At 35.7% G+C, this 72089-nt stretch overlaps 1 long non-coding RNA gene across 1 annotated transcript; it reads right to left on the bottom strand.

Moving 5' to 3' along the window:
* Window positions 1–5971: 5971 nt before the first annotated feature.
* Window positions 5972–44255, bottom strand: LOC137220735 (uncharacterized). The gene is made up of 3 exons (XR_010941767.1): window positions 44131–44255; window positions 18692–18782; window positions 5972–6216 (listed from the first exon to the last, which is right to left on the bottom strand). It is a non-coding gene; the product is annotated as an uncharacterized lncRNA (long non-coding RNA).
* Window positions 44256–72089: the final 27834 nt, after the last annotated feature.

Raw genomic sequence — 72089 nt, forward strand, 5'->3', positions numbered from 1 at the left:
TGTTCGCACAGCTCCTGGGCTTCAGCTTTGGATTTGGCCCCACCTCTGCATTTAGGTCGCCCTCTGGCATCTGTTCTCTCCCCAGACAGGACAGGGTTAAAGCAGCAGCTGATTAGGGGTCTCTGGCTCACTCAGGCTTGGAGGAGGGAGGGGTACAGAATGCGGGGCAAACCTGTGGCAGCAGAGGCCAGTATGACTTTGCAACAGTCTGAGGCACACTTTTTTTTCTCCTGGGGAATTTGTCCCTGGATCAAAGGACCCTTCCTGTGGCGGGCTGCACAGGCTCCCCAAGGTGTGTGGTTAGTGACCTGTGCTTTCACACAGGCTTCTTGGTGGCTTCAGCAGCAGCCTTAGCGTTTCATGGAATGCTTAGCTTATCTCTGGTTTCTGCGCTGATAGCTTCGGCTCACGCCCATCTCTGAAGCTCCTTTAGGCAGTCTTCTGAATCTCCTATCCTCATGCTCCCCAAAACAATTGTCTCTTGCCTCTTAGGCGGGTCCAGACATTTTCACGGACTCCCTCCCATTTCACTGTGGTGCACTTGCCCCCTTCAGGCTGTGTTCATGCAGCCAACCCCAGTCCTCTCCCTGGAATCTGACCTCAGAAGCCCAAGTCAGCTCCCAGACCACACCTGCCCCGGTGGGTGAGCAGACAAGCCTCTCAGGCTGGTGAGTGCTGGTCGGCACAAATCCTCTGTGCAGGAATCTCTCTGCTTTGCCCTCCCCACCCCTGTTGCTGTGCTCTCTTCTGTGGCTCTGAAGATTCCCACCTCCGCCCACCCCCCATCTCTGACAGAGAAGGTGATTCCTAGTGTGTGGAAACTTTTCCTCCTTCACAGCTCCCTCCCCAAGGTGCAGGTCCCATCTCTATTATTTTGTCTCTGTTTTTTCTTTTTTCTTTTGCTCTACCCAGTACTTGGGGAGTTTTTTGCCTTTTGGGAAATCTGACGTCTTCTGCCAGTGTTCAGTAGGTGTTCTGTAGGAGTTGTTCCACATGTAAATGTATTTTTGATGTATTTGTGAGGATGAAGGTGATCCCATGTCTTACTCCTTTGCCAACTTAAAGGTTGATCTATGTAATTTCTTTATAGAAATGACTATTCAAGTCCTTTGCACATTTTTTAATTGTGTGGTTTCTCTTTATGTTGTTGAGCTGTTAGAGTTCTTTATATGTTCTGGGACCTAGGAGTTATTAGATATATGTTTTGCAGATATTTTCTCTTATTCTGTAGGTGGCCATTTTACTCTTTTGATAATGTCTTTTGGTGCACAAAAGTTTTTAATTTTGATGAAATCTAATTTATCCATTTTTTTCTTTTTTGCTTATGCTTTTGTGTCATATCTAAGAATCCATTGCCAAATCCAAAGTTATGAAAATTTACCCCTGTGTTTTCTTTTAAGAATTTTATGGTTTTCACACTTATATGTATGCTATTGATCCATTTTGGGTTAATTTTTGTATATAGTATGAGGTATGGCTACAACTTCTTTTTTGGAAGTTGAAATCTATTTTTCAAAGTACCATTTGTTGACAAAGATTATTCTTTGCCCTACTGAATGGTCTTGGTTATTGAAAATTAACTGACCATAGAGGTATAGGTTTATTTCTGGACTCTCAATTCTATTTCATTGTTCTATGTTTATCCTTATGCTCAGACTACATTGCTTTGATTACTGAGTTTCATAGTAAATTTTGAAAACTGGAAGTTTAACTTCTTCAACTTCCTTCTTTTTCCATACTTCTTTTTATTAATCAGGGGCCTTTGCAATTACATCTGAGTCTGAGGTTTGGATTTTCCATTTCTGAGAAAAAGACTGTTGGTATCATGATAGGAATTACATTGAATCTGTACATCTCTTTGGGTGGTACTGACATCTTAACAACATTAAGTCTTACAATCTATGAGCATGAGATATATTTTCATTTATTTAGGTCTTCTTTAATTTCTTTTGCCAGTAGTTTATAAATCTCAGTGTATAACTCTTTAGTTTAGGTGAGTAAATTTATTCCTAAGTATTTTATTCTTTTGGATGCTATTGTAAATGGAATTGTTTTCTTAATTTCCTTTTCAGATTATTAATTCCTTTTTGAATTGTTAATTATATATAATACAACTGGAGTTTTTGTTTTGATCTTATAACCTGCACCTTTACTGAATTTATTAGTTCCAGAGTTTGTGTGAGTGTGTGTGTGTATCATGTGTATGTGTGTTTATTCTTTGGGGATTTCTATATATAGAATCATGTCATCTGCAACTAGAGATAATTTTACTTCTTCCATTCTAACATGGATATCTTTTATTTCTTTTTCTTGCCTAATTGCTCTAACTAGACCTTCCAGTGAAATGTTGAAAATCAGCATCCTTGTTTTGTTCCTGATACTAGGGGGAAGTTTTTAGTCTGTCACCATTGAGTATGTTGTTAGTTGTGGATTTTTAATAAATACCCATTTTCATGTTGAGGAAATTCTCTTCTATTCCTAATTTTCTGAGAATTTTTGAAATGAAAGGATGTTAGATTTGTCAAATTATTTTACCAGATGTTATCTTAGTGAAGTCATATTATTTTTTGGAAAACACTGAAAAAGAAAACTCTCTGAAAAATGGTCCAGGTAATATAATTCATGTAACTATAAAAAAACAAAAGAGGAAAGGAATAGCATGGGTAATCATAGAACAATCAACTCAAACCCTGAGAAGATACTAAAATAAATTATCTAATAATTAATTTACAATAATCTAGCAGAATATAAGATATTAGATAGCAATGTATGCGAATTTAGAAAGTGGAAATAAAGGCCCCCAAAATTCATTCTTTTCTATGAGACGATGAAAGACTATATAGAAGGAGAGGATAAGAAGGGATAATATTTGATAATCTTATACTTTAATTATAATTTTTATTATAAATCATGGCATTGTGATCTATAAACCAGAACCATATGGTATTAGATTGAGAGAGATTTCTAGTGTTGAAGACAGATATGAAATGTTGTGTTATTGGTATATAGGGTCTCTCAAGTCTGAAATCAATGTGTCAGCAGGTCCGCATTGCTTATAGACTGAAAGAATCTGCTTCCAAGTACTTCCAGGATGTTGGGAAAATTAGTTTGTTTTCATGTTTTTCATGTGGCCCTCTCCATTTTCAAACCAGCAAAGGTACTTTGGGTCCTTCTCATGCTTTGAATATCTCTAACTTCCTCTTCTGCCCTCAGCCAGGAGAAAGCTCAGCTTTTAAGAGCTTATGTTTAATAACATTAGCTAGCTGGACAATCCAAAGTAATCTCCCTACTTTAAAGTTAAGTGATAAGTAACCTTAATTATATCTGCAAAGTTCCTTATGTCTTGTAAGGTAACATTCAGGAGTGTAACACCATGGGACAAAGGTCATAGAGCCAAAATTCTGGCAACCTTTCACAGGCCATATGGTAAGGGCATGTGTAAATTCATTAAAAACAAAGAAGCCCGTCCCAGGCATGCACAAGCCTGACAGGGGGCTGCAGATGTGCATGAAGCAGAAGCAGAAGCCCACCCACCAGGGTCTTGGTGCTGTGGGCAGAGGAGTTCTCTCCACTGGGCAGTAGGCAGGTTGGAGCCCATGAACACCATGCTTCAGCCAAAGGTGGTGCTGGAGCTGACTTTGGAAAAAAAATTTTTTTTTAAAGAAAACAAACAATAGTAACTACAACAAAAACTGCAAAAAGTTGTCTTCTGTCTTGCATAGCTTTTACCAAGTAATATGCTGTATATTCTTTTTCTTGTATATCTATTGTATCTATTTTTCATCTGTTGGTCTTCATGTTTTTTCTCTTCATCTCTGTATTGTACTAAATGTTTTCAATTAAATCTCACTACTACTTTGTCAGTTTGAATATGCTGTTCTACATGTGGTTTTTTTTTTTTTCCTGTTTGTTTAGGTTTGATTGTGGTTTTCACTGTTTGAAATTCTCTGAGCTTGAATTTTTGTTTAATATCAGTTCAACATTTATGGAAATCCTTAGCCATAATCTTTTCACATCTTTCTTTTGTCCTCTTATGTCTCTATTATTCTGTGATTCCAATTAAGCATATGTTCACATTTTATATTATTCTACATCTCATGATGTTCTGCTCTAGTTTTTTTTTTTTTCTCTTCTCTTTCTGTTTCAAGTTGTGTAATTATTATTGACCTACTTAAAATTTCATTTGTTCTTTTCTTAGCTGTGTTGATTCTAATGATGAGTCCATCAACATTATACTTCATATCTCTTACTGTGTTTTTACTTTAACTCTAGTACTTGATTCATTCCTGTTTTTTTCTCTCTGCTGAAATTCCCTATGTCTTCATGCATTTCATCCACCTTTTCTATAAACATACTAATTTGAGAGGTTTTTTTAATTCCTTAAGTTATAATTTCAACGTCTAAATCATCTCTGAATCTTCTGTTGAATGCTTTGTTTCTTGTTTTTATTTTTTTATGACCTTACTGTTTTGTATATCTCATAAATTTTAATTGCATGTCAGACATAGTGTGTAGAACAACAGAGACTGAGGGAAAGAGTATTTGTGACTGGAAATGGGCATGCCTTTTTTTTTCTACTAGGCCTTTAGTTGGGGAGATGAATCAATGTTGTCTGGAACCGTGCACAATTTGGGTATTACTTTTGCTATAGATACTTTTAGTGCACCACCAGCTTCAAATTTCTCTGGTATTATCTTGTGCTTAGACTTTTCATTGGTTTGTCAGTGGCTTCTCCTCAATGTACCAGCTCTACCCTCAGCTTTAGGCCTTCCCTCTGTTCCTGCATCTCAGAGAAGATCTCTCCATGATCCCTGGTAGGTACTTGTTTATTGCTGCTTTCCTTCACTGATGTAATGGTGGGAGATAGGGAGGGTTATCTCTTTTCCTGGTTCAGCCTTATTTTTAGGTAGGTCCTGCATCCCTGGTTCTCAGGTTTCAGGTTTTCTTGGTTTATTCTTCCTTTCCACCAGTGCGAGGAGAATTCTATTTGTCTGAGCTCATCCCCTAATGGCTTCAGTCTTTAGCTCTTTAGGGAAGAATGGACTGGGTGGATCTTTGTGCGTTCCAGTAGCTATGGCAGCTTCCCTTCTCCAAGCCTGAACTACTAAGGAAGGAGTTCTCTGCTCTTTATCCTGCCCCCAATATTGCTCATGTACAACCCAGGGAGATTGTAAAGTGGAGCTTGCAAGTTTATATGCTGCTCTCAGTGTTCTATGTTGACATGCTAACTGTCACTCAGACTTTAGCAATATGTTAAAATTATAGTGGGATTCTTCTTACCTGCATGTATGCAATCTTTGTCTATCCCCCTTGCCACAGGTGAACTAGTGCCCTTGCCCCATCTTTCCTTGTGTTTCAGGCTAGTTTTCTCTGTGACCTTAGATTCTGTTGAATTTAAGAAAAATATAATTGTGTACTTAATCCAGTTTTTTCTTCTTGGTAGAATGAGAGCAACACTTGTCAGGTTTGTAAATATTTGGCAGAAGCTTGAAGCCAATTATTGTAAAGATACAATGAATAATTGTATGTCTGGATAGGTAGATCCTTGAGGCCAAGGACCATGTCTTACTTATATAAGAGTAGCCTCTAGATTCAGGGAAGGCATGTAGTAAAAGCTCAATAAATTGGTATTGAATTGGATTTATAATCTTATCAATATCAGAACTAATATATGGTTATACCAGTGGTTTTCCACTAGGGTGATTTTGCACCCCCCTCCACCCAAGGGACATTTGACAATATGCAGACATTTTTCACTGTTGTCAGGTCCAGGGGTAAGTGTGTGTGTGTGTGTGTGTGTGTGTGTGGAAACACAGACAATTATTGATATTTATAATTCACATAAATATCAATTTCACTGAGGTTGAGAAATTTTGGTTGTACAAACATAGGAATTATAGAGCATATTTTATACAAACTAGATTAAGCTAATAAAGAGTCATGAATAGACATATGTACCAAATATCTAATGATATGTTAAATGCACTGACTTCTATTTGTACATAGGACAGATCTGGCTGCAAGTAACAGAAACTCCAATTCAAAATAATATTAAACAATAAAGAAACTTATTATATCAACTTAATGGGGAACCTAAAAGTAGCGAGACTTTAGACGGGGTAGCTTCAAGGTTGTTCTTTTCCTCTATGAGTTTCCTGGTTCTTTTTTTCTTTCTTTTTTCACAAGCTGTCTTTGTCCAAGGGCCCCTTCTATCACCTTGAGGATACGGGGAGGGAGAAGGGTAAGCTGTGACAAAGCGCGAGAGAGGCATGGGCATATATACACTACCAAACATAAGGTAGATAGCTAGTGGGAAGCAGCTGCATAGCACAGGGAGATCAGCTCGGTGCTTTGTGACCGCCTGGAGGGGTGGGATAGGGAGGGTGGGAGGGAGGGAGACGCAAGAGGGAAGAGATATGGGAACATATATATATATATAACTGATTCACTTTGTTGTAAAGCAGAAACTAACACACCATTGTAAAGCAATTATACTCCAATAAAGATGTTAAAAAGAAGATTACAAGATGGCCTCTAGAACCACTGGAGAAACAAGCTTCGTTATCATATCTTATATGGATTATGTTTTATAATTTCATCTTTAAAACAAGCAAATTCAAGGTAAATAAGGAGTGGGAAAGTTTATTTTGGTAGAGACTTGAGACAAAGAACCCATCCCAGGATGATCTGAAGATTATTGAAAATACCAAGGATGTGAAAATGTATTTTCTAAAACTATGTTTCTTTGCAAAGGAAAAAGTCTGGAAGAATATAAACCAAAATATTAAACAGTTTATGTAGGTTGGAATTTTAGATAATTATATGTTATATTTTTATAGTATTTCCATCAGAGTATTGCTACTATGTATTATTTCTAAACTCTTAAAAAATGAAGGTCAAATTAGTTCCAATGAACCAAAATACTCTTTATAAAACAAAAGGAAGGGGGCTTCCCTGGTGGTGCAGTGGTTGAGAGTCCGCCTGCCAATGCAGGGGACACGGGTTCGTGCCCCGGTTCGGGAAGATCCCACATGCCGCGGAGCGGCTGGGCCCGTGAGCCATGGCCGCTGAGCCTGCGCGTCCGGAGCCTGTGCTCCACAACGGGAGAGGCCACAACAGTGAGAGGCCCGCGTACTGCAAAAAGAAAAAAAACAACCAAACAAACAAACAAAAAAAAAAACAAAAGGAAAAGAAAAAAGTTTAACACATATTTTAACAGAAATATTCAAACCATTAATTTGAGGGTGGTCCCTTATCTACGGAATTTACCTTAGAAATATCAGCAAATATCTTGGCTTAGGCTATTGGCTTTCTTTAGATTACTAACAAAATGTATATATATATATATATATATATATATATATTCCTCCTCTTCCATCAGGCAATACACCTTTATGCTCTGGCAGAGCTTTATTGTTTGTATGTTCAACCCTAAAAGGCTCATCTTTCTTCCTCAATATTCTGTGCCACATGTATATCCTACATCTTTTGTTTTTCAATTCATCCATACCAACTGGCTGAAAACTTTGGAGTTATTCCTTACTCCTCCTTCTTTGTATCAGTTTTCACAATTAATCAATTATCATGTACTGAAGATTCTAGCTCTAGAAGATCCTCACTGTCTAAGCTACATTTTCTACCCCATGAAAACTGTCCTATTTCATACTTCCACTGTCCCTACCTGAATCTTTCAGTTTCAACCCTATTGACTTTATTAATGGCTCCTCTATCATTTATTTAAATTATCCATCACAGAGGATCTCTTTCCAAATATAAGTGAAATCTTGGCATTCCACATTTTTAACAAATGCAATAGTGTCTTGTAGCTTGCAGAATTAAGTAAGACTCTGATATAACCTAACCCGGATTCTCATTCTCTTCTTTGTCTATATGTATTAGATTGACTCATGTAAGTTACAGATCCTATGTCTTCTTAAAGTCTTCCTAGAGCTGTATCCTACGCTGAAATAATTATGAGTTAAGTATTCTTCCTCAGCATTCCCAGTCTCAGGTGTTACCATGAAAGTCAACTCTGATTTCTTCTTTGCCACCATGTCTTGAGTGTTTAAAATATGCCAGACGATTTACTAAATATTTTATATATTTATTTCATTAATTCTCATATCTAACTAATGAAATAGGTTTTAGCTACTCTTCTCCCCATTTAATAGATGAAATACTTAGTCACAGAGAGAGTAAATGGCCTAAAGTCACACAGCTAGGAGACAGTAGGGCCATTTCACAACCAGGTTGCCTGACTCCAGGATTCATGCTCTTTATCATAAAACTACACTTTGATTTTATTAATCACTAGAGCCAAAGCAAACGTTTAGTACTTCTAAATTTTATTTATTCCCATATGGTTTCATTTTTAATGGTTAACTTGTCTCCCCAACGGTTTGCAAGTTTTGAAGCAAGGATATATATATTTTTTTGTTTGTTTGTTTTGTTTTGTTTTTTGCGGTACGCAGGCCTCTCACTGCTGTGACCTCTCCCGTTGCGGAGCACAGGCTCCGGACGCATAGGCTCAGCGGCCATGGCTCATAGGCCCAGCCGCTCCGCGGTATGTGGGATCTCCCCGGAACGGGGCAGGAACCCATGTTCTCTGCATCGGCAGGCGGACTCTCAACCACTGCACCACCAGGGAAGCCCTATATTTTTTTCTATTATCTTAATTCTGTGGTGCTTGGAAGTACTTTGTAGATAGTTTGTATTAAATGAATGTTGGACAAATGACTAGTTTATTCACCTCACCGAATCTCCTTATCTTAATTCATCTTAAGGTTAGTCCTATTAATTCTGATTATGTCACTATTTTGTTAAAACTGGCCTCGGGTAATTCCATGGTCTGAGCCTAATATTCTTTTTAAATGTCATATTTCACTACCTCTCTCTACAAAGCCTCCACTTGTCCAAAACATACTGTTTCATGTATGGTTCTTTCTATCTTCTTGGCCTTGGCTCTGTAGGTTCCCCTACATGTAAAAGGTTCTTCTGTTTCTCACCTCCAAGTGATCAACTTCAAAACTAGATTTCTCTGGTTCACACATGTTAGCCCTATAAACATCTATATTATTTTATCTGCACCACTTCAATGGTCCAGTGTCTGATTTATCATTGTTTCTCCAAAATAATACACCTCAGTATTTTGAAAATAACAGGATATTCAATAAATGTTAAATAAGAGAGTGGTGGGGGCAAGCTTTTAGTGTAATTTTCATATATCCCAAATTTAAATAAGGTGTATAGATTTTTCAATTATTTACATGAGACAGTAAAACATATCTTTACAATATGGGCAGTGAGTGGTCTTTTGAGGAAAACTGAGTGGGTGTGAAATATTAAACCTAGAGAAGGCAGCAACCCTTACGCCTTTCACCTCATGAATTTTGAAGACAGTTGACCTGTGGGTTTTAACCGGGTGGTTATACATGGAATTGTTTTTGTTTTCAGTAAACAAGTACTACAGTATGATGTAATACATGGTTGGTTGAATCTGAGCATGCAGAACCTCAGATTCTGAGGGCTGACTATAAAGTTATAGACGGATATTTTACTGGGTTGGCACCCCTAAACCCACACTTGCCCTGTGTTGTTCAAGGGTCAACTGTAATCTTTAAAGCATAATGGGTTTAAAAGAAAAGAGCATTAAAAAATTATGTCTTTTAGACCAAAGAAGATTGGCACAGAGATACTTTTTATTTCAGTGAAGAATGGTACAATCGTTTTGAAGGACTGTATATACTCCACTGCCACTCTTATAAACATCTTTGATTAGAGAGAAAAACACTTCCAGACATATGGAAGGATGTGCTATTTTTATATAGTGTGTACCATAAAACAGACATACGATAATAATAAAATCAGAATTGAATTCATTTAACCTACAAATCAGATTTCTATTTTAAAAGTTAATGAGAAACTATACAGAAGAATTATATAGGTGTATTGGGGGAAAACCAATTAGTTCAATGTGCTGAATGTGTTGTTGGATCTGAATTAAGGAAATAAGTTAAATGCCAAAAGCAAATGCTAAAACTCACTTTAAGGTATTCTAAGTTTAATCTTATGATTCTAAACTTAACTAGTATTTGACTTTGTAGACAATTCTCCTATGCAAAGAAGTGAATTTCAGAGGTCATATTTGGCTTATACTTCTAAACTGATGCATCTCTTTTTGTTTTCAAATGATCTGAAGTGGAGAGAGAAAAGATTATATTCACTCATCTTCCTAACGATATCTGCCTTCTATACCGTACTCTGCATTTCTAAGTTGAATTTTTCAAATAGCAAATAACTCAATAGAGAAAAGGGAATTGAAATATTCCCTTTCTAAGAGAATATTTTTATGGCAAGGTAATTTTTGAGATATTCATTTATGATTCCTCCCTACATTTCTGCTATTTCTTTTCTTGTAGGTACTGCTCTGCTTGCCTTATGAAAGATTTGTGATGGGCCTTCTAGACTTTTGTTTCTAAACAAAATTTACTGAAACCAATTGAGGAGTACAGATTTTTGAGATAAGAGAACATCCAGTGAGAATAGGAAAATAATGATTGATGGAAAGTATAAATATTTTAAAATATAAAAACAATATATATAAAATATATAAATATATAATATTTAAAAATCACCCTTATTTATAGTCATACTTCAGGTATTAGAAGGTAGAGAAAAATGGAGAGTTTGGTTCATCCTCCAAAACAGAGCATTCACTGAATGATGAGTATAGATAGACAAACAACGGAGAATATCACTGCGAGGAACATTGCTCCAGCACCACAGAGCCTTATGCAAGATGACATATTATTTGAAAACTGAATAGTCTACTCTTGTTGGCTTACCTGAGGAATTATTGTGTATGCACGTGTGTGTGTGTGTGTGTATGTTTAAATGTGAATTTATCTATCTTTATCAGCAGCTGTTTATCTACTTGCTCCCTCATTGACTGAGGATGCCCCAGTTTGCGTTAATATCTTCTTAATTTTTTGGTTGTACACATAGAGGTGCCTAGCAGACATCCCGAAAAGGATCATTAAATTTTTTTTTCTATACCGGAAAATAAGTGACTTTTAGAAAGCACAAATGTAGAGGCACTACTAGTGCCACAGAGCAGGCAGGAGGAGCCTACATGCAACTGCTCATTACTGTGCCTGAAACCAGAAATAAAGCTGAAAGAACAAGAAGTGTCAATATAGCCAAACTGGCAATTTAAAAGAGCTCTGGTGTCAATGTGGAGGATGGATTAGAAATGTTATCAGACGTTGTAAGAGAAAATTGTCAAGATATGATGAGCTCAAAATTAAAATTATGACAGGAGAGATAAGATAAGCAGATGGATTGGAGCAATATTGCGGGGATTCATAGGGCTAGACACTGGGGAAGCGAATAGATTTGAGTAACAAGTGAAAAGAGTTCAGAATTGAAAGCCAGGTTTCTAAGAATCTGGTAGATAGTTGAGGCATCTTCTGAACTTAGAGGGGTAGAGAATATTTGAAAGAAAAATTTATAAATTTTAATTTGGACATGTTTTACTGAGAAATCTATGAAATATACACATTTTGAGGTTCAGAGTTAAGGAGAAAATTCTGAGTTTCATATAGCAAGATCCGAGATTTTTTTTTACATTTTTGAGAAAGAAATGTCTTAGCAGTAGAAAGTTAAAGAAATATAAATAATCAGCAGGATTCACAATTAATGGAGTACAAAAGATCATAAATGGTACTAAATCTGTTTTGACTCATGTTTAATGAATTTAACCCTGAAGCAAGAATAATTAAATAGCACAATATCTGAACACTAACATGCTTATGCAGAGTGGAAGCATATATAAAGGTGTTTCCTTAAGCTGGCATGTGCTTTTAATTTTCGAATAATTGGCAAATACGGCCTTGTTTAATATTCAAATTGACTTATTTAAAGTATACAGAGAAATATTGTCCTTATTTGGAGAATGGAGAAACAGCAGCCCAGAGAGAAGAAAGGTCTTTCCACAAGTAATGAACAGAGTAAATTCCATAGACTCAGTTTCTTGATTCTTGCATGAGCACTCTGTCCATTATACCCTATTCCTTTTTATTCAGGGAAATTGTAGGCAATGAGATAGCTACTTCGTAATTAATTATTCACTACATATTATAAAATATTATTTCTAAGGGCTAAGAAAATAATTGCTTTTATCTAGATTCAAGAATTGATGTTTGAATCTAGCCATAACAAAGTACCAAAAACAGGATGATTTAACACAACAGAAATGTATTGTCTCTAGAAGTCCAAAATCAAGATACTGGCAGATCTAACCTCTCTCCAAATCTTTCAGAGGAATTCTTCCTTGTCTCTTCCTAGCTTCAGGTGGTTTGCCGGAAATGTTCACTGTTCCCTGTCATTCAGCTGCTTAACTTCAACCTTTGTCTTCCTTGTAGCCAGTATTCTCCCTTTGTCTCTGTCTTCAGATAGCCTTCTTATAAGTTCACCAGTCATATTGGAGTTGGGGCCCACCCTACTGCAGTATGATCTCATCTTAACTAATTACATCTACAACAACTCAATTTCCAAATAAGGTGGCATTCTGGGAAACATGGGGTTAGGACTTCCACATAATTTTGGTGGGTGTGGGGGTACAAAAATTCAACCCATAACACCAACATACCTAATTATATCAGTAAAATATTGTGTACTTACTATTAAGTTTAATTAATGAATATATTTTAAATATTAGAAGAGGCATTTGAAGATTCAGAAATATAACCCATACTTTAAATTATATTCACAAAGAATTCCTAAATAACTTTAGTATGTAATATTTAATTGACAAAGGGAAAGGGGTGATTTAAATAGTCTTAAATTCTAGTTTATATGTCAACTAATAATTTTGTTTTCTTGACATAGAATTATTTTTCGATAATATAAAAATAGTTCCATGATAAAGACATATGAAAGATTGCTATTCACTAGATAGTTTAAAAAAAGAGAGAAAAAGGAATTTACATTTTGTTTTGTAGATTATAAAGGAAGATTTTTGCCATGAGAAAATATTATAAATATACTTCCTCATGTAAATTTATAACTATTATATACAAATATATGGTTTAATTTAATGTTATTATTTAATTTCATAAATTCAAATTACTGTTTACAAGCATCTTTTTTTTTTTTTTTTTTTTTTTTTGTGGTATGCGGGCCTCTCACTGCTGCGGCCTCTCCCGTTGTGGAGCACAGGCTCCGGACACGCAGGCTCAGCGGCCATGGCTCACGGGCCCAGCCGCTCCACGGCATATGGGATCTTCCCGGACCGGGGCACCAACCCGTGTCCCCTGCATCAGCAGGCAGACCCTCAACCATTGCGCCACCAGGGAAGCCCTACAAGCATCTTAATAATTATGTGTCTTGGTCTTCATCTACTTGATAAAGGATAAAATAATATCTCTTCACAGAAAATGTATTCAGATCATACCATAACTAAAGGTATATAGAAATACTATTAATAAATTCCATTCAAAACACCAAAAATTTGCAAATATTTTCTCCCATTCTGAGGGTTGTCTTTTCATCTTTTTTATGGCTTCCTTTGCTTTGCAAAAGCTTTTGTTTCATTAGGTCCCATTTGTTTACTTTTGTTTTTATTTCCATTTCTCTAGGAGGTGGGTCAAAAAGGATCTTGCTGTGATTTATGTCATAGAGTGTTCTGCCTATGTTTTCCTCTAAGAGTTTGATAGTTTCTGGCCTTACATTTAGGTCTTTAATCCATTTTGAGTTTATTTTTGTGTATGGTGTTCGGGAGTGTTCTAATTTCATTCTTTTATATGTAGCTGTCCAGTTTTCCCAGCACCAGTTGTTGAAGAGACTGTCTTTTCTCCATTGTACATTCTTGCAAAAAGACAGCCCTCAGAATGGGAGAAAATATTTGCAAATGAAGCAACTTACAAAGGATTAATCTCCAAGATATACAAGCAGCTCATGCAACTCAATATCAAAGAAATAAAACAACCCAATCCAAAAATGGGCAGAAGACCTAAATAGACATTTCTGCAAAGAAGATATACAGATTGCCAACAAACACATGAAAGGCTGCTCAACATCACTAATCATTAGAGAAATGCAAATCAAAACTACAATGAGATATCACCTCATACCAGTCAGAAAGGCCATCATCAAAAAAATCTACATACAATAAATGCTGGAGAGGGTGTGGAGAAAAGGGAACCCTCTTGCACTGTTGGGGGGAATGTAAATTGATACAGCCACTATGGAGAACAGTATGGAGGTTCCTAAAAAAATTAAAAGTAGAACTACCATACAACCCAGCAATGCCATTACTGGGCATATACCCTGAGAAAACCATAATTCAAAAAGAGTCATGTACCACAATGTTCACTGCAGCTCCATTTACAATAGCCAGGACATGGAAGCAACCCAAGTATCCATCAACAGATGAAAGGATAAAGAAGATGTGGCACATATATACGATGGACTATTACTCAGCCATAAAACAAAACAAAATTGAGTTATTTGTAGTGAGGTGGATGGACATAGAGACTGTCATACAGAGAGACCTAAGTCAGAAAGAGAAAAACAAATACCGTATGCTAACACATATATATGGAATCTAAAAAAAAAAAAAAAAAAATAGTTCTGAAGAACCTAGGGGCAGGACAGGAATAAAGATGCAGACGTAGAGAATGGACTTGAGGACCCGGGTAGGGGGAAGGGTAAGCTGGGATGAAGTGAGAGAGTGACATGGACTTATATATACTACCAAATGTAAATAGATAGCTAGTGGGAAGGAGCCGCATAGCACAGGGAGATGCGCTGGGTGTTTTGTGACCACCTAGAAGGATGGGATAGGGAGGGTGGGAGGGAAATGCAAGAAGGAGGGGATATGGGGATATATGTATAGCTGATTCACTTTATTATAAAGCAGAAACTAACACACCATTGTAAAGCAATTATACTCCAATAAAGATGTTTAAAAAATTTTAATAAAATTAAAAAAAAAAACACCAAAAATTTTTTACTGCATTTGCCCTGTCACGTAGAAAAGGAAAGCACATGTGTACCATGCTGCAGGGAAATATGGTTTAGGGCAACTACATCTGAACACAGAGAAAACTGCAATTTAAAAAATCTTACATGCCATTTCCTTCCAAAATACACTAGGTATATGTTTACTCAACTATAGCAACCCAAATTTGTGAGGTAAATGGAAATTCAGTGACTGAGAATCTTTTTTTCTCCCTTTTCTTCTTAAATATAAAATATATTGGTTCTTTGTCACGGCTCATAAATCAAAGATTAAGTAATGACTATCCATCTTCAGAATGCCTGGGAATTATAGTAGGAAAAAGAAATATCTTCTTTTGCATTTATAATTTGTATTTTATATAAATTTTATATTATACAAATTTTATAATTTTATAATTTACTTTTGTATATTTGTCATTCAGTGGTATACTATGCCAGTTATCGCTACTAAACACAGACAAGCAAAACACACACACACAAACAAGCAAAGAGAAATCCTCACCTCTCTGAACATTAGAGGTACTCTGAAAAAGGATATTTACAAGCGATTTTAACTATGTTGGCAAATCTCACTCCAGTGCCAGGTACGAAGAGGCAACATGACTTTGTTAGCTAATCCTGAACTCTTGGAAAGTGATTCAATGACAGCACTAGTTCTTCCTGTATGCAAATTAAAGAATGAGCTAGGAACTATTCCATCTGCTTCTCCCACATGAGCCAGTGCCTAAAGCCCTTAGAGCTTAAGATACAGTCCTGGCCTTTCAAAATTAGTATTTTGAAAAAATAAAATGAATGAAGTTAAGTTAGCCAAAGTTTCTCTTTGTCTATTGTAGGTTAAACAAGATTTTGTGGGTAAATCTAAGAATCTTACTGAAGATAAATATAGAAGAAACTTGGTGAAATAGGTAAAAACTAGAAATGCATGGGTTCACAGCTAGGCTACATTGTCTTCCATTTGGATTTCCTTCTTTGAGCTTCCTAACCTTACAGAACCTTAGTTTCCTCGTCTTGTAAATGGGGAGATAATTATAATATCCTTCCTCATAGGTCTATTGTTAAGTCTAATTAAAACAGTCTATGTAAATAAATTGGCACATAAAAAGTGCTCTATAAATTTTAGCTATAATAATAACTAATATAATCGTTCTATACAACTGTTTCTATGAGAAAAATATCGAGCAAATGCTCAGAAGACATTTCTTTCAAATGTTGAAACCCTGCGTATTTTGATTTTAACTTAGCCCATTGGTTTAATATCTAAAAGTCATTAAATAAACATAATCCCATACTGCATTGTTTAATTCATCATTTCTTTCATGCCAGCTGTTCATAATCATCATTATATAAATATTGAATATATTATTACTATTGGGACCTGTCCAGCCAAAACTGCCCCCTGTGTATAGTTTTGACTCTACTTTGGTCCCAAGTGACCACACAGTGAAAAAAATTATCAGTATGCTTAATGGAATCTGAAGAAATGTTATGGTACCCTTAGTAACTCCTGAAATCATTTGAGCAGATAATGAAAATAACCAAACTTAGGTTAAAGGAGAATACTTTGACAAATGTAAAAATAAATAATGGTTCATTTGGCCCCTTCCAATATCCTGGATTAAATGAGCAGCCTGTCTAATGTTACCCTTACCTTCTAGAATAATAGCTAAAGTATGTTAAGATTTTATGTTATATCAAGTACCATGCATAATGTTTTACTTGCATCATCTTATTTATTACTCATATCAATCTTTTGAGTAAATTTTATCCTAATCCCCATTTTGTAGATAAGGATACTGAAACTCAATTTATCATATAGTTTTCACGTGGAAGAGTTAAGATTTCAATCCAAAACACTTAAATTTTATTAGCAGTATTGTGTTAGAGTGTAGGGATCAGCTTTCCAGGTAGGGTTACCAGATTAAATATGGGAGGCTCAGTTAAGTATCAGTATGTCCCAAATATTGCAACTATTTGTAATTTATCTGAACTTTAAATTTAACTGAGCATCTTGTGCTTTTATTTGCTAAATCTGACAATCCTACTTATGTGAGTTTTTGTTAGTTTTACTCAGCGGATTCTGAATTGCTTCATGAGAAGAGTAAGTTCACCTCACTGAAGAGATTTTGTTTAGCTCAGTGGTATGTATAGGGATGAATTATTTGAGATAGCTGAGAAGATTTAAGAGACTGGGTAATGGAAGACAAGGGAGATGAGGCATCCAGAAAAAAATGGAATTTAGGAAAATATTAAGATGCTTAGATGGAAGGTGAAGTTATGTGATATGGTGTGCAACATAATTTTTTTCTCTAAGTACACACAAAAGCTGTTGAAAAGTTCAGTGATCTCTTTTCAGAATGTGATGAAATCCTTTGCTTCAAAGTGTGTGCTGAGTGAGACCAGAAGCTGCCTATGAAGATCCAGTTATATCTAGAATATATAAAATACTTGTTATTTGCCGCAAAGAATTGTAATTCACTTTACTGAGGAAGGATGGCCAGGCAGGGAAGAAAAGACTAAAAATCAAGTTAAATTCTGTGTTCATTGTTTATTTTTAACGTTGCATTAAGTACGTGATAGATTTGAATTTAACCAATCATCTCAGTCAGTTTGGATTGCTGTAACAAATTGTCATAGACTGGATGGCTTAAGGAACAAACATTTATTTCTCATGGTTCCAGAGGCTGAAAGTCCAAGATCAGGGTGCCAGCATGGTCGAGTTGTTGGTGAGGGCCCTCTTGCTGGTTATGTCCTCACATGGTTTTTCCTTGGTGCATGCACACAGAGATGCCACATCTCTTACTTTTTTTTATAAGAATGTTAATCACATCATGAGGGCCCTACCCTTATGACCTCATCTAACCCTAATTACCTCCCAAAGGACCCACCTCCAAATATCATATCAGGGGTTAAGTTTTCAGCAGATCAATTTTGCAGGGCTCACAAACATTCAGTCCATAGCATTAGCTAAGTTCAAAACAGTGGGTTCTATTTTATATATAGTAGTGTGTATATCTCAATTCCAATCTCCCAATTTATCCCTCACCCTCTTTCCCCCCTGGTAACCATAAGATTGTTTTCTACATCTTATATAAAATAGATAACTAATAAGGACCTACTGTATAGCACAGGGAACTCTACTCAATACTCTGTAATGACCTATATGGGAACAGAATCTAAAAAAACAGAGTGGATATATGTATATGTATAACTGATTCACTTAGCTGTACAGCAGAAACTAACACAACATTGTAAATCAACTATACTCCAATAAAAATTAAAAAAAAAAAACAGTGGGTTCAACAGAATTCAAGTTAAGCCTTTTATTAGACCAGCTTGCACATAATACATATGAGGGTTTCTACTGTTAATATCTTTATCAGTAGTAAAGGGCTTGTCTATTAAACCATAGAATTTTCTCTTTTATTGTTCAAGATATTAAATGTAAGGCTTTTTAACTTAATTATAAATAGACTACAAAAATGAGTTGAGTTTTATACTTTTGTTGGGATTAACATTTACTGCCTAAGATTTACTGTTATGTGAAGATGGGGTAGAGGGGAATGCATGGGTGTGGTGAAATGGTCAGGAAACAATTGACTTGTGCAGGGGTGAATTCGGTTGAATATGTCATTGTTAGTGTCTGTTTCCACAGGGTCTACCGAAAGCTTACCTCTGCAAAGAGCTCAAGGGCCTTCTGTCCAGGACCAAGTGACCACTATCTAAGACCTCCTTCTGACATCCCATTCTTAGGAAAACTTGTCCTTAAGAAAGAAGACAATAAGAAAAGGAAAAGAATTGAAAAGAAAAAAAATGAAAGAGGGTAGAAGTGTAGCTTTTAGGGACAAGCTATTATTGACTTAGTCCATGGATTAATAAAAAGAAATAGAATAGAAAAAAAAGTAAAATAAATAAAATGATTGAGAGTAAAGAATAAAATAAAGTTCTTTATCCGATTTTAGTCCACTAAGTAGAATATTTCATGATTTATATCTACCTTAATTTTTACTCCCAAACTCCTACTATAGGTCTCATAATTTACCAAGAATTCTAGCTGCTGCACTTTTAAATTCACTTCTGTTTTTGCACTGAGGTCACACTGGAACCAATGGCATTAAGACAGACAACTGCTTGGAAACATGAGTCCTTTGTTGGCTGACTTTAGTTTAATGGCTCTATATTTGTCTTGCCAAACTTTCCATATGCTGCAAGGCCATCTGTGATTCTTCCATCTAACATTCCCTCTCTCCTTCACCCATGTTCAGACTTCATGATGGTATGTCAGCTTTCTCAACCTGGAAAATACAAAACTATGGAGACAGAGAAAGATCAGTGGTTGCAGGGGTTAAGGGAGTGTGGGATGGGTAAACAGGCAGAGTGCAGATAATTTTTAGGGCAGTGAAACTACTATGTATGATACTATAATGGTAGATACATGTCAGTATACATTTGTTCAAACCCATAGAATGTACAACACTAAGAGTGAACCCTAATGTAAACTCAGGACTCAGTCATAATGATGTGTCTATGTAGGTTCATCAGTTGTAACAAATGTAGCAGTCTGGTGAGATATGTTGGTAATGGGGGAAGCTATGCATGTGGGGAGGCAGGTGTATATATGTATATAAGAAACCTCTGTACTTTCTGCTCAATTTTGCTGTGAACCTAAAACTGCTCTAAAAAATAAAGTCAGGCTTTCCTGGTGGTGCAGTGGTCGAGAATCTGCCTGCCAATGCAGGGGACACGGGTTCAAGCCCTGGTCTGGGAAGATCCCACATGCCGTGGAGCAACTGGGCCCAGGAGCCACAACTACTGAGCCTGCGCATCTGGAGCCTGTGCTCTGCAACAAGAGAGGCCGCGATAGTGAGAAGCCCACACATCACGATGAAGAGTGGCCTCCGCTCGCCGCAACTAGAGAAAGCCCTCGCATAGAAACGAAGACGCAACACAGCCAAAAATAAATAAATAAATAAATAAATTTAAAAATAAAAAAACAAAAAAAATGCATGTCTTATAAAAAATTAATTAATTAAAAAATATTTTTTAAAAATTATAGTAACATGCTCCACTCTTATCCATTAGAAATGATCTTTTTCCATTTATTGTGTATTTTCAGTGACAGCAGTAGTAACCAAAGACTACTAGTTTGTAAAATCTGAATTTGACCTAGTTTGTAGAAATAACTATTTCTGCATATCATATAGTACATTAAGGGTTATATTCACCCTCCTATTTATATGTTCCATCCTAAATCATACTCCTCTAATTAGATTTAAATTACATTAGGATATATAAAATAAATGTCTTGACACTTTAAGACCTAGAGACTAGAGGCCAAGAGCTCTTTTAAAATGTTGGAATTGTCAGGGTTCTCCAAAGAAACAGAGCTGGCAGGATGGCAGCCTAGAAGTTCCAACAAGAGTTGATGCTGCAGTCTTGAGTCCAAAGGCAGTCTGGAAGCAAAATTCCATCCTTTTAGAGGGATATCTTCTCTCTTAAGACTTTCAGCTGATTGGAGGAAACCCACCCATATTATGGAGGGTAATATATTTTACTCAAAGTTTACTGATTTAAAAATTAATCACACCTGAAAAATAACTTCCTAGCGGCATCTAGACTGGTGTTTGGAATGATAGCTTGGCCATGTAGACATATAAAATGAACCTCAGAGGGCTGCCAACTCCTTAGTGGAGTCTAGTTCATTTTCTCAGTATCTATCCCATTCTTCAAAATCTATGGGAATAATTCCACCTTTTTGAGACTGTTATCAATTTTTCCCCACTCCCAGACTTTCCTATCTCCCTTTATGCTATCTTTCTTTTTGGATGGTACAAATTTGTTTCCACACTGAAGACACATGTATAATAAAGTGAGACAGTAAGTCAATTACTATCTTCTTCTGAATATTCTCTTGGCTTCCAAAGAGAATAAGGCTTTATGTATAATCAGTTTAGGATATGCTGTGCTAATAAAGGGTCTCAAAATTTTGGATTTGACAATGACAGAGGTTTACATATTTCAACCATGAGTCTCCTGTTAGCCACAGCTCTGCTCCATATTGACTTCATTCCAAGACTCAGGCTCTATCTAGAGCATTGTACTTCCTGAAGTGGAAGGAAAGGGAAGATTATGAACCATATATACTGGCTATGCCTTATAATGACATATGTACCTTCTGCCCACAACTGTTTTATTGGGCAAAACCTGAGTCTACCAGAATGAGGATTTATAAATCTACAGGAAAGAACTGTATGTTTCTGCTAAACTTTATATAACCACAGTCAAAGATCTTTTTTATGTATCATCTTTAAGGCTGAAGACTCCATTTTTTTTTTTTTTTTTTTACTGGCCTCTGTATGCTGTTCATCCCCTGGCCCTTAGTTTAAGGGTGTTAAAGCAGTTTGGCTTTGCCCACTGCTGCCTTCAAAGAATTTGGAATAATAGGCCTTTTGTTGTGGGCTCCTACTCTTGTTTAGTGGATAACACTTAAAGGAAAGGCCCTGGGAAAGGCATATCACTCAATTATTACTTCCTGTTAAGGCTGCAGCTTCAAAGCCACCACAATAACCATTATAATTTGTAGTCTTTTTAACCCTGGAGACTAAAAATTGTGGAACTCTTAGTCAATTTTTATTGCAGGTCACAAATAGAGAGCAACTCTTAGGACAGAATTATTGCCCTCCATTTCTAGCTCTATTCTTTCTTGCAAGACTCAGAAACAGCAAGCAGTATCCAATATTCTGAATCTTTTCTTCCATTTTCTCTATCTTTATAATCTCAGTCATCACATGGTTTTCATCCCAAGCAGAACAACTGGACCAAATAGTTTACTGTTGCATATCAGGAGTCAGTACACTTCTACTCTGCAGTTGGTAGAGCCTGCCTTCCTACCCCATCCCAAATGCATTCCAAAGATTATGTTTTTGACACTTGTAAAAAAAAAACTACAGTCTGTTAAATGAAGTTTTGTATCAATTAGAAATTGTGTTCATCCACATATAACAGAAACATATCTAAAAAGTTTTCTAGAAGTCTAAACTAGCATCTTCCACATCCATATAATTAGCGAGAACTAGGAATCATAAGACTATCCTTAACTGCAAGAGAAGCTGTTTAAGCCTGAGCCATTGGCGTTCCAAACACAAAGTTTTATTTAAATAAGTAAGGAGAAAATGAATACTGAGTAGGCAAATAGTAGTTCTTGTCATGGTGATAACATTTCTTTGCCAACAAAATAAAAATGAATGCAAATCTGTACAATGATGATATGGTTATAACATCATAAAGTAGGCATGATAATAGTAAAACAGTTTCCATAAATGATGCTACTTCTCCTTTCTTATCATTTCCATCATCTCATATAATCCTTACAGAAAACTTGGAAGTATACATTTATACTAATTTAATAGATGGGAAAACTGAGCATCTTTTAGCTGGTCAATGGCAGAGCCAGAGACGTAATCCATTCTAACACCACAGTCAGTCCTTTTCACTGTACATGATTCCTTCTTTCTAAATCTGTGGCTAGAGAAAGAAAAGCTAAAAATAACAGGACCTTTTTAAACAAATAATCTCCATAGAATTCTTTCAATGAGCAAAAATCAAAACTATAGAACATTGTCACCTCAAACACTTGTCAAAGAATTCATCCATAAAATGATTTTGATTCAGCACTAACCAAAATTGCACCTCAGACATTTGATATTTAAGGAAAAAAAACTAAGGGACATGTTAACTATAAATTTATCTGAATTCCTTGTGCTTTATTTCCACATTAAGATAGGCTATCAGAAAGTAATATAACTGGAGTATATTATCTTAGCTCCCTGTAGAAACGCTGTCTCATTTGTAACTCAAAACCTTCACTAAATTGAATTTACTGTTTTAAGAAAAGTTGATGGTAAATATTTGTTTCATCAAAAATAAAAATCTATGAAGACACAGGCTTATTTTGCTACTCATTACCCATTTTATAAGATTCATGTGATAAATACACAAGATAGGGTTCCAGAGACTGAAAATGTTTAACTGTATCTATTTAGTACTAATCACCAGGAAACTGAATTAAAGTTAAATGTCTAATTGTTGTAACTAATTACAGGGATATGTGATGGCACTGTTGCCAACTTCCTATGTATTGATCTTTTTTAGCATGTTAATTTTCTTCTTCAATAATATGAAGTATCTCCAGTTCTTTTTGAAATTACCATATATGATATAATAAGCAAAAGTAATACAAATTGCAGATTTACAGACAAATTTTCTTATAACTGAAAGAGTCTTAAGAACATAAACTGTTGGAGAAATTCTCTTTTATACAGTAACTATGAAGGGACCATTATTTTTTTAAAGAATAGTTTTGTGAATTGCTTCAAAAATCTTGAGGACTTCCGGGAAGATGGCGGAAGAGTAAGACGCGGAGATCACGTTCCTCCCCACAGATACACCAGAAATACATCTACGCGTGGAACAACTCCTACAGAGCATCTACTGAACGCTGGCAGAAGACCTCAGACCTCCCAAAAGGCAAGAAACCCCCCACGTACCTGGGTAGGGCAAAAGAAAAAACTAAACAGAGACAAAAGGATAGGGACGGGTCCTGCACCAGCGGGAGAGAGCTGTGAAGGAGGAAAAGTGTCCACACACTAGGAAGCCCCTTCGCGGGTGGAGGCTGCGGGAGGCGGAGTGGGGGAGCTTGGGAGCCGCGGAGGAGAGCACAGCAACAGGGGTGCGGAGGGCAAAGCGGGCAGATTCCAGCGCAGAGGATCGGGCCGACCGGAACTCGCCAGCCGAGAGGCTTGTCTGCTCGCCCGCCGGGGCGGGCGGGACTGGGAGCTGAGGCTCCGGCTTTTGTCGGAGCGCCGGGAGAGGACTGAGGTTGGCGGCGTGAACACAGCCTGCAGGGCGTTAGTGCACCGCGGCTGGCCGGGAGAGAGTCCGGGGAGAAGTCTGGAACTGCCGAAGAGGCAAGAGACTTTTACGTCCCTCTTTGTTTCCTGGTGCACGAGGAGAGGGGATTAAGAACGCTGCTTGAGAGAGCTCCAGGGACGGGCGCGAGCCGCGGCTAAAAGTGCGGAGCCCAGAGACAGACATGAGACGCTAGGGCCGCTGCTGCCGCCACCGGGAGGCCTGTGTGCGAACACAGGTCACTAGCCACACGCCCTTCCGGGGAGCCTGTGCAGCCCGCCACTGCCAGGGTCCCGGGATCCAGGGACAACTCCCCCGGGAGAACGCACAGGCGCGCCTCAGGCTGCAACGTCTCGCCGGCCTCTGCCGCCGCAGGCCCGCCCCACACTCCGTGCCCCTCCCTACCCCCGGGCCTGAGTGAGCCAGAGCCTCCGAATCAGCGGCTCCTTTAACCCTGTCCTGTCTGAGCAAAGAACAGACGCCCTCCGGCGACCTACACGCACAGGCGGGGCTAAATCCAAAGCTGAGCCCCTGGGAGCTGTGAGAACAAAGAAGAGAAAGGGAAATCTCTCCCAGCAGCCTCAGAAGCAGCGGATTAAAGCTCCACAATCAACTTGATATACCCTGCATCTGTGGAATACCTGAATAGACAACCAATCATCCCAAATTAAGGAGCCCTGTGGATGAAAGGCTCTTGGTGCTGCAGCCAGGAGTCAGTGCTGTGCCTCTGAGGTGGGAGAGCCAACTTCAGGACACTGATCCACAAGAGACCTCCCAGCTGCACATAATATCAAACAGCAAAAATTTCCGAGAGATCTCCATCTCAACGCCAGCACCCAGCTTCACTCAACGACCAGCAAGCTACAGTGCTGGACATCCTATGCCAAACAACTAGCAAGACAGGAACACAACCCCACCCATTAGCAGAGAGGCGGCCCAAAATCATAATAAGTCTACAGACACCCCAAAACACACCACCAGACGTGGACCTGCCCACCAGAAAGACAAGATCTAGCCTCATCCACCAGAACACAGGCACTAGTACCCTCCACCAGGAAGCCTACACAACCCACTGAACCAACCTTAGCCACTGGGGACAGACACAAAAAACAACAGGAACTACGAACCTTCAGCCTGCAAAAAAGGAGACCCCAAACACAGTAAGATAAGCAAAATGAAAAGACAGAAAAACACACCGCAGATGAAGGAGCAAGATAAAAACCCATCAGACCTAACAAATGAAGAGGAAATAGGCAGTCTACCTGAAAAAGAATTCAGAATAATGATAGTAAGGTTGATCCGAAATCTTGGAGATAGAATGGACAATAGAATGGACAAAATGCAAGAATCAGTTAACAAGGACCTAGAAGAACTAAAGATGAAACAAGCAACGATGAACAACACAATAAATGAAATTAAAAGTACTCTAGATGGGATCAATAGCAGAATAACTGAGGCAGAAGAACGGATAAGTGACCTGGAAGATAAAATAGTGGAAATAACTACTGCAGAGCAGAATAAAGAAAAAAGAATGAAAAGAACTGAGGACAGTCTCAGAGACCTCTGGGACAACATTAAACGTACCAACATTCGAATTATAGGGGTTCCAGAAGAAGAAGAGAAAAAGAAAGGGACTGAGAAAATATTTGAAGAGATTATAGTTGAAAACTTCCCTAATATGGGAAAGGAAATAGTTAATCAAGTCCAGGAAGCACAGAGAGTCCCATACAGGATAAATCCAAGGAGAAATACGCCAAGACACATATTAATCAAACTGTCAAAAATTAAATACAAAGAAAACATATTAAAAGCAGCAAGGGAAAAACAACAAATAACACACAAGGGAATCCCCATAAGGTTAACAGCTGATCTTTCAGCAGAAACTCTGCAAGCCAGAAGGGAGTGGCAGGACATATTGAAAGTGTTGAAGGAGAAAAACCTGCAACCAAGATTACTCTACCCAGCAAGGATCTCATTCAGATTTGATGGAGAAATTAAAACCTTTAGAGACAAGCAAAAGCTGAGAGAGTTCAGCACCACCAAACCAGCTCTACAACAACTGCTAAAGGAACTTCTCTAGGCAAGAAACACAAAAGAAGGAAAAGACCTACAATAACAAACCCAAAACAATTAAAAAAATGGGAATGGGAACACACATATCGATAATTACCTTAAATGTAAATGGACTAAATGCTCCCACCAAAAGACACAGATTGGCTGAATGGATACAAAAACAAGACCCATATATTTGCTGTCTACAAGAGACCCACTTCAGACCTAGAGACACATACAGACTGAAAGTAAGGGGATGGAAAAAGGTATTTCATGCAAATGGAAACCAAAAGAAAGCTGGAGTAGCAATTCTCATATCAGACAAAATAGACTTTAAAACAAAGACTATTAGAAGAGACAAAGAAGGACACTACATAATGATCAAGGGATCGATCCAAGAGGAAGATATAACAATTGTAAATATTTATGCACCCAACATAGGTGCACCTCAATACATAAGGCAAATACTGACAACCGTAAAAGGGGAAATCGACAGTAACACATTCATAGTAGGGGACCTTAACACCCCACTTTCACCAATGGACAGATCATCCAAAATGAAAATAAATAAGGAAACACAAGCTTTAAATGATACATTAAATGAGATGGAGTTAATTGATATTTATAGGACATTCCATCCAAAAACAACAGAATACACATTTTTCTCAAGTGCTCATGGAACATTCTCCAGGATAGATCATATCTTGGGTCACAAATCAAGCCTTGGTAAATTTAAGAAAATTGAAATTGTATCAAGTATCTTTTCCGACCACAACGCTATGAGACTCGATATCAACCACAGGAGAAGATCTGTAAAAAATACAAACACATGGAGGCTAAACAATACACTACTTAATAACGAAGTGATCACTGAAGAAATCAAAGGGGAGATCAAAAAATACCTAGAAACAAATGACAATGGAGACACAACGACTCAAAATCTATGGGATGCAGCAAAAGCAGTTCTAAGAGCGAAGTTTATAGCAATACAATCTTACCTTAAGAAACAGGAAACATCTCGAATAAACAACCTAACCTTGCACCTAAAGCAATTAGAGAAAGAAGAACAAAAAAACCCCAAAGTTAGCAGGAGGAAAGAAATCATAAAAATCAGATCAGAAATAAATGAAAAAGAAATGAAGGAAACGATAGCAAAGATCAATAAAACTAAAAGCTGGTTCTTTGAAAGGATAAACAAAATTGATAAACCATTAGCCAGACTCATCAAGAAAAAAAGGGAGAAGACTCAAATCAATAGAATTAGAAATGAAAAAGGAGAAGTAACGACTGACACTGCAGAAATACCAAGGATCATGAGAGATTACTACAAGCAACTCTATGTCAATAAAATGGACAACCTGGAAGAAATGGACAAATTCTTAGAAAGGCACAACCTGCCAAGACTGAATCAGGAAGAAATAGAAAATATGAACAGACCAATCACAAGCACTGAAATTGAAACTGTGATTAAAAATCTTCCAACAAGCAAAAGCCCAGGACCAGATGGCTTCACAGGCGAATTCTATCAAACATTTAGAGAAGAGCTATCACCTATCCTTCTCAGACTCTTCCAGAATATAGCAGAGGGAGGAACACTCCCCAACTCATTCTACAAGGCCACCATCACCCTGATACCAAAACCAGACAAGGATGTCACAAAGAAAGAAAACTACAGGCCAATATCACTGATGAACATAGATGCAAAGATCCTCAACAAAATACTAGCAAACAGAATCCAACAGCACATTAAACGGATCATACACCATGATCAAGTGGGGTTTATTCCAGGAATGCAAGGATTCTTCAATATACGCAAATCAATCAACGTGATACACCATATTAACAAACTGAAGGAGAAAAACCATATGATCATCTCAATAGATGCAGAGAAAGCTTTTGACAAAATTCAACACCCATTTATGATAAAAACCCTGCAGAAAGTAGGCATAGAGGGAACTTTCCTCAACATAATAAAGGCCATATATGACAAACCCACAGCCAACATCGTCCTCAATGGTGAAAAACTGAAAGCATTTCCACTAAGATCAGGAACAAGACAAGGTTGCCCACTCTCACCACTCTTATTCAACATAGTTTTGGAAGTTTTAGCCACAGCAATCAGAGAAGAAAAGGAAATAAAAGGAATCCAAATTGGAAAAGAAGTAAAGCTGTCACTGTTTGCAGATGACATGATACTATACATACAGAACCCTAAAGATGCTACCAGAAAACTACTAGAGCTAATCAATGAATTTGGTAAAGTAGCAGGATACAAAATTAATGCACAGAAATCTCTGGCATTCCTATACACTAAGGATGAAAAATCTGAAAGTGAAATCAAGAAAACACTCCCATTTACCATTGCAACAAAAAGAATAAAATACCTAGGAATAAACCTACCTAAGGAGACAAAAGACCTGTATGCAGAAAATTATAAGACACTGATGAAAGAAATTAAAGATGATACAAATAGATGGAGAGATATACCATGTTCTTGGATTGGAAGAATCAACATTGTGAAAATGACTCTACTACCCAAAGCAATCTACAGATTCAATGCAATCCCTATCAAACTACCACTGGCATTTTTCACAGAACTAGAACAAAAAATCTCACAATTTGTATGGAAACACAAAAGACCCCGAATAGCCAAAGCAATTTTGAGAACGAAAAATGGAGCTGGAGGAATCAGGCTTCCTGACTTCAGACTATACTACAAAGCTACAGTAATCAAGAGAGTATGGTACTGGCACAAAAACAGAAATATAGATCAATGGAACAGGATAGAAAGCCCAGAGATAAACCCACGCACATATGGTCACCTTATCTTTGACAAAGGAGGCAGAAATGTACAGTGGAGAAAGGACAGCCTATTCAATAAGTGGTGCTGGGAAAACTGGACAGCTACATGTAAAAGTATGAGATTAGATCACTCCCTAACACCATACACAAAAATAAGCTCAAAATGGATTAAAGACCTAAATGTAAGGCCAGAAACTATCAAACTCTTAGAGGAAAACATAGGCAGAACACTCTATGACATAAATCACAGCAAGATCCTTTTTGACCCACCTCCTAGAGAAATGGAAATAAAAACAAAAGTAAACAAATGGGACCTAATGAAACTTAAAAGCTTTTGCGCAGCAAAGGAAACCATAAAGAAGACCAAAAGACAACCCTCAGAATGGGAGAAAATATTTGCAAATGAAGCAACTGACAAAGGATTAATCTCCAAAATTTATAAGCAGCTCATGCAGCTTAATAACAAAAGAACAAACAACCCAATCCAAAAATGGGCAGAAGACCTAAATAGACATTTCTCCAAAGAAGATATACAGAGTGCCAACAAACACATGAAAGAATGCTCAACATCACTAATCATTAGAGAAATGCAAATCAAAACTACAATGAGATATCATCTCACACCAGTCAGAATGGCCATCATCAAAAAATCTACAAACAATAAATGCTGGAGAGGGTGTGGAGAAAAGGGAACCCTCTTACACTGTTGGTGGGAATGTAAATTGATACAGCCACTGTGGAGAACAGTATGGAGGTTCCTTAAAAAGCTACAAATAGAACTACCATATGACCCAGCAATCCCACTACTGGGCATATACCCTGAGAAAACCATAATTCAAAAAGAGTCATGTACCAAAATGTTCATTGCAGCTCTATTTACAATAGCCCAGAGGTGGAAACAACCTAAGTGTCCATCATCGGATGAATGGATAAAGAAGATGTGGCACATATATACAATGGAGTATTACTCAGCCATAAAAAGAGACGAAATTGAGCTATTTGTAATGAGGTGGATAGACCTAGAGTCTGTCATACAGAGTGAAGTAAGTCAGAAAGAGAGAGACAAATACCGTATGCTAACACATATATATGGAATTTAAGAAAAAAAAAATGTCATGAAAAACCTAGGGGTGAAACAGGAATAAAGACACAGACTTACTAGAGAATGGACTTGAGGCTATGGGGAGGGGGAAGGGTAAACAGTGACAAAGCAATAAAGAGGCATGGACATGTATACACAAAAAAAAAAAAAAAAAAAAAAAATCTTTCTTTTGAATAAATCCAGGTCCTATGTTCAGTATGAAGTTGCTTTATGGCATTTTGTGATTCTGAAAATACACATTCTTAAAATGAAGATTCAAGACTAAAATGAGTAAAAAGAAAATTTTTCTAGATATTACTACTGTTAACATTCTAATAATTAGTACTTCCAGTTATTATTATATGTAAGTATATTAATTTGCAGAAACAATCATATTATACACGATATTTTGTAACCCATTTTGTATCTGTACATAACAAAAGTACAGGTGAATTCTACCAAACATTTAAAGCAGGGTTAACACTTATGCTTCTCAAGCTATATCAAAAAATTAAAAAGGAAGGAAAGCATTTTAACTCATTCTACAAAGTCAGCATCACCCTGATACCAAAACCAGAAAAAGATACCTTCATAAAAGAAAATTACAGGCCAATATACCTGATAAACAGGTCCAAAAATCCTCAACAAAATATTAGGAAATTGAATTCAACACTACATTAAAAAGATCATACACTTTGATCAAATGGGATTTATCCCAGGGATGCAAGAAAGCTCAATCAATGGGATACATCACATTAACAAACTGAAGAATAAAAATCATATGATCATCTCAATAGATTCAGGAAAAGCTTTTGACAAAATTCAACATGAATTTAAAATAAAAACTCACAACAAAGTGAGTATAAAGGGAACATATCTCAACATACCATATATGACACTCCTACAGTTTTCATACTCAGTGGTGAAAAGCTTTCACTAAGATCAAAAATAAAACAAGGACGCCTGCTCTTGCCACTTTTATTCAACATAGTATTGGAAGTTCTAGCCACAGCAATCAGACAAGAAAAAGAAATAAAAGGAATCCAAGTTGGTAAGGAAGAAGTAAAACTGTCAGTGTTTATAGATGACATGAAACTATATAGAGATAATCCTTAAGATGTCACCAAAAAACTATTAGAACTAATAAGTTAATTCAGTAAAGTTGTAGGGATTAAAATTAATGCACAGGAATCTGTTATGTTTCTACACACTAACAACAAATTATCAGAAAGAGAAATTAAGAAAAACACATTTATGTTTGCATCAAAAAGAATAAAATACTTAGGAATAAATCCAACCAAGGAGGTAAAAAAGCTGTACTAAGAAAATTGTAAGCCCTTGATGAAAGAAATTGAATATAACACAAACAAATGGAAAGATATACTGTGATCATGGATTAGAAGAATTAATATTGTTAAAATTACCATACTACCCCAGAAAATCTACAGATTCAATGCAACCCCTGTCAAAATACCAATGACATATGTCACAGAACTAAAACAAATAATCCTAAAATTTGTATGGAAACACAAAAGACCCTGAATAGCCAAAACAGTTTTGAGAAATAACAAAGCTGGAGATATCATACTCCCTGATTTAAAACTATATTGCAGGGCTTCCCTGGTGGCTCAGTGGTTGAAAGTCTGCCTGCCAATGCAGGGTATACAGGTTCGTGCCCCGGTCCGGGAAGATCCCACATGCCACGGAGTGGCTGGGCCTGTGAGCCATGGCCACTAAGCCTGTGTGTCCAGAGCCTGTGCTCCGCAGCGGGAGAGGTCACAACAGTGAGAGGCCTGTGTACCGCAAAAAAAAAAAAAAAAAAAAAAAAAACTATATTGCAAAGCTACAGTAATCAAAATACTATGGTAGTGGTACAAAACAGACACACAGATCAATGGAACAGAATTGAGAGCTCAGAAATAAACTCATATTTATATGGTCAATTAATCTACACAAAGGTGTTAAGAATGCACAATGGGGAAAAGATATCTTCTTCAATAAATGTAGTTGAAAAAAATTGACAGCTACATCAAAAATACCAAATTGGACTACTTTCTCCACCATATACAAAACTAAACTCAGTGGATTAGAGACTTATATGTAAGACCCAAAACCAAAGTATAAGACTATACTTTGAGAATTATCACCTCTAAGTGAGTGGTTTTGGCTAAATGATGTCTATTTGCCTGTCCTTTATTTTATTTTATTTCCTTTTTTAACATCTTTATTAGAGTATAATTGCTTTACTGCCTGCCTTTTAATTTAATAGGTTTTAAAACAAATTGTATGGTTAAAACTGTTTATGTTCTGATTTTGAAAAGCAATTAAATTATTGTTTTACCTCCTTATGCTTAGGTAACTTTTAAAATACTTGCTAAAATGAACACACTTTAATAAAAAACAAATCTCCCATTTATTTAGAAATTTTGTTAGATCATTAAATACGTGTAAAATGAAATTTCAGCTTTCAGAAAAAGGTAAAAACTATACTTTATTCTTAGATATTAAAAAATGCAAATCAAAATAACAAAGCAAAAATAGAACTAGAATGGAGCCACCAACTTCATCTTATAAGGGAACTCAATCCTCATTGTATTAGTGAAGAACTGGATCCTGATATGAGAAACAGAGTCTTGGAAAACAATAATATACACAGAAAACAGGGATTTAATTTTCTCTCTCAAACATACATATAATGTTCAAATGTAGTCATCCAGGGCTCCATAAGATCATCAGTGTGCCATGTTTCTTCTATTTTTCTGCTTCTGTATTCTGACAGTTGGCTTATATATTAACTTTATTTTTTGTCATAGCAAATTACAACAAATGAAGTGGCTAAACAATACAAATCTTATAGTCCTGTAGGTTAGATATCCAACATGAGTCTTAGATAAAATCAAGGTGTCAGTGAGATTGCATTTCTTACTGAGGTATTAGAAGAGAATCTGTTTCCTTGCCATTCTCAGCTTCTAGGGACCATCCACATTCTTTGACCCCCTTCCTCCATCTTCAGAGCCAGCCAAGCTAATATTGCCAAAGCAAAAATGGAACCAAGTTCCAGCAGTCCATTGGTAAACATTTCTCTTCTGGATATCCACAGGGAGATGTTCTGAGATTTTAGATCAATTTTCTTGAAGACACACAGACAGCCAGTCACTGCCTGAAGTTCAACAGCTATTAGTATTTTGTGGGAAAAAAAAAAGTTTGTGAATAAAACATAGAAGAGTCTAAAGTGAAGTCCCCATAGTGAGATAATATTTTATAAAAATGATGTCAATGCAGGTGTGGCTTACTAATACTTTTGAGAGGATTTACTTTCCAGCCATCTCACTGCATAAGTGCTACATGGTTTTCATTAATTTTAAACTGTGCTTCAAGTATCCTCCAACATGTTATTTGCCACTGACAAGACTGGGGGCTGTGGTAGAACATTCTCTGGATGATGTGTTTTATCATATGGGAACAGATGTGGATTGCAGAGGCTCATCTCAGGGTCCATAACCCAAATCACACTTACAAAGTTTTTTTATCATGTAAGCAACATAGTCACAAGTTCTAAGCATTAGGACGTGGACATCCTTGGGGATTATTATGGACTATTATTCTGCCGACATCTTATACCTTCCTTGGGTCATTTCATTATCACAAAATAAGGTGCCACCATTTCAGTCACCATTTCCTTCTTCCCAGAAGAAGAAAAGATTTACAGGGAAATGGAAGTAGTGCCTGCTGACGGACTCACCACCTTTTTAAGGAAGCTTCATTAGAAACCCACCCAGCCATTTCTTTTTTTCCTTTTTTTTTTTTTTTCTCTTATACAGCTGGTTATTTATTTAGTCCAGGGCCCAACCAAGGTTTACATATTACATTGGTGGGGTTTTTTTTGAAATCTTTATTGCAGTATAATAGTTTTACAATGTTGTGTTAGTTCCTGCTGTGTAAAAAAGTGAATCAGTTATACGTATACATATATCCCTATATCCCCTCCCTCTTGCACCTCCCTCTCACCCTCCCTATCCCACCCATCTAGATGGTCACAAAGCACCAAGCCGATCTCCCTGTGTATGCGGCTGCTAACCACTAGCTATCTATTTTACATTTGGTAGTGTGTATATGTCCATGCCACTCTCTCACTTCATCCCAGCTTACCCTTCCCCCTCCCCGTGTCCTCAAGTCCATTCTCTACATCTGCATCTTTATTCCTGTCCTGTCCTGAGGTTCTTCAGAACCAATTTTTCCTTTTAGATTACATATATATGTGTAACCATATGGTATTTGTTTTTCTCTTTCTGACTTCACTCTGTAAGACAGACTCTAGGTCCAATCACCTCACTACAAATAACTCAATTTTGTTTCATTATGGCTGCGTAATATTCCATTGTACATATGTGCCACCTCTTCTTTATCCAGTCAACTGTTGATGGACACTTAGGTTGCTTCCATGTCCTGGCTATTGTAAATAGAGCTGCAATGGACATTGTGGTACATGACTCTTTTTGAATTATGGTTTTCTAAGGGTATATGCCCAGTAGTGGCATTGCTGTATCATATGGTAGTTCTATTTTTAGTTTTTTGAGGAACCTCCATACTGTTTTCCACAGTGGCTGAATCAATTTACATTCCCACCAACAGTCCAAGAGGGTTCCCTTTTCTCCACACTCTCTGCAGAATTTATTGTTTGTAGATATTTTGATGATGGCCATTCTGACGGTGTGAGGTGATACCTCATTGTAGTTTTGATTTACATTTCTCTAATGATTAGTGATTTTGAGCATCCTTTCTTGTGTTTGTTGGCAATCTGTATATCTTCTTTGGAGAAATATCTATTTATGTCTTCTGCCCATCTTTGGATTGGGTTGTTTGTTATTTTGATATTGAGCTGCATGAGCTGCTTGTATATTTTGGAGATTAATCCCTTGTCAGTTGCTTTGTTTGCAAATATTTTTTTTCCCATTCTGAGGGTAGTCTTTTCATCTTCCTTATGGTTTCCTTTGCTGTGTAAAATGTTTTAAGTTTCATTAGATCCCATTTGTTTAATTTTGTTTCCATTTCTTTAAGAGGTGGGTCAAAACGGATCTTGTTGTGATTTATGTCATAGAGTGTTCTGTGTATGTTTTCCTCTAAGAGTTTCATAGTGTCTGTCCTTACATTTAGGTCTTTAATCTATTTTGAGTTTATTTTTGTATACAGTATTAAGGAGTGTTCTAATTTCATTCTTTTACATGTAGCTGTGCAGTTTTCCCAGCACCACTTATTGAAGGGGTTGACTTTTCTCCACTGTATATTCTTGCCTCCTTTATCAAAGATAAGTTGACCATAGGTGCATGGGTTTATCTCTGGGCTTTCTATCCTGTTGCATTGGTCTATATTTCTGTTTTTGTGCCATTATCATACTGTCTTGATTACTGTAGCTTTGCAGTAGAGTCTGAAGTCAGGGAGCATGATTCCTCCAGCTCCATTTTTCTTTCTCAAGATTGTTTGGGCTATTCGGGGTCTTATGTGTTTCTATACAAATTGTGCAATTTTTTGTTCTAGTTCTGTGAAAAATGACATTGGTAGTTTGATAGGGATTGCACTGAATCTGTAGATTGCTTTGGGTCGTATAGTCAATTTCATAATGTTGATTCTTCCCATCCAGAAACATGGTATATCTCTCCATCTGTTTGTGTCATCTTTAATTTCTTTCATCAGTGTCTTATAGTGTTCTGCATACAGGTCTTTTGTCTCCTTAGGTAGGTTTATTCCTAGGTATTTGATTCTTTTTGCTGCAATGGTAAATGGGAGTGTTTCCTTAATTTCTGTTTCAGATTTTTCATCATTAGTGTATAGGAATGCAAGAGATTTCTGTGCATTAATTTTGTATCCTGCTACTTTACCAAATTCATTGATTAGCTCTAGTAGTTTTCTGGTAGCATCTTTAGGATTCTTATATATGGTATCATGTCATCTGCAAACAGTGACAGTTTTACTTCTTTTCCAATTTGGATTCCTTTATTTCTTTTTTTATCTCTGATTGTTGTGGCTAAGAATCCCAAAACTATGTTGAATAATAGTGGTGAGAAGTGGGCAACCTTGTCTTCTTCCATATCTTAGTGAAAACTGTTTCAGTTTTTCACCATTGAGGATGATGTTGGCTGTGGGCTTGTTCTATATGGTCTTTATTATTTAGAGGTAATTCCCTCTATACCTACTTTTGGAGGGTTTTTATCATAAATGGGTGTTGAATTTTACTGAAAGATTTTTCTCCATCTATTGAGATTATCATATGGTTTTTCTCCTTCAATCTGTTAATATAGTGTATCACACTGATTGATTTTCAGCTATTGAAGAATCCTTGCACTCCTGGCATAAATCCCACTAGATCATGATTTATGATCCTTTTAATTTGCTGTTGGATTCAGTTTGCTAGTATTTAGTTGAGGATTTTTGCATCTATGTTCATCAGTGATATTGGCCTGTAGTTGTTTTTTTTTTTTTTTTTGTGACATCTTTGTCTGGTTTTTGTATCAGGGTGATGGTGGCCTCGTAGAATGAGTTTGGAGGTGTTCTTCTCTGATATTTTGGAAGAGTTTGAGATGGATAGGTGTTTTCTCTAGTGAAGCCATCTGGTTCTGGGCTTTTGTTTGTTGGAAGATTTTTAATCACAGTTTCAATTTCAGTGCTTGTGACTGGTCTGTTCATATTTTCTATTTCTTCCTGGTTCAGTCTCAGAAGGTTGTGCTTTTCTACGAATTTGCCAATTTCTTCCAGGTTGTCCATTTTATTGGCATATAGTTCCTTGTAGTAATCTCTCATGATCCTTTGTATTTCTGCAGAGTCAGTTGTTACTTCCCTTTTTTCATTTCTAATTCTATTGATTTGAGTCTTCTCCCTTTTTTTCTTGATGAGCCTGGCTAATGGTTTATCAGTTTTGTTTATCTTCTCAAAGAGCCAGCTTTTAGTTTAATTGATCTTTGCCATTGTTTCCTTCATTTCTTTTTCATTTATTTCTGATCTGATGTTTGTCATTTCGTTCCTTCTGCTAACTTTGGGGTTTCTGTGTTCTTCTTTCTCTAATTCCTTTAGGTGGAAGGTTAGGTTGTTTATTTCGGATTTTTCTTGTTTCTTGAGGTAGGATATATTGCTATAAACTTCCCGCTTAGAACTGCTTTTGCTGCATCCTATAGGTTTTGGGTCATTGTGTTTTCATTGTCATTTTTTCTAGGTATTTTTTGATTTCCTCTTTATTAAGTGATCTCTTGTTTTTATAGTGCTTCATTGTTTCGCCTCCATGTGTTTGTATTTTTTACAGTTTTTTTTCTGTAACTGATACTAGTCTCATAGTGTTGTGGTCCAAAAAGATACTTGATACAATTAAATTTCCTTAAATTTACCAAGATTCGATTTGTGACCCACGATATGATCTATCCTGGAGAATGTTCCATGAGCACTTGAGAAGAAAGTTTATTCTGTTGTTTTTGGATGGAATATCCTGTAACTATCAATTAAGTTCATCTTGTTTAGCATGTCATTTAGAGCTTGTGTTTCCTTATTTATTTTCACTTTGGATGATCTGTCCATAGGTGAAAGTGGGGTGTTAAAGTCCCCTCCTATTATTGTGTTACTGTTGATTTCCCCTTTTATGGTTGTTAGCATTTGCCGTATGTATAGAGGCGCTCCTATGTTGGGGCCATAAATATTTACAACTGTTATATCTTCTACTTGGATTGATCCCTTGATCATTTTGTAGTGTCCTTCTCTATCTCTTCTCATAGTTTTTATTTTAAAGTCTATTTTGTCTGATATGAGAACTGCTCCTCCAGCTTTCTTTGATTTATGTTTGCATGGAATAACTTTTTCCATACCCTACTTTCAGTCTGTATGTGTCCCTAGGTCCGAAGTCGGTCTCTTGTAGAAAGCATATATACAGTTCTTGCTTTTGTATCCATTCAGCCAGTCTATGTCTTTTGGTTGGAGCATTTAATCCATTTACATTTAAGATAATTGTTGATATGTATGTTCCTATTTCCATTTTTTTAATTGTTTTGGGTTTGTTATTGTAGGTCTTTTCTTTCCTTTGTGTTTTCTGCCTAGAGAGGTTCCTTTAGCATTTGTTGTAAAGCTGGTGTGTTTGTGCTGAATTCTCCTAACTTTTGCTTGTCTGTAAAGATTTAATTTCTTCATCAAAACTGAATGAGATCCTTGCTGTGTAGAGTAATCTTGGTTGTAGTTTTTTCCCTTTCATCACTTTCAATATGTCCTGCCACTCCCTTCTGGCTTGCACAGTTTCTGCTGAAAGATCAGTTGTTAACCTTAAGGGTATTCCCTTATATGTTATTTGTTGTTTTTCCGTTGTTGCTTTTAATATCTTTTCTTTGTATTTAATTTTTGATAGTTTGATTAATATGTGTTTTGGTGTGTTTCTCCTTGGATTTATCCTGTATGGGACTTTCTGTGCTTCCTGGATTTGATTGACTATTTCCTTTCCCATATTAGGGAAGTATTCAACTATAATCTCTTCAAATATTTTCTCAGTCCCTTTCTTTTTCTCTTCTTCTTCTGGAACCCCTATAATTCAAAGTTGATGTGTTTAATGTTGTCCCAGAGGTCTCTGAGACTGTCCTCAGTTCTTTTCATTCTTTTTTCTTTATTCTGCCCTGAAGTAGTTATTTCCACTATTTTATCTTCCAGGTCACTTATCTGTTCTTCTGCCTCAGTTATTCTGCTATTGATCCCTTCGAGAGAATTTTTAATTTCATTTATTGTGTTGTTCATCATTGTTTGTTTGCTCTTTCGTTCTTCTAGGTCCTTGTTAAACATTTCTTGTTTTTTCTCCATTCTATTTCCAAGATTCTGGATCATCTTTACTGTCATTACTCTAAATTTTTTTTCAGGTAGACTTCCTATTTCCTCTTCATTTGTTTGGCGTGGTGGGTTTTTACTTTGCTCCTTCCTATGCTGCATATTTCTCTGTCTTCACATTTTGCTTAACTTATTGTGCTTGGGGTCTCCTTTTTGCAGGCTGCAGGTTCATAGTTCCTGTTGTTTTGGTGTCTGCCCCCAGTGGGTAAGTTTGGTTCAGTGGGTTTTATAGGCTTCCTGGTGGAGGGGACTGGTGCCTGTTTTCTTGTGAATGAGGCTGGATCTTGTCCTTCTGGTGGGCAGGACCATGTCTGGTGGTGTGTTTTGTGGTGTCTGTGAACTTAATATGATTTTAGGCAGCCTCTCTACTAATGTGTGGGGTTGTGTTCCTCTCTTGCTAGGTGTTTGGCATGGGGTGTCCAGCACTGGAGTGTGCTGATCATTTAGTGGAGCTGGGTCTTCGTTGAGATGGAAATCTCTGGGAGAGCTCTGGCCAATTGATATTACATGGGGCCAGAAATCGCTGTTGGTCCAATGTCCTGAACTCAGCTCTCCCACCTCAGAGGCTCAGGCCTGATACCAGGCCAGAGCACCAAGACCCTGTCAGCCACACAGCTTACATGTAAATGAGTTAAATTCTCCAATCCAAAGGCACAGGGTGGCCGGCCTTCTATGCTCCACTTGGTCCTTCAGCTGGGCGTTGTCCTCTTGGCCTGGTCAATATGGAGAGCCTGCTTTGTAACCAGGTCCAGCTGTATTCCCTAGCACCTAGAAGAATCAGCTGATACTCCCATCCTCCCCTATCCCTGCTGCAACTCGTCATGATCCCGGAGCTTCTGAGTTTCCACCCCTCATGCTCCCACCAAGCCATTTCCACCTTCATCTAATTGAAGTAATTGAATGTCCAACTGGGTGTCACATGTGACCTAGCACACTCGTCTATCATAATAAGAAGTCAATAAATTATTACCAAAATCCATAAATTAAGAAATAGTAAATTGGGAGATTGGAATTGACATATACTTTCTATTATATATAAAATAGATAACTGATAATAACCTACTGCATAGCACAGGGAAGTGCACTCAATACTCTCTAATGACCTTTAATGAGAATAGAATGTATAAAAGAGTGGATATATGTATATGTATAACTGATTCCCTTTGCTCTACAGCAGAAACAAATACAACATTGTAAATCAATTATAATCCAATAAAAAATAATTTAAAAACAAAATAAAATTGAATAGAATACAAGTTAAAAAATTCTACAACCATAAAAATTAAAAAAAAAAGAAATAGCAACTTTAGGGTAGAAAATGGAAATATGGAGTTAAATTCAATAAATAAATATCTATAGGAATTGCAGTTTTTTTGTCTGTTGTTCTGCAGAATAGACCATATCGAAGGTCAGTGGGAAGATAAAGGAGGGAATTTCCTTGTCCTCATAAATCTTACAGCACTGTACAACTTGTTAAAATGTATGCATGCATGCATACATTAATAACAAAATAAAATAAAAATCGGATTTGTTGACTAGCATTCATCATTTTAGTTTTTACTCTAGACTTTGTATAAAGATGGACACTAGGGCTTCCCTGGTGGCACAGTGGTTGAGAGTCCGCCTGCCGATGCAGGGGACATGGGTTCGTGCCCCAGTCTGGGAAGATCCCACATGCTGCGGAGCGGCTGGGCCCGTGAGCCATGGCCACTGAACCAGCGCGTCCGGAGCCTGTGCTCTGCAATGGGAAAGGCCACAACAGTGAAAGGCCTGCGTACTGAGAGGCCTGCGTACTGCAAAAAAAAAAAAAAAAAAAAAGATGGACCGTAGTATTTCATCATTATATATAAGTTCATCATTATATGTTAAGTTCAACAAGATCTTGTCCTCCAAACAGCTGCAGAAAAGCTTCCTTTAACTAAATAGTATATATCTTATTAATTTAAATGTTGAGGTTTAAAAAAAAATTATCTCTCCACTCATTCTCCTATCACTTTATCACTTATACTAGATATACATATGTAACTTTTCAGTGTCTTAAATTAGAAGCTCTTAGGAAAACAAAAAGTATTTGTGCAGCTTTTTTTACCCAGAACCTCAGCAGAGCTATATTTAATAGATGTTAGAAAAGACATTCTATAGTAGAATTTCAAACTAGCATTCTTTGGTGATTGGAACATTGTACATTTTGATTAGATAAGTTTTTTAATTTCCAAACATTTCTCTTTAAGAAGAGAACTAGTTTAAAATGTTTTCCATGTATTCTCACATACATTAAATATTAAAGTAGAAAAATGAGACAGACTTTAGAATGACTCTTTCTGTATTTGAATATCCTGCATTTTATAACATGATCGCTGAACTTAGTTTTCTTTAAAGCACCATTGTTCGTTTACCATTTATTCAACATTCTCCCTTTTGCTCAGAAAAAAAGAAACTCAATTTCTGTGATGCTGAATGGAACTTTTGACAATTTAATAAAGAAACCTCAAGAGTGCAGAGGGTAAGCAGAGAGAAGTTTTTTCCTCATATCAGGAAGTAGCACTGAAGTGGTAAATATACGGTTTTATTTCTGTTCTTAGTATTATATCCTGGCCTGCCTGCCCCTAGTTTTAAACTGGAAAGTATCTCAGACAATTCTCTGAACAATAACCATTTTTTCCATTTTTCTCATGATTTGCTACCTCTATTAGATGGGAGTAGCAGGCACTCACAGGTAGTTCAGATTGAAGGAGGATCTATGCTTCCTCCCATCCATTTTCTTACTGTTCTCCATGTCCCCCTCCCCAGCTCTGGCCAGCCAGAGGAATGTATTATAACCTATATACTCACAAAGGAATTTCTGGCTGTATTGTGTTGAGTTGTGAAAACATATACATGAGACATGACCCTAGATAGGCAGGGGTAGCAGCACACCTTGGGCCTGTGCTTTTCTATGATTCTATTTAAAATCATCTAAAGTATCTAATTCTCTGAGGGAAGAAAAAGGTGATGTGTATCACTAAGTGATATATCCAAGCTGGACCCAATTACCTAAGAAAATCCTGGATGTGATCAAAAATAATACTTCTCTCTCCTTAAAATTACATTGTGACTGTCCAAACACAAAATAATAATGATAGTAATAGTAATATTTTGCTAAATGACAAGAATGATTCTAGGACAGTATCTGATTTTTAAAAATGAAAAACAGTGCTTAAAAACATTGGAATTAAAGTAAATCAGTAATTCTCAACTGAGGTGATTTTGCCCCCTGGGGACACTTGGTAATGTCTGGAGACAATTTTGGTTGTCACAGTTAGGGGGTTCTACTGGCATCTAGTAAGTAAAGGCCAGAGATGCTGCTAAACATCCTACAAAACACAAAATAACTTCAACATTACAAAAAAATTACTGGCTTAAATGTTAATAGTGCCAGGATAAAGAAACCCTAGGTAAATGTTACTACAGACTGCACATTTGTGTCTCCCTGGATTGTATATGTTGAAGCCTAATCCCCATTGGATGGTGATTGGAGGTGGGGCCTTCCGGAGGTGATTAGGTCTTAAGAATGAGCCCTCATGAATGAGTGCCCTCATAAAGGAGACCCTAGAGAGCTCCCTGCCCTCGTCTACCACATGAGGTTAGCAAAAAGACAGCTGTCTGTGAATGAGAAAATAAGTCCTCACCAGACAGAAAATCTGCCAGTGCTTTGATCACGGATTCACCAGTCTCCAGATCTATGAGAAATAAATTTTTGGTGTTTATAAGCTACCCAGTTTATGGTATTCTGTTATAGCAGCCTGAACAAACTAAGACAGATGTTAATTTTAAAATCTATTTATTGCAGGAAGCAATGATAAAACTAAAAGAATAAGAAAAATATAGTACATTATTTTGGACCTGAAAATGAGATAACTATGATATGCCATATTATACAATCAAAGCAGGCAAGAAATATATCAAATGAAGTACACCTTCTAGAAGCAGATGCAGGTCATTTCAACACTCTCAGCCCTTTCAGTAACTAATAAGTTTAGCTTCTATTGCAGTTCTGATACTTCTAAGTTTTCTTAGAAATTTTATATGTAGAGGGCAAAGAACTCTTTGGGAAACATTGTCCCTTATATAGCAGTAGTGAATCTTCTGCCTCTAGCTGAAATTGATCTTTTCTAACAACTGTGTTTTAAGTATGTTTCCTGCTCAAATGTTACCTTCTCACTAAGGGCTTCCTAACCTCCCCAGGAGAGAATTAATCACTTTCACCCTGGCGCTGCAAGGATACTTAGTGCACATCTCAGTTACAACTCTTTTCACATAGTAATTATTTTAAAATCTTGCTTATCATTTTCCCAAAGCCCGAAGTCTGGAGTTCATCGAAGATTGAAATCACATCTTATTTTTCTTAAAACTAAGCATAGTGCCTGGAACATAGTGGATGCTTAATAAATATTGATGGAATGAATGAATGAGAATGAGTATGTAATTTGGGTTGTAAGATTCAGAAGATCTTAACTTGAACTTTTAGATACAATGAATGGAATGTGGATAAAAGCCTCAACCACCCAAACTTTGCCTAAACATATAAAACACATCACAAGTTACACTCTCTTCAGACTTTAGTATCAGAGACTTGCAGAGTGCACAATGTTTGAGTGGGCAAGGCATATAGCTCCAGAGACCATCAAATACCATTGTGCATTCAGTGACAAAATGGAAGAAAGGAGGGAAGATGGGAAAAACAACAGTTCCCAAAAAGCTACTGGGCATATAACCATACATCATTCTCCACTTTCCACCCCCAGATTCTATCCTAGTGAAACAGGCTTCAAAGCAGAGAACAACTTGAGACTGAACTCTTTTTTTACCCCAAAAAAGAGACCATTTTATTATGGTGTAAATAAAGTGTACTTGAGGGTATTATTACCTAAAGGAGGATAAAATCTGCCAGAGAATGAAACAAAATGTCAATTTGAAATACTAGTCTTTGTACAGCCTCCTTGGATTAAGGCACCATATCGTATGCTAGAATTTCATACCTTTTCCTAGCTGACACATATTTTGGTTGGGGGTGAAGTGGAGCATTAGAAATGAGGAAGGGATTTCTGAGTTCAGATATACTGTAGAACAGAGTGAAGGCAACTTTTATTTTGTAACATTTACTTCTACTTCCTCTGTGACTTACAAAGACTATATCCCTCTTGAGAGAGAATCCTGTGAGAGCAATGCATAGATAGTTTCCATATGAAATATTAAAAGTGCCACAATCTTATTTCACTGGGAAAAAAAAAAAACTCATTGCAAAACCTGTCCTTATTAACTCTCTCTCTTAGATTCACAATGATTAAGGTGTGTAGGAAGCAAACTGTGAAATGCCTATCTTATTGCAAGTCACACCCTCATAGCATTTTGACAATTCCCAGTAAAGCTTGGTGATGACCCTCACTTACCCTTGTTGACATCTGTGTGTCCATTGCATATTGCATGATTCTAAATTAACTTTCAAAACACCAGTGTCTCATATTCAGGAGAAAGAAATAAATCCAGACTAAGGTGATATTTTGGTTTCTCCTAGTCCTTTCTTAGGCCTACAAGAAGAATATATTTTTATTAACTTTTGTCCCCAAATTCTTGAATACTAGAAATCCATATTCAGTTTTTACTTAGGTTACTTTGCACATTTCTATCACATTTTAACACACTTATATTATGTTACAAGGATATATTCTGGATTCTACTGTAAATAACATACTTAGTAACAATAATTAATATACATTTTAGTTCTATTCTTCTAAATTGTCTAATAATTCTCTCTCTCTCTCCTCCCCCCTCTCTCTAGTCTTAATTTTTACAAAGTCAATTAAAACTTTCTTCTGAAAAGAAAAACATCTATTTATATATGGGCATAGGATAAAATGTTCCCAAAATGCAATCAAATGTGTAATGCCCTGAATGTTAGAACAACAGTTTCATATAATTTGGATTAATTTTTCCCACAGAAGTGTTGAAATGATGTTCTAAATCTTTCAATCCCTTATTCCAATCTCCCAAAACTACCACAACTCTAAAGATTGTTTATTTTTTCTGTCCTACTGTCATCAATGAATCAAAATGGCACTCTATCTGTTCTTTACATTCATATGAAGAAGAAGAAATGTTTTGAGTCATAGAATGGTTAAAAATATCATTTAGACCTGGTAAAAAATATTAAGGACATTCAAGTTCTGTGTGAAGTTTGACTAATTTCTGAATGAAAAATTCTTTCTCCTTGTAACCTAGAAATGTACAAGTGTCTGCTTATTAGTTAAGGACCTAATATAAAGTCACAGGAAAATCATCTTATATATAAATACAGTAGTTAATTAGAGTCACATGGAGAGCAACCTCTTAAAAAGAGAGAGAAAAAAAAGAAAGAAAAGAAAGAAAAATGAACTCTGTACTGAGAAAATAAAATGCCTGAATATACTCAAAAAAAGAATAATAGGAACAACAATAAACCTCTGAAGTACAATGTAGTGCATTTGAAAAGTGACATAGGAGGAATTGCATCCATGAGAAGGTATATCCATGAAGAAAGAGGGTGAATTGAAGTGAGATATATTCCAGGTAAATATTATGTATAAATTTTTTTACAATTGACTCACTGATATGTTTTCCTCTGAGATTTAAAAGTAAACCAAATGACATAAATGAGGGAAAAGCAAAAACTGAGAAAAATGAATTTGTTTATAAATTCTGGAACTTATTCTGTTTGATGGATGAACAATGCATTTATGTAAAATGTGAGCATGCATTGAATACAGTGATTAACAGCTCTGCTTCTGAGACCAGACAAACCTAGTTTCCTTATACCACAGAGTCTTTATTTCCTATTTTTAATGTGAGGCTGGTAGACTTATTGAAAGAAATAATATTCAACACATAAAGAGCTTATCTCAGTGTCTGGTATAGAGGAAGTCTTTCAAAGTTAGATGTGCTATAGGTAGAGACATAAATTCCAGGGTCTTCCTTGAAAGATGATTTTTACTGGGGAGATGATCTGAATATGTTCATGTTTGTAGTGAGAGAAATAGTTAATGTAATTCTTGAAAAGAATTTATTCTAGCTCTACAACTGCATGATCACATTTTCATAGAATCAGAAGTTCTGCATATGGAGAATATGACTAGATATAGATTACAAACTACTTAAAGTCAGTTTTTCATTCTCTTACACATTCCCCAAACCATTTTATACAGGTATATGCTCAAGGAGGATAAGAAAAATGTTGACTCAATAGGTAGATCAATGATTTTACATATCTAAACACAGATTGTTATTTCTATTAATCCATCACTCAATTCACAGATTTCTTTTCTACCTATCAGGATAGCAACCCCTGTCATGTCAAAGACAGCATCTAAGCACTAAAACCAGCACAAACACAACAAGACATATTGTGCACAGAAGTTGTGCACTGCTAAGATGAAGACATTATAATGAGAGCAAAGTAATAATCAGAATAACAATTTGCCTACAGAAGACAAATTTTCTTCCTTAGAAGGAATGCCTACCGAGAATACCAACAATAAAACATAACATTTCAAACTGCTCATCTGGGATATATTTTCTTATTAAGCAATGCATTTCTTATTGTGATGAAAAGGAATATGGATTCATGGCTAATGCTGGTAAGTTAACAAAGATAATGTGTTTCAATAAACATTAATTTATCATTGCATTGCTAAGAAACAAAAGGAAATAAAATAATAAAGAAAGAAGGGATGCGTTGGAGCAGAACAGTATAACCTATCTAGGAAAAACAAATTAAAACAGGGTAGTTGGCAATCAACTAAGTAAAGTATTTAAAATTAAATTCTTTAATTTTGAAACAAAACCCAAAGTTCTATTTCATCATTAAATTAAAGTGACCATAATTTAAGTAAAACTTGGAAACAATGTCCATCCAAAAAAGAATAAATGAGATTATCAGGTACAACTTAGTAGCATATTGAAAACCTAATTTGTGAGTGGAAATTCTTTTTTTTTTTTTTTTTTCTGTGGTACATGGGCCTCTCACTGCTGTGGCCTCTCCCGTTGCAGAGCACAGGCTCTGGACGCACAGGCTCAGCAGCCATGGCTCACGGGCCTAGCCGCTCCACGGCATGTGGGATCTTCCCGGACCAGGGCATGAACTCATGTCCCCTGCATTGGCAGGCGGACTCTCAACCACTGCACCACCAGGGAAGCCTGTGAGTGGAAATTCTTATTATCCAAGAAGTTTTTTCCAAATAAACTAATTAGCTTTCAGTTAGCTGATCATTGTAGATGTCTTCAAATATCCAATGAAGTAATCTGTCATCCTTTTGAAATGGAAAAGAGTTTAAGAATATTATCAATAATGTTGTAAAGTTATAGGCTACTTCATGAAACTCAAAACAAAGGACAAAAAATAGACCTATAGTAATTCTAAACTAGGGTCTTGAATATGTTTCTTGGATAATTGTTTCATAACAAAACAAAATATTAACTTAACTGCCATATTTGCTGGTAATTCAATTCTTGCCTTTCCACACTGTGTGGAAAGTATACTTTAAGAAAAATGAAAATCTTACTAACATCAAAAATCACTTTTCAATTAAAAGTCTTCACCCAAAAAGAATTTGGAAAAATAAAAAATATTTATAGGGTGGAGTGGTGTGTGGAAAACCCTAGAATCAGTCATTTTATACATTCTGTTTTGTGTGAAGCTTCACTTTAAAGTCATGTAATGACATTCTTAAGAAAATCCCTGGGTGATTAAAGACAACATAAACAAAGATGACTTGATTATCTTTAATGTCTCATAGTTTTGACTGTGCTTTTTTATTTCTGAGGTACATTAAAAAAAAAAAAACTACAAGTATAGATGAGATAGAAAAAAGAAAGAGACAGGTTTTAAAAGGGGAAGGGATGGATCCAAGGGTAGGACAGTCTGTCACAGCAACAACAACCAAGAAAGGAAAATTACCATAAAGGAAATAGTCCTACATGAATAAAAGATTAGCTTTATACGAATGGCATGTACACACCAACTTCATTTCAAGGATGTTTTGCTTTGTGGAAACCAAATTGCTGATCACAACATGAATGTGGTGCTGAAACTATGTCACACAATCTTTGAGTCTGGCACATCTATTTCGTATAAATACTACGAAAATTCAATTCTCACACCAATTTTCCCTATCTGAAAAACCGCAACATATTTAGCTTTGACTTGTCCACATATATTCTTTATACATTAAATTCTCCTTTTTTATTTTTCATTTGCTTCTGAATATAAAGTAGTACAACTTGACACTAATGGATCCAAACAATACTAGGTTATTTATCAGTAACCCAGATTATCTGGAACATGTTAATATCAAATTTTATATTATTATCAAAAATTGTTTTGCTTCATCACATTTTAAATATGAAATGTAATTAACATAGCATAAAATTCACCCCTTTAAACAATACTCCAGTTGCTTTTAGTATATTTGTGGGGTTATGCAACCATCACCAGTAATTATTTCAGAACATTTTCATCACCCCAGAAAGAAATCCTATACCTGTTAGCAGTCTCTCCCATATTCCCTCTCCCCTCAGCCAATGGAAACCACTAATCTACTTTCTGTCTCTATGAATTTGCTTTTTCTGAACATTTCATATAGGTGAGATTATACAATAAATTATCATCAAAGTATGATCACAAAATTTAAAAACATAGAGAATCTGCATACCCTTGAGAATATGACAGTAGAGCACAATTAAATATTTATATAAAATAATACTGGTAGGCAGAGAAATGTGATGGAGGAAGATGTGTGCAAAAGATTATTGGACATAATATCTTATAATGATGCCTCTTAAAAATATTTAAGTCTCACCTCTTACTAAATCAAAATCTCCAAGAAGAAAGCCTGAGCATCTGTATTTCTGAAAAGTGTTTCTGGGAATTATGATATTTAGCCAGGTTTTGGAACCATTGCAATAGGCCATATTTTGATTCATTTCTAATGAAGGCTATTTCTAGCCATTGACTGAATGACACATTTGCAGGTATTTAAGCCATTGAATTATTCTGTTTTGAAGAAAAGAGAAAAATATATAAATAAAAGATTCAGTAACAATCACATTCTATGCTAATGTTTTCATAATCTTTTAGCTTCTTTATGCAGTGATTAATTGCTTAATTGTGTTTCTTAGACATCTACAGATGTGTATAATTTAAAAATTTTGAAATGAAAATTAGATTCATATTTATTTAGATTTCTTTGTTCTTACCTTCATTTGTTTTGCATAAACAATGCTACACTTACTCATCCAAATCAATGCAAACAGAGAAATCATGCTCCTGCAAATTATTTCATTTATACTTTTAAATAGAATCATAATCACCAGAAGAAAATATTTACTTGATAGTTCAAGTGTCATGAACATTTTACATATAATTTATTTCTTTACTTAAAAAAGTGATCAATATTGAATTGAAGATATGATAAAAGATCAATACAGTTTCATTTCCAATGAGTGAGTACAATGTACCAATAAGTATACTTTATTCTACATTCCCTTCACAAATATTTTTCCATCAGTATCTGCTTCAAACTTAGTAACTAAATGCTTCCACTTATTTTAAAGTGTAATTTCTTTTTTAATCCATCCCTTCATATTTAACCTCCCTGATACAAGATTTGGTAAATTGAGTTGCCAGAAGTTTATGAATGTTGCATAATATTTATTGTTAAAATAGAAATGCTGGCATGAAACTACTTGAATGATGTGGTAAAATCAGAAACTTGCCCCATAAAAACAGACTAAAATATGTGTTGCACATGTGATATTTATATGTGGAAGGCAAGGGAGGAAGCAAGAAGGGCAGTGGTTGTATTTAGATGAGGCATGAAGATGGGGAGGGAAAATTAAGAGTTTTAAAGCAACTTAACTTTGAGATTGAGTCTTCATCAAAAATATAATTCCAGATGAAGTTCTGTCTCAGAGCTGGCCTTAAATATCCAAATGTATCAAAGAGCATATAACTTCCATAGGTTTCTTAACCACTCCAGCAATTTTCAGGGGGAAAATATACTGCCCAAATCCAATTCTTTGTAAATTTTTTACTCTAATATTAGATGATGTAGTGTACTCCATTCCTAAAACATTTTAAGTGTCTTGATTCTCCTTAATTGATTACTATTTACTCCTATAAAATTCTGATTTTTAACATCCCTACTTCCTGTTATTTCCTGGGCAATCTTTGCAACTGAGGTTAGTAGGCAGAATGCTATGTCAATATATGGAACTAAAAACAGATTGGGTCAATGATATTGCAATTCATTGAGGAAATCCTACGTTTGCATCTGAATTTAAAAATAGACCTTTCTTCACTGGCTTACTTTTAGTTTCAGAGTTAGTTTACTGTTTTGGGTTTTTTGGTTGTTGTTTTTTGGGGTTTTCTTTTTTTTTTTTGCGGTACGCGGGCCTCTCACCGTTGTGGCCTCTCCCGTTGCGGAGCACAGGCTCCGGACGCGCAGGCTCAGCGGCCATGGCTCACAGGCCCAGCCGCTCCGCGGCATGTGGGACCCTCCCGGACCGGGGCATGAACCCGTGTCCCCTGCATCAGTGGACTCTCAACCACTGCACCACCAGGGAAGCCCCTTGGGTTTTTTTCAATTAACTTTCTATTAGCTCTGCTTCTAATTCCTCAGTTATAGATTTCTTTTTCTCAAGGCAAAGTAGATAATATTTTGTAAAACATTTAAGACCTTATTAAGGGGTCCTTCAGGTTAATCCTTTCATAAGGAGAGGAATAGTTTCCATTGAAATTAATCACCAGTCTTCTAGTTAATCAGTTTTACTATTTCAGGTTTTCATATGCAGAATTTATTCCATCAATTACATATACTCATAATTTTTCCTTTTTTTTTTTGGTCTCTCATCTGTCTCTTGCTCTGTTGCTTCACTCTGTCTTCCTTTGATCTTACTGATAGTTTGTATTTTTGAACACTGTTAAATAGCTGATTAGCCACTTTTGTTACTTCTAATATCAATACATCCAAAATAAAATTTCTCCAATTTTTCCGAGGTTATAATCCACACATGTACCTATAGAATGTACCATATACCTCTGGCTTTTTATTGTCAGACCAATATTCATATCTTAAAATAAAACCTGAATTGTGGTGTCAAATTGTGCCAACATGATATTTTCACTAGATAAGCCTCAAGCAAGATTGTGTTCTGGAGCGCAATTGCTTGGGTCTCTTAATAACCTTGTTCTTTTTATACCTATATCCAAATTATTAAATGATTTATAACTTATCAGAGTTTATCTTAAACTCTAGTAAATCATGCAATACAGCAATAATGTTTGATTTGAAAACATAAATGTGTGTATTCAAATGACACACATGACTCAGATCTGAGGACTGGATTCTAATCAAATCAGTACAAAAGCAAATTTAATTCTCCAGCCAGAAACATGGTTCTTGTGCTGGATTTCTTTTTTTCCCCCCCTTATTCTGATACATGCAAAATTCTACTTTTCTCTCTTCTCCCAATAAGGAATTTATTGGCTGTCTGCATAAAGTATGTTGCTCTCATTCTGACAAGGTAAAAGCATTAGTGCTCTACATAGTGATATTGTCACCACCACCCTTCCTCACTGTTGCCTGTTTACTTTTTGCTCCTAAACTACAGAAATAGAAAGTGATTTAAGTTTTACTTTTCTCCTCTAGAGTCATGATGAATAATCACAAGGATGAGCCAATATGTTTTAAAAATCCAAAGGATAATAACTCTGTTGTATTCATTTTCTCAAAACATATGCCCCCTAGAAAGCATATTTCATTTTTGAAACATTAAAAAGTATTACCCAGCATGATATTGGATGGATTCATAATTTACAAGTCACAAACTTACAAATTCAGAATAAACCATTAATATTTATAAGATGCTATAGTGCCTCTTACCTAGATTAATATATACCGAAACTGCATTTCTTTCTGAAACTGAAACATAATTCATTTTACAAATGACTGAGAACCAAAAAGATATAATAATTCCACAGTAACAAGGGGAACGATGAATGCCATTTTGGAACCCTGCCTCTAGCTTATTGGCACCAGGACCTGGCCCTACCCACCAGCCTGTCAGCATCATTACTGGAACACGTCAGGCCAAGCAACTAGGTAGGCAGAGACATAGCCCCAACCACCAGCAGGCTTGCTGCCTTCAGACCCCATGAGCTCACACCCACCCCAGGACTCAGTCCTGTCCAGCAAAGGGACCAGAACCCAGCCCCATTCACCAGCGGTTCAACAAACAAACTCCAGGACATAAAGGGCCCTGCAGTCAGAGATCCTGGGACCCAGCTCTACCTATCAGTTAGTCAGCAGTAGCCCCAGGATGTTCTGGTCCTCAGCCCTGCATACCGGCAGGCCAAAACCAGCTCTGGGACTCCTGGCCCCTGCAGACAGAGGTACCAGGACATGGCTCTACCCATCAGCAGACAGATCCTGGCCCCACATCTCTGGGGCTCCACAGACTTCTCTGTCAGAACCCAGTCCACCCACCAGCAGACCAGCACCAGCCCCAGGAACCCTAAGCCCCAGCCCCACCCACCAGCAGGCCAACACTAGATCCAGGAAACATCCACCCCAGAGCCTGGATCTACCCACCAGTGGGTAAGCACTAGCACTGGGACCTCCTGGGGCTTTGCAGCCAGCTGCCTTATGACACTGTCCTGCCCAATAGTAGCCATCAGCCTCCACACAAGACAGGGCCTGGCAACCAAATGGACCAGGGGCCAGCCAAACCTAGAAGACTGCCCACAGTAGTCATCCCATTACAACAGAAAGGCCCATGCAGCACACACAGGGGTCACTCTCAGAGCAAATAGACCTGGTGACTGAGGGAGTGTGTTGCTGGGACACATAAGACATCTCCTACAAAGAGGAATGGCTTCAAGTTTGGGAAACATAAATAAACTACCAAATTCATAGGAGTAAAAACAGCTAATTAGCAAAATGAGGCAACAGAGTAATATGTTCCAAACAAAGGAAGAAGATAAAACCCCAGTAGAAGAACTAAGTGAAGTGGAGATAAATAATCTACCAAATAAAAAGTTCAAGGTAATGATCATAAAAATGCTCAAAGAACTTGGGAGAAGAGTGGACGCACACAGTGAGAATTTTAACAAACGGTCAGAAAATATATATATAAAAAAATGAAACAGAGCTGAAGAATACAATAACTGAATTTAAAAAAAAAGACAATAGAAGGAATCAACAGTAGATGAGATACAGAGGAATGGATCAGCAAGCTGGAAGACAGAGAAATGGAAATCACTTAAGGTGAACAGAAAAAAGAAAAGAAAAAAGAATAAAAAGAAATTGGCAGAGAGCAGAAGCAAGAAGAATTACAGTTCTGCAGCCTGTGGAAGGAAAACCACATTCACATAAAGACTGACAAAATGAAAAGGGAGAGGACTTTGTACCAGATGAAGGAACAAGATAAAACCCAAGAAACACAACTAAATGAAGTGGAGATAGGCAACCTTCCAGAAAAAGTATTCAAAATAATGATAGTGAATATGATCCAGGACCTCGGAAAAAGAATGGAGGTAAAGATCGAGAAGATGCAAGAAATGTTTAACAAAGACCTAGAAGAATTAAAGAACAAACAGATGAACAATACAATAACTGAAATGAAAAATACACCAGAAGGAATCAATAGCAGAATAACTGAGGCAGAAGAACAGATAAGTGACCTGGAAGAGAGAATGGTGGAATTCACTGCCACAGAACAGAATAAAGAATAAAGAATGAAAAGAAATGAAGACAGCTTAAGAGAGATCTGGGACAACATTAAATGTAACAACATTCACATTATAGGGGTCCCAGAAGGAGAAGAGAGAGAGAAAGAACCTAAGAAAATATTTGAAGAGATTATAGTTGAAAACTTCCCTAACATGGGAAAGGTAATAGCCACCCAAGTCCAGGAAGCACAGAGAGTCCCAAGCAGGATAAATCCAAGGAGAAACATTCCAAGACATATAGTGATCAAAGTGACAAAAATTAAAGACAAAGAAAAATTATTGAAAACAACAAGAGAAAAAAAAAAATACAATGGAACTCCCAAAAGGTTAACAGCTGACTTCTCAGCAGAAACTCTTCAAGCCAGAAGGGAGTAGCATGACATATTTAAAGTGACAAAAGGGAAGAACCTACAACCAAAATTACTCTACCCAGCAAGGATCTCCTTCAGATTCAATGGAGAAATCAAAAGCTTTACAGACAAGCAAAAGGTAAGAGAATTCACACCAACACACCAGCTTACAACAAATGCTATAGGAACTTCTCTAAGTGCAAAACACAAGAGAAGAAAAGGACCTACAAAAACAAACCCATAACAATTAAGAAAATGGTACTAGGAACATAATATAGATAATTACCTTAAACGTGAATAGATTAACTACTCCAACCAAAAGACACAGGCTCACTGAATGGATACAAAAACAAGACACATATATATGCTGTCTACCAGAGATCCACTTCAGACCTAGGGACACATACAGACTGAAAGTGTGGGGATGGAAAAAGATATTCCATACAAATGGAAATCAAAAGAAAGCTGGAGTAGCAATACTCATATAAGAAAAAAATAGACTTTAAAACAAAGAATGTTATGAGAGACAAGGAAGGACATTACATAATGATCAAGGGATCAATCCAAGGAGAAAATATAACAATTATAAATATATATGCACCCAACATAGGAGCACCACAATACATAAGGCAACTGCTAATAGCTATAAAAGAGGAAATTGACAGTAACACAATAATAGTGGGGGACTTTAACACCTCAGTTACACCAATGGACAGAGACCATCCAGAGAGAAAATTAATAAGGAAGCACAAGCTTTAAATGACACAAATGGATAGATTTAATTGATATTTATAGGACATTCCATCCAAAAACAACAGAATACACTTTCTTCTCAAGTACTCAAGGAACATTCTCCAGGATAGATCACATCTTGGGTCACAAATCACGCTGTGGTAAATTTAAGAAAATTGAAATCATATCAAGCATCTTTTCCAACCACAATGCTATGAGATTAGAAATCAATTACAGGGGAAAAAAAGTGAAAACCACAAACACATTGAGGCTGAAAAATAAATTACTAAGTAACCAAGAGAGCACTGAAGAAATCAAAGAGGAAATCAAAAAATACCTAGACAAATTACAATGAAAACATGATGATCCAAAACCTATGGGATGCAACAAAAGCAGTTCTAAGAGGGAAGTTTATAGCAATACAAGCCTACCTCAAGAAACAAGAAACAACTCAAAAAAACAATCTAACCTTACATCTAAAGGAACTAGACAAAGAAGAAGAAACAAAACCCAAAGTTAGTAGAAGGAAGGAAATCATAAAGATCAGATCAGAAATAAATGAAAGAGAAACAAAGAAAACATTAGCAAAGATCAATAAAACTAAAAGCTGGTTCTTTGAGAAGATAAACAAAATTGATAAAACTTTAGCCAGACTCATTAAGAAAAAGAGGGAGAAGACTCAAATCAATAAAATTAGAAATGAAAAAGGAAAAGTTACAATGGACACTGTAGAAATACAAAGCATCCTAAGACTACTACAAGCAACTCTATGCCAATAAAATGGACAACCTGGAAGAAATGGACAAATTCTTACAAAGGTATAATCTTCCACGACTAAACCAGGAAGAAATAGAAAATATGCATAGACCAATCACAAGTAATGAAATTGAAATTGTGATTAAAAATCTTCCAACAGGGCTTCCCTGGTGGCGCAGTGGTTGAGAGTCTGCCTGCCGATGCAGGGGACACAAGTTCGTGTAGACATTTTTCCAAAGAAGACATACAATTGGCCAAGAAACACATGAAACACTGTTCAGCATCACTAATTATTAGAGAAATGCAAATCAAAACTACAATGAGCTATCACCTCACACCAGTCAGAATGGCTATCATCAGAAAATCTACAAACAACAAATGCTGGAGAGGGTGTGGAGAAAAGGGAAGCCTCTTGCACTGTTGGTGGGAATGTAAATTGATACAGCCACTATGAAGAACAGTATGGAGGTTCCTTAAAAAACTAAAAATAAAATTACTATATGACCCAGCAATCCCACTACTGGGCATATACCCTGAGAAAACCATAATTCAAAAAGACACATGCATCCCAATATTCATTGCAGCACTATTTACAATAGCCAGGACATGGAAGCAACCTAAATGCCCATCGACAGACAAATGGATAAAGAATATGTGGTACATATATACAATGGAATATTACTCAGCCATAAAAAGGAACGAGATTGGGTCATTTTTAGAGACGTGGTTGGATCTAGAGACTATCATACAGAGTGAAGTAAGTCAGAAAGAGAAAAACAAATATTGTATATTAATGCATATATGTGGAACCTAGAAAAATGGTAAAGATGAACTGGTTTGCAGGGCAGCAATAGAGACACTGATGTAGAGAACAAATGTATGGACATCAAGGGGGGAACGTCACGGTGGGGGTGGTGGTGGGATGAAGTGGGAGATTGGGATTGACATATATACTCTAATATCTATAAAATAGATAACTAATGAGAACTTGCTGTATAAAATATAAATAAAATTCAAAAAATCAAGAAAAACTATAATAAAAATAAATGATCACCGTGTAAGAGACCTCTGAGGCAATATCAAGCATAATTCATATTATTAGGACCCAGAAGGAGAAGAGAAAGAGAAATATACTGAAGACACAATAGCTGAAAATGTCCATAACCTGGAAAAGGAAACAGACAGTCAAGTTCAGGAAGCACATAGTCACAAATAAGATCAACCCAAACAGGATCACACCAATACACATTATAATTAAAATGGTAAATATTAAAGAGAGAATATTTAAAGCAGCACGGTAAAAGCAACAAGTTGCATACAAGGGAACGCCCATAAGGATATCAGCTGAATTTTCAGCAGAAACGCCGCAGGCCAGAAGGTATTGGCACAGTTTACACAAAGGATGAAGGGAAAAACCTACAACCAAGAATATTCTACCCAGCAAGGCTTTCATTCAAACTTGAGGGAGAGATTAAAAGTTATACAGACAAGCAAAATCTAAAGGAGTATAGCACCACCAAACCAACTTTACAGGAAATGTTAAAGGGACTCTTCTAAGTGAAAATGAAAAGGCCACAGCTAAAAACATGAAAATGACAAAAGGAAAAATCTCAGTGGTAAAGGCAAATATAAACTAAAGGTAGTAAATCAATCATGTATAAAGTTAGTAGGAAGATTAAATTACAAAAGCAAAAAAATCATCTATTTTCATAATAACTAAAGAGATACACAAAACAATAAGATATAAATATGATGTCCAAAACAGTAAATATGAGAGGTGGAGGAGTAAAATTGCAGGGTTGTAAAAATACATTTTAACTTAAGGTATCCACAAATGAAAATAATCACATATATATAGATTGCTATATATAAACCTCAGGATAACCACAAACTGAAAACCTATAACAGATACATACACAAAAAAGGGAAAGAAATCCAAACATAACATTAAGAATAGTCAATAAATCACAAGGGAATAGAAAAAAAGAAGAAGAAAGGAACAAAAAGAACTATATGACCAATCTTAAAACAATAAACAAAATGGCATTGAGTGCATAAATACCAATAATTACTTCAAATGTAAATGAACTAAATGCTCCAATCAAAAGACAGAGTGGTTGAATGGATAAGAACATAAACAAAACTGGTATATATGCTTCTTACAAGAGACTCACATCATATCTAAAGACACACTCAGACTGAAAGTAAGGGGATGGAAAAATTTATTCCATGCAAATGGAAATGAAAAGAAAGTCAGAGTAGCAATACTTATATCAGACAAAATAGACTTTAAAGCAAAGATTTCACTAAGAAACAAAGAATGACATTACATAATGATAAAGAGATCAACCTAAGAAGAAGATATAACAATTATAAATATATATGAGACCAACATCTGAGCACCTGCATACATAAAGAAGTATTAACAAACATAAAGAGAAATTGACATTGACATTACCACAAAAATAGTAGGGGACGTTATCATGCCACTTACATCAATAAACAGATCATCCAGACATAATGTCATAAGGAAACAGTGGCCTTAAATGACACATTAAACTAAACTGACTTTATATATATATATATATATATATATATATATATATATATATATATATATATATATAGAACATTCCATACAAAAGCAGAAGAATACATATTCTTTTCAAGTGCACATGGAACATTCTCCAGGATAAATCACATACTAGGACACAAAACAAGTCTTAGTAAATTTAAGAAACTTGAAATTATGTCAAGTATCTTTTTTAACCACAATATTATGAGACTAGAAATCAACTACAAGAAAAAGGAATGCAAAAAACACAAACATGTGGAGGCTAACTAATATGCTACTAAATAACAAATGGATCACAGAAGAAATAAAAAAAGAAATAAAAAATTATCTGGGGACAAATGAAAATGAGAACAAAACAATCCAAAATCTATGGAATGCAGCAAAAGCAGTTCTAAGAGGGACGTTTACAGTGATACAAGCTTACCTCAGGAAACAAGAAAAATCTCAAATAAACAACCTGACCTTACACCCAAAGCACCTAGAAAGAACAAACAAAACCCAAAGTTGCTAGAAAGAAAGAAATCATAAAAATTAGAGCAGAAATAAATGAAATAAAGACTACAAAAACAATAGAAAAGATCAATGAAACTAAGAGGTGGTTCTTTGAAAAGATAAAATTGATAAACTAGGATCTTCAAGAAAAAAATGAGACAAGGCACAAATCAAGTGAAAAAGATGTTACAATTGATATATATCACAGAAATACAAAGGATCATAAGAGGTTATTTCAAACACTATAAACCAATAAAATGGGCAGCCTAGAAGAAATGAACAAATTCCTAGAAATGTTCAATCTCTCAAGAGTGAACCAGGAAAAAATAGAAAATATGAACAGACCAATTACCAGCAATGAATTTTAATCAGTAATTAAAGAAAAAAGCCTCCCAACAAACAAAAGTGTAGGATTAGATGGCTTTACAGGTGAATTCTACCAAATATTTAGGGAAGAATCAACACCTATCCTTCTCAAATTATTCCAAAAAAATTGCAGAGGAAGGAACACTTCTGAACTCACTCTTTGAGGCTAGCATTACCCTGATGCCAAAATCGAACAAAAATATCCCACAGAAAAAGGAAATTACAAGCCACTATCACTGATGAACATAGATGCAAAAATCCCCCACAAAATATTAGCAAACCAAATCCAGCAATACATTAAAAGGATAATTCACCATGATCAACTGGGGTTTATCCCAGAGATGCAAGGATTTTTCAATATCTGCAAATCAATCGATGTAATATAGCACATTAACAAAATTGAAGAATTAAAAAGAAAATGCTTATCTCAATAGTTGCAGAAAACTGTACTCAGAAAACTATAAGACACTGATGAAAGAAACTGAAGACAACACAAACAGATGGAAAGATATATTGTGTTCTTGTATTGGAAGAGTTAACATTGTGAAAATGACCATACTACCCAAGGTAATCTACCAATTCAATGCAATCCCCATCAAAATACCAATGGCATTTTTCACAGACCTAGAACAAATAATTTAAAATTTGTATAGAAACACAGAAGACTATGAATAGTGAAAACAATCTTGAGAAAGAACAGAGATGGAGACATCACACTCCCTGATTTCAGGCTATACTACAAAGCTACAGTAATCAAAACAGTATGGTACTGGCACAAAAAAAGATGCAAAGATCAATGGAACAGAATAGGAGCCCAGCAATAAGCCCACACTTATATGAGCAAGTAAACTATGAGAAAGGAGGCAAAAATGTACAATGGGGAAAAGACATATTCTTTAATAAATCCTGTTGGTGAAACTGGACAGCTACATGCAAAAGAATCATATTGGACTTCTCTGTCACACCTTGCACAAAAATAAATTAAAAATGGATTGAAGACAAATATAATACCTGAAACCATAAAACTTCTAGAAGAAAACATGGGCAGTATGCTCTTTGACATCAGTCTTCATAGTATTTTTTTTTTGATATGTCCAAAGGGAAACAAAAGCAAGAAGAAACAAATGGACTATATCAAACTAAAAAAACTTCTGCATAGAAAAGGAAACTATTGACAAACTAAAAGGCCACCTAATGAAAGGGAGAAGATATTTGTGAATGATAAATCTGATAAGGGGTTAATATCCAAAATATACAAAGAAAGCATACATCTCAACATCAAAAAAAAATTTAAAAACCCAAACTACCCAATTAAAAATGGGCAGAGGATCGGAATATACATTTTTCCAAAAAGACGTACAGATGACCAAACAATGAAAAGATGCTCAACATCACTAATCATCAGTGAAACGCAAATGAAAACCACAGTTAGATATCATCTCACACCTGCCACAATGGCTATTATCAAAAATACAACAAATAACAAGTGCTAGTGAGGATGTGGAGAAAAAGGAACTCTTGTGCAATATTGGTGGGAATGTAAATTGCTGTAGCCACTATGGAAAACAGTATGGATATACCTCAAAAAAAACTAAAAATAGAACTCCCATATGATCCAGCAATTCGACTCCTGGGTATTTATCAAAGAATACAAAACACTAATTAGGAAAGATACACACACCGCTATGCTCGCTAATAAGAATGGATAGTTGATTGGATGTGACCAGTGAGAGAGACGGCAAAACCAAGGTTTCCCTCAGATTTTTTTCTGTGGATTTAGAATAAACAGTGATGCCATTAGATATGAAACTTATAAGAGAGGGAGATAATAAGCTCAACACTGAGCATACTGAGTTATGTTGAACACAGGTGGAGTTATCCAGAAGGCAGCCGGATATGTGCTTCTGTAGCATGGAAGATAGATCTAAGCTGTGGATACAGACATGAAGATCATATCCAGATCATATCCACTGACTCCATGTGATTAAATAGTTAACCAAGATGAGGTTTTACCAAGCCCAGTGGAACTTTATCTAGTAGTTGAAACCCCCACCACACCAAACATTTTTTCATTTTGAGGCACCAACAATGATGAGTACAGTTAAAAATCTCCAGTTTTAAGAGTCATATTGCAGTAAAATTTTCTATATATTTCTTCATTATAAGTGAAATCTTTTGAATACATCTTATTTGCAGAGGATATATTTTAAGTAACATTTAATACATACACCATAATCTTAAATATTTAAGGCCACTTTCTTTAAAATTTATAAGTATATTTATTTCTTACATTGTCATTAAAATTACTATGTAAATTGTCTCTAAATTAAAAGTTCTCATTCAGCAATTTTTCTCCATTCCTAAAGAGTCCTCTTCAGCTACCTGGTAAATAAAACACAAGATATAAGAATAGTAACTTACTCAAGATTTTTTTAAAGACTTTGTTATTTTTTCTATACCTGTCAGTTGGGTTGGCTTAGCTAATATCACTTACTTGTGATTCTAAGAGGAAACAAATTACTGAATAACTGAGTTTTCAAAAGAAAATTTTCTTTTCAATTTTTGGTGCTTACTTTTTCCATCATTATTACAGACTCATAGGGGAGAAATATAGAGAAATTCAGAACATTAAATAATATAAAAATCTATGTAGATTCATATTGAAAATATTAACAAACACAAAATATGCCCAGCTGTCTGCCACAAAGAGAGGAATTTGTTTCCTCCATCTAGGTACAACCAACCTGTTTGGCCAGGATTATTTTAAAGTGACCAAAATATTGTCTCTTTAAATTATTCCATCTCTTTGAGTGGCCCCAGGGTAGCTCCATGTGAATCAGCAAAGCTGGTAGAAGAGGCTGAGTAGCAGCATAATAACATGTCAGAAATTTCTCACTTCCCTCAAAGTCTTCCATTGTTCCTGAATTTCTCTCCCCTCCTTCAGAATGAAACATTTTTAAGGATAAAAATAACCTCTCCTCCAAATGCAGATCCTCATTCTAAGTGAAATATTTGCTAAATTTCTGAAATTAGCCACATTTCCTGAGACTTACAGCACATTGTTTCTTCTGTAGCCAGCATACCATGGGTACAAAATGACACAAAAAAATGTGGCCCCATAATTACTCTTCATAACTATGAACAAAATTCATAATTTCTTGAGTATTTGAAGAAAAAATACTTTTTTTCTTCCCTTTTCCCTAGTATATGATGCTCCTCAGTTCAACTGTCCCAGGTAGTCTTGTACATGCTTAGCAACAGCAACCAAAATCTCCCTAGTCACACATAAATTCATCAAATTCTTAACAATTTATTTGTCTGGGTTTTGGCCTGATTTGCCATCACTGATTCTGGTACATTCAACACTTATTTGTTTCTCTGTATTTATACCTATACTACCTTTTAAATTGAATTAGTTTCAAAATGAACATGCTTGAAATACAGCAAAAACTCCATCACCTACAATATGAAGTGCAAAATCTTTAGTTCCTTATGATTTGGCCCAAACATTTCTTCCCCAGCTTTTTTGTTTAGGTGCACTCTCTCATAAGAATCCATCAGTATACCACTGTGAAATCTTTGAACATTTGCCACGTAGATTCACAGATGCAACATTTTGCACGTGCTCTTTACTCTGAGAAAAAGTTTGTTCATGAGATTGTTCTTTCCTGGGCCTTTTCCTAGAGAATCTTAATTGTCCTTGAAGGCTTAGCACTAAACCTCAGAACTCTAAATGACTTGCAGATCCACACTAATTCCACTAGCACAGCACAGAGTCAAGCTACCCCTTAGTCTCTCTGTGAACCTTCGGCACATACTTACTGACCTGCACCTGTCTTCCTGGGATGCTGAAGCTAATGTGACAAACAAAACAAAGCCCCTGCTCTCATGCGACTCATGTTCTTGTCAAGAGGCAGAAAATAAATGCAAATAAAATGTGGTGACAAGTAGTAATGGTACCATAAAGGAAAATAAAGTATGGATTGGAGAATAAAGAGGCTAAATAAGGGCTAGTTTAGGTAGGATTATTTGATTAGACCTGACTGAGGGTGTGGTGTTTAAACACTCGAATAAGTTGTCCTTGTAGATACCTTCTTCAAAACTTCTCATTATATTGTAATTAAAGTTGAAATTCTTTTATACATTATTCTTGAATTGGGTAGTTTTTCACTTAAACAAAAAAATGGCTTTGAAAGCAGGTAATTGAAAAGTCATACATTTACATCAGAAGCATTTTATTTTATTCTACAACATATCAGTGTACTTTCATTTGCCAGTATCATGATATTGGGCCAAAGCCCTTTATTTGAGTATGAATCTGCTGATTAAAGTTTTACATCATCTTTCATACAATTCATATATTGGTCTCATTCAAGTGTAATGAGAAATCAAAGATAAAATGTTCTAAAGAAAGATGTATTTCATGATTTTTTTTCTCAACCTTTGCAGGCTTTTCAGTCATACTCTAAATCAATTATAATTTTAGTGACTTATTTTTATCAATTATTTCCAAAACATTTTCACAGTACTCAAATAAATAACTATTAATTTTCTTTTATACACATTTATATAATTTATGTTCTTTTATTTAACATAAATTATGAAATTATAAAAAGCACAATTCACAAAGACAAAGTTGCAAAGTACTAGTATTACTTTTTTCATTAAGTTGGTTGTGGGTACATGGGCATATGTTTCATTATTATTATTATTATTTGTTGTATCACTCTACTGTATATACTATTATATGTGGTGGTTTTTTTTTTGTTTGTTTTTGGTTTTTTGCAGTACGTGGGCCTCTCACTGTTGTGACTTCTCCCCGTTGCGGAGCACAGGCTCTGGACGCGCAGGCTCAGCGGCCATGGCCCACGGGCCCAGCTGCTTCGCGGCATGTGGGATCCTCCCGGACCGGGGCACGAACCCGTGTCCCCTGCATCAGCAGGCGGACTCTCAACCACTGTGCCACCGGGGAAGCCCTATATGTGTATTTTTAAAAAAGTAAATTAATAGTACGTTCAATTGGCATAAACATGACTGGGAAAAATAGCCAGTTCTCATGGTAAGTATGTAACACTATTGGTAGTGAAAGCAGGAAAGCACCCCAAATTACCATAACTTTCAGTGTAACACGGACATCCATCAATTATGTGTTATTGTAGGAATGAGAGCGCCAGTTCACAGCTACAATTCAATTAACTATTAGGTGGAATTTCTGTAAGAAAGTTTCTCTTACATTTGTAGGCAGGTGTCTGTCTCATCTACTCATCTGTGATCTCCTTACATTTAGAGCCTGGCTTTATTCAGACCTGTGCAATTCTCAGGGCTTTGAATGGTGTTGGCCCAGTATGCACATAATAAATATTTGTTCAATGAATAAAAGAAGGTTGAATGCAGAAGCATATGCACATTTCTTTTACTTATGCTTTTCTCTATCACTTAAGAAATTGAGTAGTTCACACTCTAATATTTTGTTATTTGCATCTTGCTGCTGCACTTAGTAACTTGGAATTAATTGGGTAATAGTATTTTCAGTCTCCAAGTTATAGTCGCATGATGAGTCACAGGAAAACGGGTTTCAAAAATGCACATGATTTGTTGTTTTCAGGCGTGAAATGAAGTTGTGTTTATAATGTCTGATTAGAAAAAAAGCTCTGTTGCATTCTCAAATTTCTATAGAACTATAGGAATTATTTAAGGCGTTAAAAAAAGTTACAATCACAGTTTACCTAGAAACTGATAAAGAAGTATTTCAAATCCCTTGTTTCCTGAAATTAGAATAAACCTTTAGAATCCTAAGAACATTAATGTGTTTGGACAGGTATTTTATGATAAAATTAAGCACCATGGCTAACAGCACTGAATGCTGTTGACAGGCTATAAAGCCAAATACCTTGTTGTATCAGCATTTGCATTCAGGATTAATTTGGTCCATGTACAGAAACAAACGCCTTATTGAATTCCATAGGACATAATACCCCCTCTGTAGGCATAGAGCCATCCCACAATATCAGTTTATTAGTCTTAGAAATTACAGAATTCCAGCTCCAGCTGTTCCTTATGAGGTTCAAAGACCAAACAATTAAACAGGAATACATTTATATTTCTAAATGCTCAAAATAACTGGTCTCTTTGGTGTTATCCATTATGGAGAATTCTATAAATTTAATCCTTAAAGACATATCTTCTGAGTCTGTGTCTAAATGACATCAGAGCATTAAGATGAAAAGTAGAAAATTTAACTATCCAAATGTCTGTTAATATCTTGCATCTTGGCATCATATAGATAAAAAAGTTGGGACATTGAAAACTGTCCTTTATTATATATGCTCTGAATCACTTATATGCAGTAACAAAGTAGATTTGAGCAGCCTCCCCACTGAGCAATGTCGCTTTCACATCAAAGCACAATCTTGAATATGAGCATCCCTCTAGGAGCTAGGAAATACCCTTAAACAAATTTAAAGGCTCAGCTGGCCAAACCTAAGTTAGGTGAATTTTATAAGCATATGTATGTATATATTATACATACATACATGCATGCATATGTATATTATACATATATACACACACACATGCATACAACACATACATTAGATATATATAAAGTCTAATGTATACATAGATTAGAAGGGAAAGACTTCACCAAAACAGAGGCTTGAATTGGATCTTAAAAGAAGGCATGGGGAAAAATATTAATGCATGGGAATTTTATGAGTGAATAAAGGGATTTTATTTTTGCTAGAGGAGATTGTGTACAAAAGCATGGAAGTGTGAATGTGGTGCCTTTGGGTAACAGCATAGTTTGGTGTGGCTGAGATATAAGATGCAGAGGGATCTTAACTCACAGAACAAATGAAATGGAACATTTCCCCATAATCAATAGGAAGAAATCCTTGATACAGCTATGCAGGTCCATACAATGATGCAATAAAACCTAGTTATTAAGAGCATATCTTTGATACCACACATTAAACTAGTTTTAATGTTCCCTTCATTAGAAGTTTTAAGTTTGGAGGACAGTGTGCTTATGTATGTTCCTGGCAGTATCTTTATGTTTTCACATCTATGTTGCAAGACCTAACCTTTATCCCAGGTGCTAGGCCCATGATTTTTAACTCTCCCCAAACTGCTTCTTCTACCATTATTGTACAATTGCCCCCAATCTGATGTTTTCTTTTGATCTTCATACTTCCTTCTCCTGCACATTTAAGCTTAATCAAATATAACTTTTCAATGCCTATAGCAACTCTTCAATTTTTTTCCATGCCTACTTGCAGCTCTCAGTTGGGTCCACATCATTTCTCATTTCAATGACTCTAATAGGTTTCTAACCAGTACCCATGATTTAAGTTTTCTCTTACCCATTTTGATGCATAGTGATGATATTTAGAAAAATCTTAAAATCACAGCTTTAATTATGTTAGTTCTCATTTCAATAGTTTCTCCTCATTGCCCATTACCTAAATAAAACTCATCACACTTTTAAGCCTGGCCTTCAAGTCCTTCCTTAATCTGGCCTCAATATATCCATCTAGCCTCATATTCTACTACCTTGTTTATGCAGTCTACGTGATTGGCAAACAGAATTGGTTCAACATTACTCAAAATACTCTGCTCTCCACTCTGTGCCTCTAATCACATTTTTCCTCCACTTAGAATGTCTTTTCATTGTCATTGCTTTCTGAAATTCTACCATCTCTCAAGGATCAACTTAAATATCACCTCTAGATGACAAATTTACTAACTCTCCCAACCAAATCAAAATACTTCCTTGCTTATACTTTCACTATTATCTGAAGTATATTTGTTATGGCATTTAAGATTTTTATTTATTATACATTTTATTTTATAATTGTTATTTGTTATTTTTATGTTTATTTTATGCTTTTAATTGTTTTTTATTTGTTTACTGGTAACAAGACCTAGCATGTACCTGGACACATAAACATTTAAAAATTGAGGTATGATCTACTCTTCCTTCTGCCACTATATTTATCTTTGTAAAACACAGATTTGAGCCCATGGCTTTGTTGGTTTAAAACTCATACACAAGCATTAAGCATGATTATGTAGCCTAAATCCATGTACCATTTCTTTTGTTAATTAATGCATTAATCTATCAAATATTTGATGAATGAGAAAGGTATTAGGAACTTTAAGAAAAATAAATAGATTTTTTAAAGTAAAGTTTTATTTAGTGACTGAACAAGAGATAAATATGTGTCAACATTCAATGTTTTCCATATATTTTATATACCTTATCCTGGAAAACTTATCTATTTGATGAATTTTCCCCAGTCTCCTTTCTACAGTTAATAACCAAAATGATGTTTCTTCATATGGTTCAATAATTCAAAGGAAAACAACACCTCAACTTTACTTAGACTTAAACTTAAAAAGTAACAGTACATTACTCTTTTGTATTTCCACCTCCAGCAAAGAGAAAATCAATATCTCTGACTGAGAAAAAAAAAACAAACACTAAAATTATTTTTTAAATTTAAAAATGTTTCAAATATCAGATTTTAAAATGCAAAAATATAACTGAATCACTGTGCTGTACACCTGAAACTAAAAGAACATTGTAAATTTACTATACTTCAATAAAAACAAAACAAAGCTAAAATAAAATGTAAAAATATGCTCTAAAATCTGAACTTTATGCTTTCAAATAAAAGCATCTGTTAAGACACATATTTGTTTTACAAAAACATATGTTTAAATTAGGAATTCAACATAGAAATACCTGTCAACACAGGATATAGTGGTATTTTTTAAAGTGGTTATTATTCTCTGACTCATGTAAATCTTAGGTATAAATCCAAGTCTTTCTCATGAAATTCTATATTATTGTATTATTCTCCATCTAAATTAATAATAATAGAATAAATTTACCACATAACAAAAAAAAAAACTTTCAATATATAGTCAACAAATTACCCAAAATGTAGATGTTACAGGTGAGAATGGGGAAAAAATTAAAATATGATACCATCCCTGGACAAAAAGAAAGTTTTTCTCAGCCCTCTCCTACTGATTTCCACACCTACCTCTGTTAGACACCTACCATCTTAGAGACCTCTGGCTCCATTAGAGATCTAGACACCATCAGCTTTATTCTAAGTCAGCTGTCAAGTTAGTTAAAAAATTATTTAATAAATAAGCATCTCTATTTATTATTCCTTCTGGAGTACTTATGCTTTAAGAGACTTTGCTTGCTAAACTAACTAAATGTATCAAAAAGGGGATATATAGGGAATGTACTAGAAAAAGATCCATTTTTGGAGCAGCTTTTCCCATGCATCAAAATCAAAATGGTATAGATGTACCTCAGGATGCAACGGCCACACCATCAAAGTATTTCTAATACCAAAGAAGAGTAATTTATAGTTAATGTATTTTAATATGGTAATCACCATGTTCATTTTAACACTTAGATTATTAAAAAAAGAGGTAGATAAGGTATTAGAATAGAAAGGAAAAAAGAATCAAAATTTTATAAAAGAAAGAAATTATGTCTAGTTCAATTTTGAATTAATATCAAACCATAATTCATTCATTAACATCCAACTAATCTACAACTTACTCTGTAGAAAAAACTAAACATTGGTAACCATATCCTATAAACAGTATAATGCAAAGTTTCTGGACTTTATGAAAAAATTAAATAATGCTTTTCATTGTTACTGGTACAAGTGCAGATCACTAGGAATTCTATAAACTTAAAATAGAATGCCTCTTTTTTTTTTTTTTTTTTTTACGGTAAACGGGCCTCTCACTGTTGTGGCCTCTCCCGTTGTGGAGCACAGGCTCCGGACGTGCAGGCTCAGCGGCCATGGCTCACGGGCCCAGCTGCTCCGCAGCATGTGGGATCTTCGCGGACCGGGGCATGAACCCGTGTCCCCTGCATCGGCAGGCGGACTCTCAACCACTGCGCCACCAGGGAAGCCCAGAATGCCTTTTTAAAAATGAAATCTATGGCTTTAAAAGAGAATCCTTCAAATAGATTTTTTTTGTTCCCTTTGTTCAGTACTCAGCACACTTAAACAAAAACATTTGACTAAAAATAAGGTGATGTAGGCAGTAATGGCCCATCTATAATGTAAGACCCTATTTCCTGAAATAACTCTTAATTCTGCACAAAATACTTAGACATTAATTTACTGAAATTGAACTAACACTAGTAAATACCTTGGTGCTTCAATTTAAAGATAATAAATTTGTCCCTTTAATAAAAGCAAATATGGTTTTGTTTTATGGTGAAGACTCCACAGACATAATGAGGATAAAGATAAGAAAATGATTCTGTGGTTGTGGACAGGCAAAGTTAACTGAAAACATAGAAAATCAAGTCCAAATCTTGATAGTGTGAAGGGAGATGACCCAGTGTATGATGTAGGGAACTTAGTCTCCGAGGAAGAGAGAAATGAGTGGATTCCCTGATACTAGAACAGGTTAGCACTATGGGATAGCATTTAATATCAAACGATCCATCACCAATCTCCCACTGTCACCTTACCCAGTGAAAATAACTGAGCTATATGGAGCCTAAGAGATAAAGAAAGAATGAGAAAAGTGGAAATCGGAGAAAGACACAGAGAAAGAGTGAAAAACTACCCTCCATGGGAATGAATAGAATTACCAAGCTACAGAGGCAAGGTCAGATCCGCTCTGCACACCTGACATCAGCAGGTGCTCAATGTAAGCCTGAAGAAATGCCCCCAGGGATGCAAGTGTGAAGGAGAGGGTAATATGCCATACTTCTTTTGCTTTCTCATGGATTGGCCATCCCTCTATTAACTGAGAAAGTAGCTTGTGTGTTAGATGTGTTTCCTGAAAATCAACAATGAAAACATGTAAAATAGTAAAATTACCATCAGGGAGAATTTGGACTGTACCTCCTGGTTGCTTTTCCTGTGGAAAATCTTATGAACAAAGAAATGGGGGACTACTGCATTTCTCACCAAGGTCAAAAATCATATGCTTCCATCTTATCCATGACAGGAACTTAAAATAGCAGATGTATCCACCCAGTTTTTATTAGGACTATGTTGTAACCTTTGAAAACAGGCGTTTTCCTACTTTAAAACTGTCCCAGAGAAAGATGCTTCTAGATCCACAGCAGAAAAGTTCTTTCTCCCAATCTTTCAGAATTCATACCCTGAAAAGCATACAGTGAAGAAGATCTTTCTTCTCTATAAACAAGTCTCTCAAGGAGCTCATCCTTTGCCTTGATTTTTCTTCAGTGCAGACAAGGTTTTCATAGACAACATTCAAATCATCCCCTGAGCCTTCAGTACTCTATGCTAAGAGTTTTCTGAGTATTTTAACATTTTGATTAAATGCTTACATATTTTCCAATCACTTTAATGATTAAACAAAACTCTGTGAAAAAAATTGCAATCACTTAATTTATTACTTATCTATAATAAATTGACTCAAATTTGATTTCCTTGTTTCAAATGTATCCAGGCAATTTGTTTCCACAATTACTAAATTAAAAAAAGTAAACATTTTCTTATCAAAATGTCAATATATATATATATTTTTCAATTATGCTTCAAAAATACATCCAGGAGTACATTTGCAAATAGGATGCTTAGCTACTCATTTTATTAATTTTGCCATTTTGAGTTTGGCAAGCCAGTTTTTCAAAGCACTTGTGTGTGAAAAAAGGGCTTATTTTTGTGCTTTTTTTATATAATAAGTTTCAGCTGATGAGTTATTTCATGCAAATAATTAAATACCAAATTACAATATGTGGTGAGTAGAAAATTACTAATAGAATATGCCTATCAAATCTGAGGAATATTAAAATGTGCATATGGGTTCAGTTCAGTTAACAGAAAAATTGGATTCCAATCATTTACTCTTGATAGCAATTTTGCCCTCTGTTCTTAGGTTCACCTGATATAACATTACAAGACAAGCTATATTTGCAAAATACCACCTGGGATCATGCCTTGCACAATATCCATTATTTTCTCAATAGTTTTATGCATGTTTTGTACATTATTTGAAAAGTCTTCAGGAACACAGTTGACATGTAACCAAGGGATTCTGTTTTTGCAACTTTTCAATAAAAAGTGGCACAGCTAAAAATCAGAATATAAGAAGGTTTCTATGGAGAAATATATCAAAGTAGCTGATTAAAAATGGAAAGACTTTTTACCCTTCATAAATTCTATGAAATTTCTATGAAAGTTGAAATACTAATTAACATAATAATTGTTTAAGGGCAGTTAAAAAACAGTATTTTCACATTAATCCTTCTATTTAAATAAAGGCTTTTTCACACTTGTTACTCAGGCTATTATGTACTTTCATTAATTTCATTTCTTGTCAGAAAAAAAGATTGTAGCTTTACTAATGGTAATACAGGGCCTGAAAACATTACCAATGCTATATAAATAGATGTACACTGGGAAGAAAACAATTTTTAGGTATTGTTATTGTATGTTATAATAATGACACCTCACACAAAATGTCATTCATATTTTTTAGCAAATATGATCTTCATTATATTTATTTAGTCTTACTCTATCCTAAACTATAGAAACAATATTCCATGGGTATCTTCAAAAATGCATATTATTTAGTCACAAAGGGAGCTGTATATGAGAGAAGTGAGAGAGTAGACTAATTCTATCAATTTATCATAAAAGAAATCATTACTGTCTTCCATACAATGAATTAATGTTGTCACTTTTGTACACATATAAATTAAGTGACATAATTATATAAGCTAATACTCAGTAGGTACTTTTTAAAAGGTTTTAGCCATATTATCTCTTTTAATATCAAAACAATCCTATGATGTAAGTACTACTATATTTTTTCCATTTCACAGATAAAGAGATTGAGGCCCAGAATTTCAATTTCTTTGAAACTTTTAAAAGGAAAATCTAAAACTACTTGTAAATTTTTCGTATTAATCAAGAATAGCATAGTATCTTATCCTCAGTGGATACTCAATAACTAAACATTGCTATGTCTTCTAAGAATGTTCCACAGGACCCTGGTTTGAGGAATACTAATAAGTATTGCATGAAAATTATTGCAGCATCCAATATATTTGGAAAGTTTTAGTCAAAATTAAAAATGGTTTCTTTTATGTAGGACTCCTGAGAACCCAAAGTATGACAATGTATTAAGAAGAGTATGATTTGCTCTATTTTTCAAAATTGTAAAATTAGAGAAACTTCCTTTTTCAGGCCTTCTCTCTTGAAGAACTAGCATTTGGCAAAACATTTTCAGGACATTGCTTTAAATTTTTGTATATTCTAGTGATTACTTATATGTTCTTTGAAAGTGTTA

This window comes from Pseudorca crassidens, chromosome 3, assembly GCF_039906515.1.
Source record: "Pseudorca crassidens isolate mPseCra1 chromosome 3, mPseCra1.hap1, whole genome shotgun sequence".
Lineage (NCBI taxonomy): Eukaryota > Metazoa > Chordata > Mammalia > Artiodactyla > Delphinidae > Pseudorca > Pseudorca crassidens.